This window comes from Myxocyprinus asiaticus, chromosome 3 (assembly GCF_019703515.2).
Source record: "Myxocyprinus asiaticus isolate MX2 ecotype Aquarium Trade chromosome 3, UBuf_Myxa_2, whole genome shotgun sequence".
Lineage (NCBI taxonomy): Eukaryota > Metazoa > Chordata > Actinopteri > Cypriniformes > Catostomidae > Myxocyprinus > Myxocyprinus asiaticus.
Window position 1 is genome coordinate 27,302,802 of NC_059346.1, and position 72,089 is coordinate 27,374,890.

Genomic DNA, 72,089 nt, shown 5'->3' on the forward strand with positions numbered 1-72,089 from the left:
CCCATAAGAAATAATTATAAGCTAGTAACCTTTGCCACCCAATGAGATGGACCCAATGAGTTCTCATGCAGTTACACTTATCCCCCACACGAGGGAGCAGGGTAAGCTTTCAATACACACACACACACACACACACACACACACACACACACACACACAATAATAATAATAATTATAATAATAATAATAATGCTTATTTGAATTTACTATTGGCCTGTATAAGGTACCAGTTAAAAGTTTGTACACACCTGAATGCAAGAGTCTTGTGATCTTCAAGAACTTTTCATCTAAAGGCAATGAACCCATTCTGATAGAATAACTTATCATGCAGTTACATAAATCGACCGCACGAGGGAGCAGGTTTAGCTGTTTGACCAAACAGTACATGCATGCATACAAATACTAAGAAATAAAAAATAATATGGCTTATTTTAATTTACTATTGGACTATATGCTGTACAGTACCAGTAAAAATGTGTACACCTGATTTCACGTGATCTTTAAGATTTTTAATCTGAAGACTTCTGCTTAAATTCCTGAGTTTGCTTAAAAAAAAACAAAAACTATTATTTTAAGTTTTTAAATAATATTTTAATTAATTAAAAATAATACAAATAAAAAGCTTCATCATGAAGTTGGTTGATAGAATGCAAAGAGTGTTATTAAGGCAAAGGGGTGCTACTTTGAAGAACAAATTCAGAAAATTAAGAATGAAAACTCAAATGTAATCTTTTTTATGAATAGGTAGTGTTGGTAAAGTTATTTAATAGCATTCTCCATTTTGTGGACAGTGTCTCCCTATTGTGGGCCTGAGCTTTTAAAAGTTACTGTATGCTGATCTTTGCATTTTCAAGCAGCGATACATGAGAGACACACTCTTTAGGCCCCTATCATGCACAAATTACTGAATATGTTGGTACACTGCATGTGTAATTGTGTTATCACATGCATGGTTTAAAAAATTAATGCCAGAAGTTCTTAACTCGTTTCATTTCTGCACTTTATAGAAACTGTGATCAAATTGAATACATACGTCTTGGCTATCATATTATCATACTTTTTTTAAGTCAATGATCAAGGTGACGATTCTTGTTTTAGAAAATATATTTGATGGATATGTGAACCATCAAAATGTAATCTCATTTGCATTGCAGCAGTCCACTTGGTACCTCTAAAAAGTATTGAAGTTATAGTATTTGAAATCTAGAAGTTTGCACTTGAGCATTTGCAAAGGGCATCAGACAAGTAAACATGTCATAACATGTGCAGCTATTAATAATTTATATTAAAGTTTAGCTAAATTTACACCGTTCAGTACTGCAGTTAACTAAGTTAGTCATACATGCACATGCATGGCAATCAGTTGGTGCTGAACTAAGCTTGCAGCTGTTTGTTCGGTCTCCTTATGGTTGTTTTGGATGTTAGCAGTTGACATGGTCGGAAATAAATGTAGTTTTGACAGCGAAAACATGATAGGCAAAGGTGGGTGTCAGGTTCACAGGCTTTTTGATTTTATGGGTCACTGGGTGCAGTGCTAATTCAATACCTTGTATGGAAAATGACCAATAAATACAAGCCCTGGACATCTTAAGGACTGTGTTGAATAAAAACATATACAACCTTTCCCTTCAAACATGCAACAGAATAAGATAAACAAAAAGTACATCTAAAACTTGTAGAACATTTTTAAAGTTTACATAACATTAACATGGTAATGTTCATGTATATACAGTATATATCAACTCTAAATGAGGGCAGTTTCTTAATTTAACTTCTTGGTTTAAACATTTCAGTGAAAATGGTTCATTAAAACTCTATAGAAGTTATAATTTGAATAAGCTGTTCATGTTGAAGGACTGTCTGAGCTAAGGACAAAATGCCCCTGACAGTATTTAGTACAGTGAGTGATGAGTAGCTTGATAGCTGCTGGCTAGTTTGTGGCTATTAATTATTTTTGTGAGGAAGCCCTGAAGAGCTGCTGATCTCTAATTATTTTCAGAATCATAGCTATTCCAAATGAGAGATAAACATAGTAGGTGGGAATTTGTCAAATGTGTTTATTAAACTTTAAGAGTCCATGAAGCTAAGTTGACAGACTGGACACTTCTCCAATGATTTTTGGCATGTTAGGCTACAGATGTACAGCCTGAGATTTAAGCTGGAGAATCACTGAGAGTGCTTTCATGGTTCATTACAGTAGATTCTGTATACACACACGAGGGAATTTAAACGTTAGGACTTTTTTTCCAAGTGCATTTTAATCAAGCCTCAGTGTACTAGTACAAAAATCTGGTTACTGGGTACAATTGCTTTTAGACCTCTTTACTCACTTTATAGCCTCAATCAAAACAAATGCAAAGATTTTCTTTAGTTTCAGATAGGGCTGCAATCACCATAGACCTTTGGCAATATTCAAAATAGTGGTCATCTTGTTAACAAGGTCTCTACCTTCACAAATAAACATATGCAGTTCTTCAGTGCACACATCTGTGCAAAATTTGTCCTATCTATTGGTCAGAACTATTTTATGGTTGTAGTTCTATTGATAATAAATCAACAAGTATTCACCCCACCCTCTCATCCTTTTGGGACACTTGCATCACATGTATTTTACATGGAGATCCTGTAAGAGATACTGGCCAGAGAGCTAGTATATAAATAGTGCATGTTTCTGTAGACTGTTTGGCTCAGACAAGACTAAGGTTAGCAACATTTGCAGGAAGGTGCAAATAGGATGCCAAGCAAGTTTTGTGCATGTTAATAACTGTTCTGCCACAAGATTTAAGGAAATAGCTTTTAATGCGGTAAAGAGCTTAATGCTTTAATTTCTTCAAAAATGTTTTGTCAACTTTTGCATGTAATGAATGTGATGATTGTATTATAATTGTAAACCATTGCATTAGTATTGCATGTACGAGAAAAAATATTATTAAAAAATATTTTGCTGTAAATATTGAAAATTATTCTGTAACTGCACCTCATCAAAATATGGGGAGACAGGGGAAAGATATTACACTTTTTACTCCAGTAAATATTTTTCAGGGTAGTTAATTTCTGTTTAGACACATACCTAAGTCTGGGCAACAAAAAGGTTATTGAAAAATTTCCACTACACAGGAAAAAAGATACAGTTCATTTAGCAAATGGTGACCTTTTGCGACATCATGCCCCATATTAACTGTATGGGGTAAGGAACCTGCCCATCAAACTGCTGTTTATTGACACTGATTGAAGAAAAATATCTTCTTTTTTTTTTTTTTTAATGAAATATCTAAAGTAAAAAGTACAAAAAAAGTATTATAGTGGGTTTTGAAACATGAAACAATTTATGAAACAGCAAACATGGAAATAGTAACATACAACTAGATTGCACATTTTCCCTTTGCAACACAAGCCGCCGCCGCAATGCAAGGATGTTCTGGGCAGTTTTCATGGTGTTAAGCAGTTGCTCAGATGTTCTAAATGGTTGTTATCTGTTGCTATGCGGTTGCTAGGTTGTACTGGCGAAAGTCAAAAGAGCTCACAAATGGGGACTGAGTTAGAGACTCGGACTCGAGTCGCACTCAAGTCGCATTTTAATAGATTTCAGACTTGACCTAAAATGACTTAAGACAGTGGACTCGACACAAAGGACTCGTGAATGTTTCAAAAATGTCTCGAGTTGAGGGGACAGTGTGACCGATTGAGTCGCATATATGAGTGAAAATGACTGCATGGGACCATGGAAAATTATTTGGGCGCACTGGTGCAACTGACATTTGACACCTTAACTTATGAACTTGCATAGTACAACAGAATAAATACTCACGTATGCATATAACACTATATACAAAATACTTTTAAAAAGTGTTTTTATACTAGTTATTTTGCAACAAAAGTGCTCTTTTCTCACTCTAATTTAGCTGAGACAGATGAGGTTGAATCCAGCTGCTTATTCGCGAAAGCGCGTGCTGGCAATGTTTCTATTCCTCTCTCTCTCTCTCTCTCTCTCTCTCTCTCTCTCTCTCTCTCTCTCTCTCTCTCTCTCTCTCTCTCTCTCTTTCCTCACCACGCACAGATGGACTGAGAAAAAGGCACATAGGCAGAGATACCAGGTAAAGATGGTTTAAGTGGAGTTTCTTGCTTGTTTTATCTGTCAAAATGACAGACAGCCAGCGTATGAATTATCCGTCGATGTTTTTAAATTCGGTAAATGATGATGACTTAAAACGTGGCGCTTGTGCATGAGATTCGGAAAACATATCGATACTCTGTGCAATGATAAAACACTGCCGACAAGCGCATGTTTTACATAGAAAAATAATTACACAACAGCATTTAAGAACGCAAAAACAGGCATTTTGAAATAAGAGTGTGAGGTATTTTATGTGTGCGTCTAACATTAATCTCCGACTGTGCTCCTACATTTTTGACTGTGCTCCTAAATTTTTGACTGTGCTCCTAAAAAAAAATATTTTAAGAGCACGAGCGCGCCTACACACAAATTTTAGCGTCGAGCCCTGGAGTCTTTTAACCTTAACTATTAATATCTTAAAGGAAGAATTTGTGTTTTATTTGTATGGTTTTATTGCATTTGCTTCACATTTTCCAGTTTGTCATGCTCGATCGGACCCTTAACATTGAATTTGATGATGTTTTACCGCGTAAACCCCGAAATGTTATGAGTCCCATTAAACATGACGGCATCAGCCATGCCATTTGTGCTCACATTTGGTTGTGCCCTCAGAAGCAGAAACTTCTGGAAGAACACATTCCCAAAGGTTATTTACATTCAGGGGCGCACTGGCCATGGGGAGAACCGGGACGTTTCCCGGTGGGCGGCGTTCTGACAATCTGTGCTACCTGCTCAGGATGTGATTCCAGCAGTAAAAACAGCGATATCTAAAATTAAAACATGGGTAACACATGTCGGGAGGCACGGGAGAACCTGTCGGTATGTATTACAACAGCATGAAATGTGTTAAAAACCTAGGTAGCACATCTTGTCAGGCAGATAATACCTATCAGGATGTGCTACTAGTGGTGTGAGGCTGCACTAAGCCCTAACCCTACCCCAGACCCTAACCCCAACCCTAAAACTTTGCAAATATAGTGTTGGTAGCACATCCTGATAGGTAGCATACATTTTCAGGACACCAGCCGCGAAACGGTGCCAAAAGGGGCTGACCAACCCGCCTCAGTGGAGTCAAACGTCAGCTGAAGATAATGACATTGGCTAAATTTAATCAAAAAGAGGTCACACACCTTATGCAGGATTAAATCCTAAACTTAGTGTACTTTAAAGATAGCTTACCCTATGGAATTTACTTGTAAACAAACAAGTTATGTTTAATTCATTCTTGAGGTCTAACAAACATGGGGAATGCAGTTCTGCCTCCATTAATGATATGAACTGTACAGTATATATCGTGATAAATATTGATATCGAACGATATGAAAAAAATATAATGATGTTGCATTACATTGCATATGTCATATTGCAGGGTTTTTCAAAGTCTTTGACAGTAAGCCCCCACTCTGAGAAATTTACAAGATCAGGACCCCCTTGACCCCCCTCCCCCCAATTTTTGGTGATTTTCTTTTTCAGATTTACAAACATACAATAATGTTGTATAGGCCTTTAAAATAGCAAAGTAAATAATAAATAAGATGTAAAAAATAAATAAATAAAATTAAATATAAGACAGCAAGTATTCTGGCCACTTATTTTAAGTTTTATCAGGTATTTTCCTAGTGTAATATTATCAAAATGCATCATATTTCAGGTGTTGGAGCATTTCACCAATGATGATCAATAACCTTTAATTCAGTCTGACAGACCAATGTGTTAAACACTGATGCTTGATTAACAGCTATAAATGTTTCTATTAATAATATGAAACCGTATTCTGCATTATGTTTTATTAAAAATACCTGTTTGTCCTCATGACAGTGGGATTACTTAGCCTAACTGTTTTTAGTCTATATCTGTGATAAACTCGCAGCACGAGCCAATCTCAGTCTCTATGTGAAACAGCACTTGTCACAAACACATGAAGACACATCATCCCGATCATGTTGAACTCGTAATGGACACGTGTGATTTTGTTCCGCTTATTTTCAGATTTTCTGAGCCCTAGATTAACTTGTGCAGCTGTTTTCCACTGAGGTGACAGAAGATGTCAGTTGCAACAGATGTTTAATTGACGGTTTTATTTGCTCACATCACTTACATCATCAACGAGAATCAGAATATCATTCTTACAATATGAATTTAACCAGTGCTTTAAGTCCTGCACACATGAATTTGCACAGAGGAGCCATATACTTGTGCAGATAATAAATAATCATAAGAAACGATGAACAAACTGATTTGATGATGTTCAGGATTGTGAACGCTGACACACATCTGTATACAACTAAACGCTGTCAGGATTTATGCATAGGAAGGTTCCGTGACACTTCACAACCTTTTTACGAGCACTACAGGAAAGAATTGAGAATAAAATGCTAATTGTCCTGTGTATTTTCTTTGTAGTTTCAGTTTTCATCATCGATTTATCTTTTGTGAAAAAAGATTGTGCATATGAGCTGATATCAGCTCTGTAACAGCTTTGACAGTTTTTTAAGTATGTAGTTTTGACTGCACCCAGCTGCTAAACAATGTGCATAAATCCATTTGATTGAATAAGACGTGATAAAATGCGCTCACCTAAAAGTTGCTGGTTCATGTTTTGGAAAAGTGTAAGTGATGGCCAGACAAGCTTAAACACACACGCTCCTTCGGAACTGGACCATGGATAGCTTGATGGCCACTGATGCTGTTGCACGTGTCGAGTGTTGTTAAACTCACCGCTGAGTTTTGCCCAGAGAGGGCTCGGATGTTTACCACCGCAATTTTATTAAAATAATTTGGAAGGTCAGATAAAACTGATTGGCTGGCCTTGTTGAATAACTGACTTACATTAAATAAAGATATTACATTGTACCGGGAGTGCATATACAGCCCCACTTCAAGCACTGAATTGAACCATATTATGCTGCATTTTCTAAAAAACAAAAAATGTTATCAGCCAACTGATGAGTTGATTACTCAAACTCCGGTATCATTTCTCCCTTGATATAACACATCTATAGAAGCAGAATATGAATGAATAAGGCGGGAAGTTTTAGCGTGATATGAGCTGAAGAAGAACAATTTATAATACCATTCTTGTCAGATTTCACTTGTGAATTCTACCCTCAACAGTAAATCTTTCCCCATCATCATATTTTTGTTATGGCTTTCGGATAAACAAGCAAACATAATCAAAACTCACTGCCATACATTTCAGGTATAGGTCAACTTTGTGATGAAGACAGGTTTTTAGAGAGAGGTTTATGTGTAGGAATTTGTGGCATAATGTTGATTACCACAATAATTAATTTTGACTTGCCCCTCCTTTTCTTTAAAAAAAGCAAAAATCTGTGTTCCAGTGAGGCACTTACAATGGAAGTGAATGGGGCCAATCTGTAAACTTTAAAATACTCACTATTTCAAAAGTATGGCCACAAAACATACACAATATGTGTGTTAACATGATTAAGTGTGTTAAAAAAGTTTTTCTAATTTTTACATTTTCGTTGCCATGATGATTTAATGTCAACAAACGACTGTAAAAATTATGATTTAAACAACTTTACAGCTCAAATAATACATGAGTTTTAGCAGATGAAATAATATAAGTGCTTTTATAAAATTATAAGCTTCACATTTCTGCTTTTAAACTCTCCAAAACTGGCCCAATTTACTTCCATTGTAAGTGCCTCACTGTAACCTCGATTTTTGCACCTTCTTCTTTTTTTTTTTTTTTTTTTTAAGAAAAGGTTGGACGAGTCAAAATTATTTTTTGTTGTAATCAACATTATTCCACAAATGCTGTCAACTGAGCTTAACTTGTATTGAACCTGAAATATTCCTTTAACCTACTCTTACACTTCCAAACTATATTTGATGAGTGCTTTAAACTTTGATCATTATTTTCAACTTTACAGTTATTAACAGATGTAAATATATTTAAGCACTATTTATATCTGACAGAGAGTTTACTGAGTACAGAAGAATCATATGTGATCTGTCACTGCCACTGTAGCAGACAGAGTGAGAATCAGTAATAGAGGATGTGATTTCAGTCTGCAGTACCCAGTCAAATCAGAAGGGGGCTATAAAAAACTGTATCTTTGCCAAGTGTGTGTGTGCTCTTTTAGGTGTTGTTCTTCTGGTTTCTCTGTTTTAAATGTTCATTAAATTAATGATAAATATTTTAAGTAGGCAGGCCATCCATCATTTATTTGATCAGTGACTTACAACATACTGTAATTAGACTGATTACAAATCATCATTGTGTCATTTCATGCAAATTAAACCAAATTTTTTGCTGATTCCCCCCTCCAGACTATGTTCACAGTGTGTCTACATATATGATAAGATTCTAGAATTTACAGAAATACAAGTATTTTTTCCATCTTACAAATCCACAGGTAATACAAGGTATCAGGAATAGGAAATACAAATGTAGTGGTGAAGTGACAGATATTCAACCACAATTTACACAACATAGAATGTACAATATTGTACACAATATACAACTTCACAAGTACCTATCGTTACGTCCAGTGACGTATTTATTTTTATTGTTGTTATTGTGTATAGTTGTCACTGTCACTAGTTGTGGATATTGTCTAAGAATTGTGATTTGAGTTACTATGGTGTGTATTTTCCCTGTTTTCTCCCCCTTTTTCCTCTTTTGCTCCTCCCACACTCTCTCCAGCAGGTAGATGCTCAATAATCAAGAGGGAGGCAGCTTAAAAACAGAGGGGAAACTCATGGAGAGTGAGAACCTTTCCTTCATGGAGTTCTCCAGAGCAGTGTTCTTTGTCCTGTCCCAGCTCAGGGTGCTGTACCTCATTGCTTAGTACTCTGTTGATTGAATAGCTGGAAAGCTTAGTTGTAGCTTTCACAGTTATTATTACTTTAATTACTGTTGATGGTGACTCCAACGTCTAAGCTTGTTGTAGCCTATACGTGGCTTATTTCCTTTATTTACTATTGTTAGTGATTTTTCCAACATTTAAACCTGTCGCACAGCTTAAAACACTGTTCAGTTGTTCATGTTTAACATTTCTATGGAAGCTGTAGGGAGGTGGGAGCCATTTCTGTTTGTATTACACTGTTTTCTCCTGTTTTTGGCCAGTCAGGGAGTTAGTGTACATTTCTGTTAAGTTGTTTTTCTTTGAACAGTTTAGTTATGGTTTTACTCCTGCTAGGCAGATCTCTCTTATGTTTGTTGTTTTAGCCTTTCCCCCTCCTGAAGTTGATGCTTCCTATTCAAGTTGTAATTTAATACTTCTGTTTTCTGAGCCAACTAAATGTTTATAAATAACTCTGTTGTCTGTGGTGCAGGGGCAGGATACAGATCATTGCTGTTAAAACCACAATCCTGTTACTCTAAAACCACTAGATATAGTGCGCTGAGGAAATAACACTAGTGAAAAATAGTGTCAGTCAGTTTTTTTTAATTTTTTTATACACTTTGAGTTGTTTCAGAAAGCAGTAAGTTAAAATCAGAACACGAAAGCAGATTAAAGAAATTGAGTGGAAACAAAACAAAACCAATATGAGGCAACCAAGTTGTTTTTACATTTTTTATTCCATACTTTGTCACACTATTGGGATAAATACATAATTGGCTACTGTAGATAGTAAAGTCTCAAAGTTTACACTTAGTAATTTGTATGTTTCGGTTGCAAGAGTTTGTCCATTTTAGTTTCAACCAAAGGTTGAATACATCATAAGCAATATTTTCAATCATTATCAGTATTGCATTCTGCTTTGCTTGAAGTTCTTTTTCACATGAGCTTAAAGCTACTTGAATATTTTCACTTTCAAGGCAGGAAAGCTTCAGCGGAGACGAACAATGATGAAGCTACAGTAGTTTTACAAAGCCAGCAAGATGTAACTGTACTTTGGATCTCAGTGGTATTCCTTTGAAACTTTGAGCCTCTGATTTTTAAAGACACTTTGTGGTTTTCCTGCTTAGCACATTGTTTTTCCATCATGTCAATGCACATTTCTTTTCCCCATTCAAAATAATTTCCATTTTAATTCTAATTCCATTGCTAACCATATGCACCATTGGGTAGAATATTTTTAGTAAAGTCAAAGTTGCTAGTAATCATGCATGGTACCTAATAATTGTGATGGAGGCAATAAACAAAATACTAACCAATAAAGATGCTCCGACACCTTCATTGATCTCAATACATTTCTATTTGTATTATTAACTGTTGAATGAGACCAAGCATGACAGAACGATCTAAAGTGATATCCTTTCACAACAATGACTGGTATTTACTTTCTGCAGTCATTCATCAGAAGCTCCAAACAACAGCAAACCCTCAGTCTGCATGAAAGACATATGTCCTACCAACTACCAAAAAGAGAAAAGACCAACAACTCCTTGTTTTGTATGACACTTAGGTAAGTTTAAACGAATATTCCATGTTCAATACAAGTTCAATACATTACAAGCTCAATCAACAGCATTTGTGGCATAATATTTATTACCACAAAAACTAATTTTGACATGCGCCTCCTTTCCTTTAAAAAAATAACAAATCTGGGTGTGGAGGGGACGTGGTCTGTCAGTGGGGAGAGAGGAAGCGGTAAGAGCCGTCACCTGGTGATTACTTACTCTAAACACCTGTGTCTCATTTCAGTGATGGCAGAGACAAGCTTTAAAAGGCCGGCGGAAAGCCAGACCGGGAGAGAGAGACACGCTCGGTTGCGAGTGGGTGGCGAACACTGGTTTGTGACTGGAGCATTGATGATGGGAAGTGATGCAGAATCGGGAAGTGAGCAGGAAATGGAGGATGAACGTTGTGGCGGGGGAAAAAGAGGGAATAGTGGTAATAATAAATGGACCGTAGTAGAAAGCCGAAAAAGACGGAAGTCTTAAGGATCGATAGTGAAAAGGAAAAGGAGGAATTCAAGGTAGGCCTAATGATAAAATACATGGAAGAGATTACAAATGTATTGAAACCATTGAAAGTGACCAAAGCGTTGAAGGATGCTATAGGGAAAAATTGAAAGCGCAAACGTTTTAAGAATTAGAAATCTGTTGTTCTATTTGTAAGGACTGCAGACAACAAAAAGCGGCGTTAGGTTTAAAGTCAGTACACACGATCTTCTGTCCTAGTAATATGTTGGATGAAAAGAAATGGGTGAAAGGAGTTATTACAGGGGTTTCAACTGATGTGACAGAAGAAATAATCAAGAGAAATTTAACTGGGGCAAAAGTGGAAGATGTAAAGCGATTAAAGTATGTAAGAAATGGAGAAAGAATGGACAGTCTTTCTATAATGGTGCACTTTGATGAAGGAAAAAAGGCTTGAAAGAGTGTTTCTAGGCTTTGTTAGTTATGCAGTTCGACCATATGTTCCACTTCCGCTTAGGTGCTTTAAATGCCAAAAGTGTGGACATGTGGTGGCTGTATGTAAGGGGAAGAATCGATGTGCAAGGTGTGGTGGAGATCATGAGTATGGGAAATGTGGACATGATGTGAAACCCAAGTGTTGTAACTGCGGAGAGGAGCATAGTGCAGGTTATGGAGGATGTCAAGTGAGGAAAGCAGTGTAAATCCAGAATACCAAGGTATTGGAGGGTTTGACGTATGCCGAAGCAATAAAGGGGGTTAAGAATACAGATCAACAAGAAAGTGAGCAATCAGAAATAAAAGTAACAATCTCAGAAAAATGAAAACAATGCTAGTTGATAAAGTATCATTTGTTGCTTTTATGGCTGAGGTAATGAATTATTCTACTCAAACGGAAAGTAGAATGGAAAGAATCAAGATCATAGTAAGGGCAGTTGAAAGACAATTGGAAGTAGAAGGTTTAACGGTGGAAATAATAAATGAGAAAATCAAGATGCAGAACTCCCAGGCAGTATGTGGTGGAGTATAATGGTTTTAATAATCATACAATGGAATGCAAGAAGCTTCATTTCAAATGGACAAGAGTTTAAGAAATATGTAGATAATTTTAATAAACCACATATTTTGTGTATACAGGAAACTTTGCTCAAACCACATTTTAATTGTGTAATACAGGGATATACTACAATACGAAGGGATAGGTGCACTGGTAATAGTGATGGGGTCGCCACTTTTTTAAACCAAAGAGTTATAGAATAGTAGATGTAAATGAGTAATATGAATCACTGGTGGTAGAAGTATGGGAAGGGACACAAAGTATCAGAATAGTTAATTTTTATAATCCACGTGAAAGGTTAAACAGTGAAATGTTAGAAAAAGTAGGAGGAATGGGAAATCAAAGTGGTGTGGTAAATTTAATGCTCACAGTACATTATGGGGTTGTAAATACACTGATCAAATTGGAAATGTTGGAATGGAAGGAATTAATATGCTTAAATGATGGTAGAAACACAAGAGTGGATGTAGCTCAAAGACACAAGTCAGCAATTGATCTGACAATTACATCCCAGAGTTTGGCTAGGAAATGTGTATGGAATGTGATGGAGGAGAGTACAGTAGGTAGTGACTATTTCCCTATAAGTTGTACAATTGGGGTAGAATTAACTCAAGTTGAAATAGGATACCCCAAGATGGAAACTTAAAATGACAGGCTGGAAGAAATTTCAAGAAATAAGTGAGGTGAGAATAGTACATATAAATTACTCCACAGATGATGTGGAGGAGTTAAATAGTAAGATAAGTGGAGCTATTCATGATACAGCGAGTAATGTAATTGGAAAGAGTAAGGGAATTAGCAGTAGTCCGGAAAATAATCCAGATAGCAAAAAGGAAGCATTGGAGGGAATTCTGTGACAATATTGGAAAGGAAGTAAACATTAATGAAATGTGGGGAATAAGGAAAACGGGAGGGATACAGACTTACAGAAGTATACCTGTTTTAATTAGTGGAGAAAGACAAATCATTACAAATTCAGAAAAAGCAGAATTCTTGGCAGAAACTTTTGTAAAGGTACATAGTAATCAAAATATATCAGAAGAAATGAGGTTAAGAAGAGAAAAGAATCCTAATATTAATAAAGAGAAGCTCCTGATTCTTAATCAAAGAAGTCCATCTGGAAACACATTGGATGTAGTTTTTTCACTATATGAATTGAAGCAGGCCATTGCAGGGGTGAGGAATACGTCTCCAGGAAAAGATGAAGTATGCTATGAAATAAAACATCTTTTGAATTTGATACTTCAACTTTTTAATAAAATGTGGGAACTAAGAAAGCTCCCTTCTACATTGAAGCACGGAATAATTGTTCCAGTTGCAAAGCCAGGAAAAGATAATTCACAACCAACAAGTTACAGAACAATTGTATTAACATCAAACCTTTGTAAATTAATGGAGCGACCGGTTATGTCAAGACTGACGTTTTAGAATTAAGGGGTTTAAGTCAACATCAGAGTGGATTTGGAAGAGGAAGAAACACAATGGATGCAGTATTAAGTTTAGAAGCAGATATTAGAAAAGCTCAGACTAATAAAGAAGTACTGGTGGGAGTGTTTTTAGATGTAGAGAAGGCATATGACATGATGTGGAAGGATGGACTTTTAATTAAACTAGATCGAATGGGTATTAATGGGAAAATGAACAATTGGATAATGGATAGCTAATCGAACTATTCAAGTTAGAGTGGGGTCCTCCTTTTCTAAGCTATACAATATTGGCAATGGAACTTCTCAAGGTAGTGTTTGCAGTCCTATTTTTTTTTTTTTTCCAATAATGATAAATGAGATATTTGCCAAAGTTGTCCTAGGAATAGGAAAATCATTATATGCTGATGATAGTGCCTTATGGAAAAGAGGACGAAATATCACATGTGGTGAAAAGGATGCAGACAGCAATTAAAGAAGTAGAGGACTGGGCAAATAATTGGAGTTTTAAGCTGTCAGTGCAAAAGACCAAAGTGATGTGTTTCTCAAAAAAGAAGAAATCTCCCTTGGTTAAATTGAAGCAGTATGATCAAGAGTTAGAGCAAACATCAGTTATCAGATTTCTAGGGATTTGGATGGTTTCTAAATGAACATTTGCCACACACATCCAAAGAATAATAGAAAAAAAGCAAGAAAGGTATAAATGTGTTAAGATGTTTGGCAGGGATAGACTGGGGTGCAGATTGGCAGTCTCCAAAAGAGTATATTGCGCAATAATAAGGTCTGCAATAGATTACGGAAGTATGGTGTATGGCTCAGCATGCAAATAATTGATTAATAAGGTAAATGTTATACAATCCTAAGCACTGAGAATTTGCTGTTATGCATTTTAAAACATCCCCAATATCAGCAATACAAGTGGAAATGGGTGAGATGCCATTGGAAAACTGTAAAACACGGCTTCCCGGGGCTTATTGCTTTTATAAAATGGTTACTCCATAAAAATATTTCTTTTATTCATAAAATAAATACCAGCAACAAAAAATATAATGATATAACACATTTATTGCTCCACCAAGCAATGTAGTGAAGAACACGGTTCAACCAATCAGAATCAAGGACCGGAACTATCCGTTTTAAAATTAACATTTATCTGGATATCTCCAGTACTTGTGCAATTGCTGAAGCATTGATAAGTTAGCACTCCACTTTGCTGGATGAGTTTTTAAAGCGGTACAGGTGCGCTTTAATTGTGCAGTGCCAGAGGCAAGGATATTGCTCTATCATCATCTCTCCTCGTAGTTTGGGCGCCAGTAAGATTGCAGGCCAGGGACGATTCGCATTTATGCCCCGTCAGTGACATGATTTGTCTCGCCTGTAAGCCAGCATCAGAAAGTTTTTGTACAGTCGTGCTTCGCAAGTAGTGGTTGGTGTAGATTGTCTCAGTGCCAGCTGCTTAACAAATCTGTGGCAACATAGAACCAAGGAAGTTCACCCCCATAGGCTCTCTAGTGTGCCTAACGTTAGGAGAAAGAAAAAATGTTGCCTTGTAACCTGTTGCATTGTAGCTGTTGTCACTTGCCAGCAAATGTTTTTTTTTTTTTTTTTTTTTATTTTTCCCAGTGTGGAGTAACCAAGCTAACACTGTAACAAAAAATATATTGCTGGCAAATGACAGCATGACTACAGAAAGGTGTGCACAATATGCTACAAATAAAAAAGTAAACTAAAGTTTAACTTGCCATACATCTTTGGTGTAGTTTGTCTGCTCTGGATGGAGATAAAAAGCCGGTGGTTTGACCGGCAGCAACGAGAGGTATTTCTCCAATGAGATGACAGGACACCCTGACTGCTCAAACATAAATCCCCATAGGCTTTCTTTGTTTCTTTCACCGGCATCTTTGGTTTTTATGTGCATTCATTGAATGACAGTGTTACATACTTCTGACCGTTCTCGTCCTGGCGGATGATAAATGATTCGGGCTTCAGTTGACGGTTGCTCTCTTTAGCTCTGCGTCCCATATGCAGCTGTACATCAAACCAGGCTTTGTTGACAAGACCTTCAGGTGTATTTGGATTCAGTGCTGCAGACTGCTTGATTTTCTGAAAGTCTGCCTTCGTTAACGCAGGATGGTGGGATGTTTTGTCACGTCCTTCTCAGCGAAGATTTTTCACTACTCCAACGAAGACGTTGTTGCTAGTGATAAACTCGGGATCTTTCAACAGACACCAGGATCAGCTGATCGGATCTTATGTACTGGTTAAGCCCCGCATGTAGGCCGACATAACTGCTGAAACCGTTGGGTTCACCTTTCCCGTTTTTCACGGTGGCATAAAACTGACGGAGAGCCTGGTTTAGGTCAGTTTTGGTTATTGTTTTAAAATCAATAGCCAGATCTTTCTCGGCACACCAATTCTGAAAACAGTGAACAGACCACAGTCTGTTTAAAGGTCCCAGCTTCATTTCTTGACTTTTCCAGTCAGCTTCAATTTCTCTCTCATTAATTTCAGTGTCTTTTTTTTTTTTTTTTTTTTTTTTTTAAATCACTCTGTCCTGTTCATCTCTTTCCACCACCCATTAAGTCAAAATTTACAACAAAATATGTCATTTTTGAAAATTTCTTTTGGCACAGTAATGCTGGATAGTTTTACAGAATCCCAAACGGCAGTTGCACAGCATTACTGATGTAATGCGGTCACAGGTGTATGTTTGAGTAATTTACAATGGCTTCGAATGTGGTTCAACCAATCAGAATCAAGGACTGGAACTATCCATTTTATAAAGGCAATTTTACAACTTCATTGCAATGAGGATGTAATGTCAACAAACCCTAAAACGACTGCAAAAATGAAGATTTAAACATCTTTACAGCTCAAATAATACATGAGTTTTAACAAAAGAATTAATGTAAGAGCTTTTATAAAATTATAAGCTTCACATTTTTTCCTTAAACCCTCCAAAAAAAATTGGCCCCATTTACTTCCATTTTAATTTTTGCTTTTTATATATAAAGAAAAGGGCAGATGAGTCTAAACTTTGTGGTAATCGACATTGACACAAATGCTGTACATTGAGCCAAAGTCCAACAAGTCAGTCCACTGTCAGCCATCTTTGGAACGCTCTCAGGAGGCTATTTCCAGTCATGCCAGTGCTGCTCCTGTCTGCTTGAATGGGGAAAGACCAAAATCTCTTAAACGGTCGATCAAGATTACGATCCAAGAACATATTTACAAATCATCAGTAAAATCTGACAACACTGGAATCATAAATTGTGCTTCTTTACCTCAGATTCTGCTAAAAGAAAAATGCAATTTTCCCATCTTGTATAGCTAATATGCATGTGCGTTGTTGATTTGATTGACAGGCGATTGGCTCTTTTACCTGTAAGGTGGGACTTCCTTTCTACAGACGTTGGCTGCCGTTGGGCTTTCCAATTTCTCCCATTCATTTTAATATAAGTGGCCCATCTCTGCTAAATAACCTCTGAGCTTAACTTGTATTGAACCTGGAATATTTAATTATCACTCTCTCGCTCATTAATCCTTCTAATAAAACTCATTACACAATTCCTCCCTAAACAGTTATGAGAAACTGACATTCAACTTGATCATTCAAATAAAAACTCAGGTGTAAAAAAATAAATAAATAACATGTTGTATATTTAACTTGCATATGACAGGGGCAAACGCAGATAGCAAGGCCGAGAATCTCTCTCTCTCTCTCTCTCTCTCTCTTGAGATCAGATGGCACTGGATGGCTTAAAACAGCCTGACAGGACCATTTGTGTCTCACTGTACTGGAATGCGATTGGAACATTCAGCATTCAAGAGTGTGCTAATAGATAAGTGAGATATACTCGGTGGATTTAAATCTTAAAAAGGAAAAGCATATTTAAGAGGATATGGCAAGCTTGCCAAAAGGATCATGTAAAAGAGGGCTGATCCCAATCCTTAGTTTCCTGTCATGAATCGGTATATCACGAGCGTGAATTCGGGCACTAGCAAGGACAGTGATGCACTAAATATAGGGCACTGAAGACTCAGTTGCCTGCAACACGAATACGAGATCACACATTAAAATGTAGCTGGTATTTATAAACATCACTGTATAACATGCCATAGTGCATATCTGTTGTAGATGTTAAAAAGTACAGTGAAGAGAACATTCATAAATGAATAAAAACAAAAGGGTCTTTTTAATCTTCTAACAAATCTAACACTTAAAAGTTTTCAGGATTGTTTCCATTTCATGCACATAAGGGATGAAAAATAATTACAAAGGCATCTTGCAGTCCTTTTAAAGACTGTGTTCAGTTCATGTATCTCACTCTTGATTGTTCTCAGGTTTGTTTCTAGTCCCCTTATTTGCCATGTTGTTAGTCTGTGCTGGTAAGCTTTGTTCTTTGGGTTCTTGTCAATATTTCGGATGTAGAATAATAAATGTAATACATATTAGGATAATAATAATAATAATAATAATAATGGTAAAAGATGAGATGTACACAAGGGAATGGTGTTCATGCAGTCAAGAAATCAAGTCCATGATAAAGATGGACTTGAATGGATGCAATATAAGACCATGTATGACCATTCAGGTATGTGAACTGGGGGTTTAGGAAGGACTTGATGAGCAAGATAGAGAGATGCTTATACTTATCTCTGTGTCATTAAGACATTAAATCACCAAGGAAGATGAGAACTGTTGCCAATAAGAACAGGGATGTTTTCATCCTCTGACCCTTGGTAGTTTTGAATGGTATAGAATGGACAGTATCTTTCAGATGCCTCAGTAATCAATGCCTCTGACATGGAGTATACTTGGGCCCAGTTGCAATAAACCCCTTAAATAAGCAAACCCTTAGTTATAATTGCAAGCAAATTCAGAGTTTTCTTAAGGGATTTGGTGTAACTGGCACCCAAGTATTTGCTGTTTGTTACGTTTTTGGATAAGGGAAAGCTAAGGTTTTTTACTTGCCTGCCATAGTTGACTGGTGAGTTCTGCGATGCCTTTTAGTTTCAGTTTCTCTCACATTGCAGGCTTATGCTTACTCTTTGAAGCGCTGTTTTTAGTAGAACAATAGTGCTGAGATGAATGTAGCCTACAGGCAAAATATGGCCTATTTTTGCTGTGGGGGAAAAAGAAATGTCCATTAAGCTTGATATGAGGGTCATTCATTTGTCATTGCAAATGGTAATTGGCTTTCATTTAACCCAGGAGCCTAAAGTTCTAATTTTATGTCTCAGTCCTGCACTTACTCTTATAATTCTGAAAATGTTTGTCACTGCATGAGGACCACTATCGGTAATAAATCGGATACTGGCATTCAAAATGTTTCCTGTGTTTTATGTAGTATGGCTAGCACCCAAGAGTGAACATATGGCTCTGAATCTCAAGACTCTAACAGGGTTGGGGAATAACGAAATACATGTAACGGGATTACGTATTTAAAATACAAAATATAAGTAACTGTATTCCATTACAGTTACAATTTAAATTATTGGTATTTAGTTACATTCAAAGTATTTTGATTACTGAAGAGATTACTTTGCATTTTATTGTCATTTGTTTCATTTTAGTATTTAGTCCATTCAGATGGAAAAATTTATACATATAAATTATGTGATCCAAATTGCATTTGAACAGCAGTGAAACACTTTGTGTTAGATTCATACAAACAGACAGAAGTTTGAAGTAAGTTTGTAGCACAAGAAACAGAACTAAGCTAAAATGCTATTTCTAGCCATTTTACATGCACGTTACCAGGCACGATCATTGTTTATCAAGAAAATTCACGTTGGATCATTTCTTGTTTTTCTAGTAAGACCATTTGATATTAGGGCAAAAATCTTATTCTTGATGATATTTTCCTGAAACAATATCTAAAAATCCTTAATCATATTGATCTTGTTTTTCTGTTTTAGAATCAACACTGCATAAGATATTTTAGGTTTTTCAGAGAATGTATTTTTAACATGTATTTTGTCTGTACTGGTGTTTTTATAGTCAAAACAAGTGAAAAAATCTACCAGTGCTGAAGAAGTAATCCAAAGTATTAAGAACATGTTACTGACCTTGAGTAATCTAAAGGAATATGTTACAAATTACATTTTACAGCATGCATTCTGTAATCTGTAGTGGAATACATTTCAAAAGTAACCCTCCCAACCCTGGACTCTAACAAACCCCAACCCCATAAAACTCATTAGTTTTCCTGTGACTGAGACTTTGATTGTGGTTGTTAATTACCATGTGAAATGTGTACAGTTTCAACTATGTGCAATTTAAATGTGTTGAAATGATGGTAAATGCATTCTGAGGTGAATACATTCAGCTGCTCTCTTAACAGTTTAGACAGGTGTTGCAACCACTTGCAAAAATAGTAACAAAAGCATTTTGGCCAGATGGAGAATGTGCTATTGATAGACTAAAAAAAAAAAGTGTTTACACATTCTGACTTTTTTTTTTTTTTTCAACCAACTTTGCAAGCTTGTAATCTCCCAATTAATATTTAATCTTTTCAACAGCAACAAGGAATAATACTGTAATTTTTTATCATTATCACAATCTCCTTTCCGCTATATTCCTTCCACTTTTTTATATATATACACACGGATCAGCCACAACATTAAAACCACCTGCCTAATATTGTGTAGGTCCCCCTTGTGCTGCCAAAACAGCACCAACCCACATCTCAGAATAGCATCCTGAGACTCTATTCTTCTCACTACAATTGTATAGAGCGGTTATCCGAGTTACCATAGACTGTCAGTTCGAACCAGTCTGGCCATTCTCTGACCTCTCTCATCAAGGCATTTCCATCCACAGACCTGCCCCTCACTGAATGGAAATTTTTTTTTTTTTTTTTTTTCTTGCACCATTCACAGCCAATTCTAGAGCCTGTTGTGCATGAAAATCCCAGGAGATCAGCAGTTACAGAAATACTCAAATCAGCTCGTCTGGCACCAACAGTCATCCATGCGATTTATCTAATCAGCCAATCATGTGGCAGCAGTGCAATGCATAAAATCATGCAGATATGGGTCAGGAGCTTCAGTTAATATTCACATCAATCATCAGAATGGGGAAAAATGTGATCTCAGTGATTTGGACCGTGGCATGATTGTTGGTGCCAGATGAGCTGGTTTGAGTATTTCTGGAACTTTTATTTTCAGCAAACTTAACATGTGTAAATATTTGTATGAACAAAGAGATTCAACAACTAAGACATAAACTGAACAAGTTTCACAGACTTGTGACTAACAGAAATGGAATAATGTGTCCCTGAACAAAGGAGTTGCAAGTTCCCAGACATTTCTGGGGGGAATAGCCCTAGCCCTAGCCCTCACCATCTGATCCAACAGGTCCCGGACGTGCTCCATGGGATTGAGATCTGGGCTCTTCGCTGGCCATGGCAGAACACCGACATTCCTGTCTTGCAGGAAATCACGCACAGAATGAGCAGTATGGCTGGTGGCGTTGTCATGCTGGAGGGTCATGTCAGGATGAGCCTGCAGGAAGGGTAGCACATGAGGGAGGAGGATGTCTTCCCTGTAACGCACACCATTTAGATTGCCTGCAATGACGACAAGCTCAGTCCGATGATGCTGTGACACACCGCCCCAGACCATGATAGACACTCCACCTTCAAATCGATCCCACTCCAGAGTACAGGCCTCGGTGTAATGCTCATTCTTTTGACGATAGACACAAGTCCGACCATCACCCCTGGTGAGACAAATCCGCGACTCTTCAGTGAAGAGCACATCCATCCTGTCCATCCATCCATTGCCATCCTGTCTGGTCCAGCGAAGGTGGGTTTGTGCCCATAGGCGACATTGTTGCCGGTGATGTTTAGTAAGGACCTGCCTTACAACAGGCCTACAAGCCCTCAGTCCAGCCTATTGTGGACAGTCTGAGCACTGATGGAGAGATTGTGCATTCCTGGTGTAACTCATGCAGTTGTTGCCATCCTGTACCTGTCCCGCAGGTGTGATATTCAGATGTACCAATCCTGTGCAGGTGTTGTTACATGTGGTCTGCCACTGCGAGGACGATTAGCTGTCCTTCCTGTCTCCCTTTAGCGCTGTCTTAAGCGTCTCTCAATACAGACATTGCAATTTATTGCCCTGGCCACATCTGCAGTCCTCATGCCTGCATGCAGCATGCCTAAAGCACGTTCACACAGATGAGCAGGGACCCTGGGCATCTTTCTTTTGGTGTTTTTCAGAGTCTGTAGAAAGGTCTCTTTAGTGTCCTAAGTTTTTATAACTGATCTTAATTGTTACCATCTGTAAGCTGTTAGTGTCTTAACCACCGTTCCACAGGTGCATGCTCATTAATTGTTTATGGTTCATTGAACAAGCATGGAAAACATTGTTTAAACACTTTACAATAAAGATCTGTAAAAAAAATTTTTTACAAATCCAAATAACATCTTTAAAATACAGTGTCCTGAGAAAGGGATGTTTCTTCTATTTTGCTGAGAGAGAGATATATTCAACAGATCTATCTGGGATGTTGCTTTCTTGTCAAATTTGTTATCATATCAATGATATAAAAATGCAGATTAGTCATATTGTTGTTACACTAGGCTGCTAGGAGTTCCTATGGAGAAAAAAAATGTTAAATGTGTTCAGATTAAAATGAAATAAAACGGATGATTTTCCAGAATAACTTTCAGCTAATAAATTTGCAGCTGACAGAGATGGCCGTTTATGGCAAAGCTGCCATTTACCTCCGTAAACCTGAGAAGAAGAGAACTGCGGCTCAGAGCAAGCCCTTTGCTAAGACTGCCTGCTATGTGATTTTGTTTTTTTTCAATGAATTGTATGTCAAAGGAACGATCAAGAGCAAAGATGGTGGCAAAGTCACCATTATTGTGCTTGACACTAAGGAGGTGGATTTACACATTTCATGAAAAGTGAATGCTCATCCCATTAAAATCAATTACATAGTCTTGATAAATCAAATATTTGCTGGATGACATGTATAGGAGAAGACCATTGAGGAGGATTATGTCCACCCAATGATTCCTCCCAAGTTTGACAACATTGAGGACATGGCCATGATAACCCATCTCATAGAACCCTGTGCTGTATAACCTCAGAGTGTTATGCAGCATGGATGATCTATGAGTTAAGAAGCTACGTAAAACAGCATTCAAGTTCATTTTGACTGATGCTGTAATCTGACAACTTTTGTGCTTATTTCAGACATACTCTGGACTTATGTGAACCCCTACAAGTGGATCCCAGTGTATGATGCAGTAGTGGATGGACTCAAGATGGCGCCGAGTATGGCTGCTGCGTTGCGAGCTCCGACACAACATTGTAGTGTCTTGTTTACAATTATGTTTTTTGTCTTGGATGTTGTCTGCCTTATTGTCTATGACAGACACACTTTTGGATTGTAAACTGGTATATGTCTCACTGTCACGACTATGTTGCTCAGAACTGCACCCAAGAATTTCACACACTATTGCACTTGTGTATATGGTTGTGTGACAATAAGTGATTTGATTTGATTTAGTGGGGTCTGCCTACAGAAGCAAAAAGCATATGGAGGCCCCACCCCTTCACTGTCTCTGACAATGCCTCCATCTCTGAAATCAGTTCATGCTTAATGGTAAAATCTAGATTTAAACAAGCTGATTCTGATTTTGTGAAATTCTGGATTTTAGTTTTCATAAAACAATTATTAAAAGTTATTGCCTTTTGAATTTACAGTCTTGATTATGTATGTATCTACTGTATAGAGATGTTGAGACCGGTTTTATTTTCTTCTCATGGAACTTGTACATGTCCAATCGTCTTCTCTCATAAACCAGTGGAGAATATGGTGCTGGAAAGACCATGAACACCAAATGTGTCATCCAGTACTTTGCCGCAGTTGCAGTGGGTGGTGACAAGAAGAAAGAGCAAATTCCTGGCAAAATGCAGGTATGAGATATAAAACCATATTTATGTTAAAAATTACAAATACTTTGCAAATGATGTTTAGATATGAGACATGAAATAAGTTAAACCCTTCACACAACACTTGGATCTCTTGAGGACCAGATCATTGCCGCCAACCCTCTGCATGAGGCTTATGGTAATGCCAAGACTGGGAGAAATGACAACTCATTTCATTTTTGAAAGTTCACCAGTTTTATTTATACAGAGCACTTGGTCAGTTGTGCTGGATTACTGTGTTGCACAGTAACAACTATGTTATTTTGTTTTAAACAGGGTAAATTCATCAGAATTCACTTTGGCACAACTGGAAATCTGGCTAGTGCTGATATTGAGACATGTAGATGGACATGATTTTATTTATCAATCTGTATGTTTTTCTTTGTCAATCACTCTTCAGAACATGACATCCTTACATTCTCTCAACAGATCTGCTGGAGAAGTCTAGAGTGACATTCCAGCTTCCAGATGAGAGGCTACCACATCTTCTACTAGTTGATGACCAACCATAAGCCAGAGCTGATTGGTAGGTGCACAAATGTTTTTCAATTTCATCTTGAAATGTCAGTGTATATTGTAAAAGGCTTTGTGATAAGTACTCATATTTTACAGATATGACACTCACCACCACCAACCCCTATGACTTCCCCATGTGCAGTCAGGGTCCGATCACAGTCTCAAGCATTGATGATAAAGAGGAGCTGGTTGCCGAAACTGAAGTATCTGACGCGCTTCCTGACTTCTCCTCCACGTGACGCGTAACCTTACCAACGAGCTTATGTCATCCCTCTCATGAGCGCACATCACAGAGATGTACAGAAGCAAACATTTGTAGTTAAAAAGTATATAAGTATTGTTTTGTTTCTAAAAATAATCAATCGTTTGCGTTTAGAAGACCTTTTATTTGTCAACTGGAGTCATGTGGATTATTTTGATGCACCCTAAATATGCATTTTGGACTGTCAAAAGATGGATTACATTCACTTGCATTGTTTAAAGGAGGAGGCCTGAAATGAAATCCTAAAAGTCTTAAATTCTGTTTTAATGAAGAAAGAAACTCTGATATATCTTGGATGGCCTGAGGGTGAGTAAATTATCAGCTTATTTTCATTTTTGGGTGAACTATTCCTTTAAGGCTAACAGATATTCTGACATCAGCACAATATATAATAATGGCCATGTGAAATTTTCATGTATTTAGCTCAATGTGTAAATTGTTCCTTAAAGGTCTCATGGAGAACCACATGGTTATCCACCAGCTGAGGTGTAACGGTGTACTGGAGGGTATCAGAATTTTCAGAAAAGGCTTCCCCAGCAGAATCCTCTATGGTGACTTCAAACAGAGGTAAACAGGACTGCATGAAAATACTACTTCTTGTTGGAGGGTTATCTCAATGTAAAAATATGAAGCCTTTTGATCAATCTTCCACAGATATAAGGTGCTGAATGCCAGTGTTATCCCTGAGGGATAGTTTATGGAGAACAAGAAGGCCTCTGAGAAACTCCTGGGATTCATCGATGTTAATCATGACGAGTATAGATTTGGGCACACAAAGGTTCATATTCTGCATTAAAACAATTCATAGCCATGCTGTATGTTTTCAGCTATGATTTAAACTCTGCATTATTGTGCTGAATTCAGGTGTTCTTCAAAGCTGGTCTTCTAGGTACTCGAAGAGATGCGTGATGAGAAACTGGCTGCTCTGGTCACAATGACTCAGGCTCTCTGCCATGGTTACCTGATGAGGAGGGAGTTTGTGAAGATGATGGAGAGGAGGTTAGTTATATCATTAATATAACTAATTTTACAATTATAACTGACAAGAGTAATTAATGACAAATAATTAACAGGAAGTCCATTTACACCATCCAATTCAACATCCGCTCATTCATGAACATCAAACACTGGCCATGGATGAAGGTTTACTACAAGATTAAGTCTCAACTGATAAGTTCTGAGACTGAGAAGGAGCTGTCAAACATGAAAGAGGACTATGCAAAGAAAATCTTGCCAAGGCTGAAGACAAAAAGAGCTTGAGGAGATGGTAGCACTGCTGCAAGAGAAGAATGATCTGCAGCTTCAAGTAGCCTCTGTGAGTATGAATTCACTAAAATATTAACTATGTTCTCCAATTATAAAGCAATATTTTTTTTTACCTGTCAGGAATCTGAGAATCTCTCAGATGCTGAGGAGAGGTGTGTGGGTCTGATCAAGAGCAAAATTCAGCTTGATGCTAAACTTGGAGACAACTGAGAGACTGGAGGATGAGGAAGAAATCAATGCTGAACTCACAGTCAAGAAGAGGAAACTGGAGGATGAGTGTTCTGAGCTGAATAAATACACTGACCTGGAGCTCACCTTGGCTAAAGTGGAAAAGGAGAAACATTTGTGACAGAGTTAATTTAATGTTTTATTTCAATGCTATTATGCACCTAACGTTTTGTTAAAGAATTTAGTTCTGTGAATTAGAACAAAAGGAAGTAATTTAGTTTCCAACATTGCACAGGTCAAGAACCTGACTGAGGAAATGGCAGCACAGGATGAGAGCATTGCCAAGCTTACAAAGGAGAAGAAAGCCCTCCAAGAGGCACATCAGCAGACTCTGGTTGATCTCCAGGCAGAGGAGGACAAAGTCAACACCCTGACCAAAGCCAAGACAAAGCTTGAGCAGCAAGTTGATGATGTGAGTTGTGGTACAGAGATATGATTTGGTTATTGAATATTTCAGTTTGAATATTTTACAAACCACCACTAGAAGAGGAGAGTAAACATTAAAGATAAAAATGAAGAAAAGCATATTTCTAGTAAAACCATTATATAATAATGATAATAATAATAATAATAATAATAATAATAATAATAATAATTAACATGTTTTTCAAATCAATAAAAAAAAACTAATTTGCACAGCTTGAGGGTTCCCTTGAACAAAAGAAGCTACGCATGGACCTTGAGAGAGCCAAGAGAAAGCTTGAAGGAGAGCTGAAACTGGCTCAAGAATCCATCATGGAGCTGGAGAATGACAAGCAGCAATCAGATGATAAACTGAAGGAGTGAGAATTCTTTCTAACTTATCACAATAATATTAAAGTTTTGGTTTTATTTCAAATGATTCATTACATTTTTCCCTTTTACACACAGGAAAGACTTTGAAACAAGCCAGCTGCTCTGCAAGACTGAAGATGAACAATCTCTGGGAGCTCAACTCCAGAAGAAGATCAAGGAGCTTCAGTTATTTACATTATAGATCTTGATTATAAAATTTTTTTTTTTACAAAGTTTCACTAACTGCCCCTGTAGGCACACATTGAGGAACTGGAGGAAGAGAATGAGGCTGAGCATGCTGCTCGTGCAAAGGTGGAGAAGCAGAGAGCTGATCTCTCCAGGGAAATTGAGGAGATCAGTGGGAGGTTGGAGGTTTGAGATGAATAAGCGTAAGGCTGAATTCCAGAAGCTGTGTCATGATCTAGAAGAGGCTACCCTCCAGTATGAAGCTATTCATCAATGGAGATTGATCTCTCCAGCAACATGAAGGCTGTTGCCAAAGCAAAGGTGTTCAACAAAGAAATGCAAGATAATTAAATTAAAAAGTTCACACCCAGAAAGCAATCAACACTATTTTGACATCATTCTGAAAATGTTTAAATTTACATGCAAATCTTGAGAAGATGTGTCGTACTGTTGAGGATCAACTCAGTGAACTCAAAGCCAAGAATGATGAGAATATTCGTCAGTTAAATGATCTCAGTGCTCAAAGAGCAAGACTTCAAACTGAGAATGGTAATTATTATTATTTTTGACTTATCTTCTGTTATCCAGGGCTTTCTTGTAAATGAAAACCAAGTGTCTCTTAGTTGTGGATATTATTATTTTTTTGAATGTCATATATTCATGCAGGTAAGTTTGTCCGTCAGCTGGAGGAGAAAGAGGCTCTGGTTTCCCAGCTGACAAGAGGCAAACAAGCTTTCACTCAGCAAATTGAGGAGTTAAAGATACATGTAGAGGAGCTGATAAACATGTTAATATTTGAAAATGTTTGTATCATAAGATTAATGTTGACAAATTCATAACAGGAAGAAGCTGGCTCAGCATCTGCAAGAGGCAGAGGAACAAATTGAGGCAGTGAACTCCAAATGTGCCTCTCTGGGGAAGACCAAACAGAGACTCCAGGTTGAAGTGGAGGACCTCATGATTGATGTGGAGAGAGCCAATGCTTTGGCTGCCAACCTTGACAAGGTAAATTAAGTCTTTCTGTGATATGACTTTGATATGAGTCTCTTTAAAAAAAATAGTTTAACCTGACCCTGAAATGTCTCTACCCAAGGTCCTGGCAGAATGGAAGCAGAAGTATGAGGAAGGTCAGGCAGAGCTGTAAGGTGCCCAGAAAGAGGCTCGCTCACTCAGCACTGAGCTGTTCAAGATGAAGAACTCCTATGAGGAGAGTCTGGATCAACTGGAGACACTTAAGAGAGAAAATAAGAATCTGCAGCGTAAGACCACAACTGTTGAATTAATTATTAACTTTAACACTCTTACAGTGTTAAATCAATATTGGGAATTCAATGTGTGTACTGTTTATAATATGCTGATACTATTTTCTTTTTCTTCTGTAGAGGAGATATCGGATCTGACAGAGCAGTTAGGTGAGACTGGTAAAAGCATTCATGAGCTGGAAAAGGCCAAGAAGGCAGTGGAGACTGAGAAGTCTGAGATTCAGACTGCCCTGGAGGAGGCTGAAGTGAGTTTCTGGAGAGAATTGTATTGTAGATGAATATGTATTATTTTGTTGTAATTCTTGCTAAAAAAAAAAAACTGTAGCACTATCCTGCCATGTTAATGAATGTTTCAATTTTGAAATTCAAAAATTATTTTTTGACATTTCATAGGGCATCCTGGAGCATGAGGAGTCCAAGATCCTTCGTGTCCAGCTTGAGCTAAACCAAGAGTGAGATCGACAGGAAGCTTGCAGAGAAGGATGAGGAGATGGAACAGATCAAGCAGAACAGCCAGATAGTCATTGAGTCCATGCAGAGCACTCTGAGGTCAGGAGCAGGAATATGCCCTGAGAATCAAGAAGATGGAGGGAGATCATAATGAGATGGAGATTCAGCTGAGCCATGTCAATCGCCAGGCTGCTGAATCCCAGAAACTGCTAAGAAATGTTCAGGGACAACTCAATGTATGTGACCTCTCTCTGGTTTTCAGTTGTAAAAATAAATGAGTATTCTGAATACAATTGAAAGCAAAAAAAACTATTCAGGGAGCCATCAAAAAAAAATTGTGTACAGGATGCCCAACTTCACCTTGATGATGCCCTGAGAGGACAGGAGGACATGAAGCCATGGTGGAGCACAAAAACGCTCTGATGCAGGCTGAAATTGAGGAGCTGAGAGCTGCTCTGGAGCAGACAGAGAGAGGCCACAAAGTGGCTGAACAAGAGCTGGTGGACGCCAGTGAGTGTGTTGGACTCCTGCACTCTCAGGTAATCATTACACAAAATTTCTCTTAAAACACAATAGCAATCAAATACAGATGTACTATTTTCAATTTATGTACTATTTCCTCTGTTTCAGAACACAAGCCTTCTGAACACCAAGAAGAAGCTTGAGGCTGACCTTGTCCAAGTTCAGGGTGAAGTTGATGATATCGTCCAGGAAGCAAGAAATGCTGAGGAGAAGGCTAAGAAGGCCATCACTGATGTTAGTTTTTAAGTTATAAAAATTACAACCATTTAAACTAAAATCGTTTTGGAGTGCAACAAAGAATCTCACTGATATTTTTTTTAATTTATGTTAATTAGGCTGCAAAGATGGCAGAAGAGCTTAAAAAGGAGCAGGACACCAGTTCTCACCTGGAGAGGATGAAGAAGAACCTGAAGGTCACAGTAAAGGACCTGCAGCACCGTCTGGATGAGGCTGAGAATCTGGTTATGAAGGGAGGAAAGAAACAACTCCAGAAACTGGAGTCCAGGGTGGGATTTTATTTATTTCCAAGTCTATAGTCTTGATGTGGGTAATGTGAAATGTTATGTTATGAAATATTGTATTTTGTTTGGATAAAATTAGTTTAACAATGTATCGTGTAGGTCCGTGAGCTTGAGAACGATGTTGAGGCAGAACAGAGACGAGGAGCTGATGCTGTTAAAGGTGTCCGCAAATATGAGAGGAGAGTTAAAGAACTCTCATATCAGGTATGACCATACCTGACCATATCAATATATTAATTCTCACTAAATTATTTCCACAAAAGTGTATAAGCTGTAGTTATAGTAAAACCTTTAAAATAAAGCCATAAAATATTTGTATTATTTGTAGACTGAGGAGGACAAGAAGAACTTACCAAACTCCAGGATCTGGTTGATAAGCTGCATCAGAGTCTCTAGTTTGTGAAATGGATGCCTCACATGTCCTCGCTCAACGCCAGTTTCATGTACAACAGTAAAGAGACGACTCGGGTGCAGGCCTTAAGGGAAGAATTGCAAAGATAAAGCCACTTTTGAAACAGAAAAACAAAAAGAAAAGGTTAGAGTGGGCAAAGAAACACAGATAATTGGAAAAGTGTTATGGATCTGAACCTCATTGAGCTTTTGTGGGATCAGCTAGACTGTAAGGTACGTGAGAAGTGCCCGACAAGACAATCAATGGGAAGTGCTACAGGAAGCGTGGGGTGAAATGTAGATGATCTGCAAGTCTGTCATTGCTGAACGTGGAGGATTTTTTTGATGAGAACTCTTTGAAGTAGTTTAAGAAGTTCTGAATTTTTTTAAAATTGTAATAGTCATTTTTCACGTTTTTAATGTCCTGACTATACATTGTAATCAGTTGAATGCCACTTTGGTGAATAAAAGTACCAATTTCTTTCCATAAGAGCAAAATCTGTACATTATTCCAAACTTTTGGCCACCAGTGTGAATCTTGTTTCGCTTCCTTGTATCCCATTGTTCTCAGTATATTAAATGACTCTTTGTGTGATGTGACGCCATGCAAGGAGCGGATGTGTGAGCGAGCTCTGCGCACTTTGCTGAATTTTCGATTATTCTCATGTTATAATCTGGTGAAATATGATACACCCAGTTACACATTTGCCCTTTTGTTGCAAAACATGGCAAAGAAGTCAAAATCCTCAGGCTCTGGAGACATTAAAAGACACTTGCGTGTTCAGAATGAAAGCCCCTACAGACCGAGGACTCGATTTGGATGGCGCGGTGGGAGAAGGAATCCAGCATCAGTTGTCCATGTCGGTGATGTTGACGAAGATTCTTGCTGACTTGGAGGATCTCGCTGTAATACGTCGATCGATTACGGCGATGGAAACAAAATTCTCTGAGTTAGCTACAAGAGTGACTGATGTTGAAAAACGAATCGATTTTCTGGAACTTCGGAGAGGGAATTAACCGCTAATCCACCCGCGACCAAAGTTGATTTGGAACATCTCCTTGACAAGATTGAAGATCTTGAGAATAGAAACCGCAGGAATAACGTTAGAATTGTTGGAATTCCTGAGCATGAGGCGGGCAGAGATATGGTGAAATTCCTAGATAAGTTTTTCCCGAGTCTGCTCGACATAACAGGCCACAAGCTGGAAATCGAGCGAGCTCACAGAGTGCCGGCTCGGTGATCTGCTGAGAGAGATAGGCCCAGATCAATTCTGGCCAGATTTCTGAGATCATCTGATAAAGATCTTGTATTGCGCCAGGCGAGGAGCAAAGGGAAGCTTTCTTGGAAGAACCATAATATTTTCTTGTCCCTGGACTTTGCGAGTTCGACGAGAGGAACGCGATCGGTTCAAGGAGTGCAAGAAACTCTTACATCAGAAAAAGATCTCGTTTGCTCTGTTTCCTGCCAAACTGAGAATAGAAACGAAGGTCGGTCGCAAAGTATTCACATGTCCAAATCTGGCAATGTCTTTTATAGAATCAATGTCTGAGTAAACCATTGGATGTTTCTCATGTGAGTGGGCCTGACTCGCTGTACTTACTCTTGAGGAAGCTGGGCGACATTTTTAGGTTTTTTGCGTTGGCTCCGCTGTGCGGCTGGAGCTTGTTTTGTGAATAACACTTTCCTTAAAGAAACTTTTTTGCATTGAAGTTCCCGGACAGATTGTGAGTGGACACTATGGATGACCGCAAAATATCTACATGCTCACACAAAGGATGTCTTTTATAAAGCTGACGGATTGTGTAAGTCATGGTATATACTTTTATGCAGCCTCTGAGTGAATTGTCTCGATCATCCGGGAGAACCGGGATGCTGGTTTTGTTTTCTTTTTGTATTGGTTCTGCCTAGTGGCTGGAACTTGTTCTGTTGAATAACATTTCCTTTTGGAACAGCTGTTGATTCATCTGTTCGTTCTTCGTGCTTATTCCTCCTGTTGGCTGTGGTTTGTTTTGTTGAGGTGTGTGTGGGTTATTTTTGAGACACTGGAATGATTACGTCATCTGTTGAACTCATAACAGTCGGCTCACTGAACATTCGTTTGTCTGTCTGAGGATTCTGAATGGTTTTATATCAGCTGAAATTTGTTTTCTGGAAGATCACACCTTTTTGAGACAGTTCTGTGAATGAATCTACATGTTCTTTGTGTTCATTCTTCCTATTGACTGGGTTTATTTCACAAAGTATTTTCTGTTATGTAATTAAATTGAGCAATCCAATGGCAAAGTTGTCGTGGGGACTCGAGGGCGTTCATGGACCTTTTGAGTTTAAAGGGATTGTCGCCAGTTTGCACTGTCGTGCGCGGGGTTAATGCGCATGTTTATCTTTTTTCTGTTTGTTTTGTTTGGGGGGATGGTCGGGGGTTGATTTGTTTCACTAATGGGGAATGTGGTCTTCATAATTTTGTTTTTGGCACACAATTTATTTTTTCTATTATATCAATATGTCAGTTGTTAATATAAGTGTACTATCTCTCCACATGGAATGTGAATGGGTTGGGGCACCCCATAAAAAGAAGGAAGGTTATTTATTTTCTTAAATGTAAGAAATATGATTTAGTGTTTCTTCAAGAAACACATCTCTCCCCGCAGGAAGCTGAAAAATTGGGGAAGATATGGGGTGGACATGCTTTCTTTAGTGCTGGCACAAGTAAGAGCAAGGGAGTCATTATATTGATTAATAAACATTTACAATTCAAATGTCTGAAACAGATTAAAGAAATTATGAAGAGTAATTGTTTTAGCTGAAATTCAAGGGCAAAGGTTGATTCTGGCTAATATTTACACATCTAACGCTGATGATCAGGGCTTTTTTATAGATCTTGAAGGGATGTTGCCAACCGCTGACACCCCTCATGATATAATATTGGGAGGAGACTTCAATCTTTTGATGATCAAGGACTGAATCCATAGTGAAGCAAAAGTGTGTAAGCCCCCTAGAGCAACACTGACGCTTCACAGGATGTGTAAAAATCTTGGTCTTTTGGATATTTGGAGACTTTTGAACCCATCTGGTAGGGACTATAAAAATTTTTTTTTTTTTTTTTTTATATATCTAAATCCCTAATTTAATTTGTTGTTGATTGCTCAATTGGAAACATTTTAGTCTCAGATCATGCCCTGGTGAGTTTAGAGGTGATGCCACATATAGAGAAAAAAGAAATCATATATTTGGCGCCTCAGTGTATCCCTTCTGCAAAATCCTGATTTCCAACAAATGTTAAAGACTGAAATCCATGTTTATATGGAGACCAACTGGTCCTCAGTATCCTCTGTGGGTGTGGCTTGGGAGGCACTTAAAGCAGTTCTTAGGGGCCGGTTCATACAGTATGCCTCATTCATCAAAAAATCCAAAGCACGAGATCTCATGGAGTTGGAAGGAAATATTAAAAGTGCAGAGGCAGAGCTGAAGTGCCGTATGTCAGCTGATGGCCTCAGAGAATTGACCCGATTGAAATATAGATATAATACTATTTTGTTGCGGAAAGTGGAGTTTTGGTTATTCAGGGCAAGACAGTCATACTTTGAGTCAGGTGACAAAGCAGGGAAGCTTTTGGCTAGATATATAAAGCAGAGAGAGTCTTTTTCTATCATTCCCTCAGTGAAATCTGTTGGTGGTGAAATATTTACCTCAGCCATTGATATTAATAATGCTTTTAAAGTGTTCTATATTGAAATTTATAGTTCTACGTCTTCGTCTACTGATGAAGATATTAGAAACTTTGTGGAACCATTAGATCTTCCTAAACTGACGATTGAGCAAAAAAACTCTTGATTCTGAGATAACCTTGGAGGAGCTTGATGAGGTAATTAAGTCCCTACCTACTAGCAAGGCTCCGGGGCCAGATGGTTTTGCCACAGAATTTTTTAGATCCTATGCTACAGAACTGACTCCACGTTTGTTATAAGTTTATACTGAATCATTAAAGAAGGGAAAGCTTCCTCCAACCATGACACAAGCCCGGATCAGTCTGATTCTTAAAAAGGACAAAGATCCAAGCGAGTGTAAAAGTTACCGTCCAATTTCCCCGATTCAACTAGATGTAAAAATATTGTCAAAAATGTTGGCTAATCGATTAAGTAAAGTTATGACATCTCATATACATATAGATCAGGTGGGGTTTATTCGGGGCCGCAGCTCTTCTGATAACATCAGGCGTCTCATCAATATCATGTGGTCAGTAGCGAATGATCAATCCCCAATCGCTGCCATATCACTTGATGCCGAAAAGGCGTTTTATATGGTAGAATGGGATTATCTTTTTAAGATTTTGGAAATGTACAGGTTCGGGAGTACATTTATTGGTTGGATTAATTTACTTTTTATAGACACCCTGTAGCAGCAGTACAAACAAATGGATTAATCTCAGATTATTTTACTTTGAATAGGGGCATTTGGCAGGGTTGCCCTCTTTCCCCATTATTGTTCTGTCTTGCCCTGGAACCATTAGCAGCTGCGATAAGAAAGGAGGATGATTTTCCAGGGGTGGTGGCAGGAGGTGTGCCGCATAAGCTTCTGTTTTACGCAGATTATATTTTATTATTTGTCTCTGAACCTACTAGATCTTTGCCTTGCCTCCACAGAATTAATTCCTTTTCCAAGTTCTCAGGATACAAAGTCAATTGGGCTAAATCTGAAGCTTTGGCTTTGACAGCGTACTGGCCAGTAAAGGCTTTTCAGCCGGGCACCTTCCAGTGGCCCAAACAGGGCATTAAGTATTTGGGGATTTTATTCCCAGCAAATTTGTCTGATTTAGTTAAGTGTTAATTTTGACTCTTTTAATAAAAAGGTTTTCGAGCGATGTCAGCAGGTGGGCTTCATTACATTTATCGATGATTGGGAAGGTTAATGTTATTAAAATGAATTGTATTCCAAAATGTAACTACCTGCTACAATCTCTCCTTGTAGATGTCCCTCTCTTATTTCAAGGAATTTGACAGCATAGCGAAGTCCTTCATTTGGAATGGTAAACATCCCAGATTGCATTTTAATAAGTTACATAGGCCGATAGACAAAGGAGGGCTAGGCCTACCCAAGATTTTATTTTACTATGCGTTCAGTCTCAGACATTTGGCTCATTGGTCACTTCCACCTGAGAGAGCCCCTCCATGGTTTGTTATTGAACAGGCAGTTCTTGCCCCTATTTCGCCATTACAAAGCATCTCTATCAAACTAATCGTTAAAGTTAAGTTACACCCCGTTATTTCGCATTTACACTCAGTATGGACTAAAGTGTCCAGATTGTTTAAATTGGACACTTGTTTAAATGCTGCCTCGAGCATATGGCAGAACCCAAGACTATGTATTGGCAAGTCTCCTTTCTGCTGGCCGGAGTGGATTGTGGGGTTGCTACACTCGGTGACCTACATGAAGGTGGTGTGTTGAGATCATTTGAAAACTTGGTCCAACATTTTGGGATCCCCAGACCTCAGTTTTATAGGTATTTACAACTGCGCCACCTGCTTTGCACTATTTTTGGGAGTAGCACACATACCCCTAAGGAGGCAGATGCTTTGGGAGAGGTGATTGCGGCTTTTGGAAAAGGTCATGAGGCATCAGTGTACTACTCCCTGTTAATTCAGAGTATGGGGGACAGAGCCTTAACTTCTCTCGAGAGTATGGGAGAAAGATTTCAACTTGGCATTGGAGGAAGGAGTGTGGGCTAAGATTCTTAAAAACGTTAAGTCTGCATCTAGTGATGCAAGGGTGCGTCTTATACAATTCAAAATTTTGCATAGATTTTATTGGACCCCCTCTAGACTGTATAGGCTTGGTCTTAAAAACACACCCACCTGCTGGAGATGCCAATCAGAGGATGGAGACATGGCCCATGTTTTTTGGTGGTGTGTCGAGATCTAAAAATTCTGGTCGAAGGTTCAGAATTTTGTGCGCGACGTGGTGGGCACTCAGGTTTCATTTTGCCCCAGACTTTGTGTTCTGGGCGATGGGGCGGTCATCGATGTGGGGATGGCCATATAGGGAACTGGGTTCTGACATGTGTGATGATCGCCAGGCAGGTTATTTTGAGGGGTTGGAGGTCAGCTGGTGCGCCCCCATATCCGGAGTGGTGCACGGAGGTGGGGAGGGTGGCAGCTTATGAGGAGGTGTCATCTGGAAGACTGGGTGGCTTGGATAAGTTTGTTCGGAAATGGGGCAGGTATCTGGAGTTTTTGGAGGGCTCTCGGGTGGGGTGTGGAGAGAGTAGTGTATTATAGTTTATGATTTGTGTGTGTGTGTGTGTGTGTGTGTGTGTGTGTGTGTGTGTATGTGTGTATATATATATATATATATATATATATATATATATATATATATATATATTGACCACAGGGTTGTTTTTTTGGGGGGGTCGGGGAGGGGGGTTGTGGGGTTTAAATGTTTTTTTTTTTATTATTTTTTATATATATATATATATATATATATAATATTGTGTGTGTTTTTACAATTCATTGTAAAAAAAATTTAAATATTAAAAAAAAAAATGACTCTTTGTGCACTGGAAACTGCTGCTGTAACTCCAGTACCAAAAAAATCCCAAAACAAAACATGAATTTGGACAACTTAAACCATTTTCAACCAATCTCAAATCTCCCCTTTCTTGCAAAAATCTTAGAATGTGTTGCTGACTCAATTAAATAATCACCTCACTGTTAATAATTTCTCTGAGCCCCTTCAATATTCCTTCTGATATATTCACAGTACAGAAACTGCTTTTGTTAAAGTCACTAATGATTTTGATAATATCTTCAGACTCTGGCTCTCTGTCCTTCTCGATCTGAGTGCCGCTTTCATCAGTGTCAATCATTATATTTTACTCACCCATCTTGAAGTATGCAAACTATTCACCTTTTCTGAAGCTAGTTTGCCCAAATTGTTTGGTAAATTTTTCTACATTTTTCCTTATTAAAAGGACTTAAGTTTTACAATAAGCTTAAGCACTTAAAAAAAACTTAATACAAGAAAAAGCTTTAAATACAACAAATGAATCAACTGAAAACATACATTAGGAAACCCTGCTAGGACTTTCTCACCTTTTTTCAACTTATGAGTTTACATCCCTGCCCTTACTCTTTAGCATTTATATTTTTTCCTCTTGGTCAGCTCCGAAGATCACTCTGTCTTAATTTATACGCAGACGACACCCAGATCTACAGCGATTCTAAACTGCTTTTTTCGCATTGTATATCTGAGATAATATGTATGACTTAGTTTCTTTGTCGGAACAGTAATAAGACTTTTATACTTACTGGCAACTTCGTAAAGCTGGCTCTTTAACTATCTGTGGATGGCTCTGCTTTGGAGTTTCAAACAAACTCCAAAATATTTTGGTTTATATTTAATGCAAGTTTGACATTTGATCCACACATGGAGAATTCTTTTAAAACATCCTTTTTTTTTTTTCATCTCAGAAATACTGCAAGATTATGCCCTATGTTATTCTCTGTGGTTGAAAAGCTGATCATCACTTTTGTCTTTTTACGCATTGACTATTGAAATGCATTCCTTGCTGGGGTCTCTAAATCCACACTAAATAAATTGCAATACGTGCAAAAATTGGCAGTCAGAATCCTGACTAGGTCCAGGACAAGTGATCACATTACTCCTATCTTGGAATCCTTGTACTGGCTTCCTGTCAATTTTCGTGTTGATTTTAAAATGATTATGCTTACCTACAAGACTTTGCATGGTTTGGCTCCTCAGTATTTGTCTGAGCTCTTAACTCTTTACACCCAAAAATGTGATCTCCGTTCCTCCAAATCTGGTCCCTTAGCTGTCCCTCAGACTCATGCATTATGGGGGACAGGACTTTTCTTATGCTCAAATTGTGGAACTCACTACCAGCTGATATTAGAGAAGCTCTGACTTTGTATATTTAAATCTTGTCTTAAAACATGATTTCAGGACAGCTTTTGCGTGACTATTTTATTTATTTGTATACTGTTTTTATTAACTCTTGATATGCTTGTTTTATATGCTTTTTATTCTTATATTCTTGTTCTTTTCCTATGTAAAGTGCCTTAAGGAGCTACTGCACCTTTAAAGCACTATATAGAAATAAAGTTTATTATTACCTTTTTGTTTTACTCAGCAACTGACAAATAGCAAGTTGCTGTTTGATTTTAAGTTTACAATGTTTAAATGAAGTGTTAATTGGTACTTAATACATTTAAAATGAATTAAAAGATTTATCAAAATATGCAATAATCAGATTAGATATGACCTACATCTGACGTAAAAAATGTAATCTAAAAGATTGTTACTGATTACAGGTTGTGTAATTTGTAACTGGTACCCGATTACATTTCAGAAGTAATCTACCCAGCACTCTCTGTGGAAATATCTTTATTTGCAGTCCTTCACAATCAGCACAGACTTGTACTTAATGAAGACCTTCTTCATCGCTGGCAAACATGGGATGCATTGTGTGGGGCAGGAAACAATACCAAAATCACTATAACCTCTCATATTATGCACTCTCTCTACCGTCTTTGAGTATGACTGGAAATTTGATTCCTTGATCAAGTTGCAACCACTTTTTAAAGTGAAAAATATAAACATGCAATAATAATGTTTAGTGACCTATTGAGATCTTTGTTCATGTCATATAATAGTTCATATTGTGTGTACTAGAAAATACTGCATTAGGTATTCATCTACAAATCAATCAAGAGAAATGGAGGTCCAAATAAGTTGTTAAATAATAGTTTTATTTAGTATTCATTTGACATTTTTAAATACTTTGAAAGGTTTTCACTCAGCTACCTCTTTAACCTGGAAAAATAAGAAATGTTTATTTACAAATATATAATTTAGCACAAGTTTAAAGTTAAATTGAGGGATTAAACTAAAGCTTTAAAGCTGTGGCAAGTATGTTTTAAAATACCTCAGAAAGCAAATCTTAAAGTAAGAATTAGAATTGTTTTCATATAAATTACCTTTCCAGCATCACGGCTCTTGGCTCTGAGTTTGTTGACCTGAGATTCAGCAATGTCAGCGCGCTCCTCAGCCTCCTCCAGCTCATGTTGTGCCTTCCTCAACTTGGACAGGTGAGAATTGGCTTGTTCCTCCTGCAATGTCAAATATATATATATATACACAAGGCACATACTAGCTAAAATGAAGCATTTAAAGTTCTCAAATGAGGTACTCACAGCTTCTTCAGCCTGCCTCTTGTAAGCCTTGACCTTCAGCTGAAGCTTGTCAACCAGATCCTGCAGTCTGTTTATGTTCTTTTTATCCTCCTCAGTCTGCAGGTAATAAAAATACATTAGAATAGAATATGATCAGAGAATTTTTATCTGAAATTATCAATTTTCTTTACCTGGTAGCTGAGTTCTTTCACTCTCCTCTCATATTTGCGAACACCTTTAACAGCATCAGCTCCACGTCTCTGTTCTGCCTCAACATCAGTCTCAAGCTCACGGACCTTAATTATAGATATTATTAAACTCATTTCACTCAAAGAAATTAGGTTTGCACTATCAAACACAAAATAGTCAGTATTATAGTATGACATACACTTCAAAGCACCCAAATCAAGATTATGAACACTGAAAGGCAAAGCTTACCCTGGACTCCAGTTTCTGGAGTTGTTTCTTTCCTCCCTTCATGGCCAGATTCTCAGCCTCATCCAGACGGTGCTGCAGGTCCTTCACTGTGACCTCCAGGTTCTTCTTCATCCTCTCAAGGTGAGCACTTGTGTCCTGCTCCTTTTTGAGCTCTTCTGCCATCATTGCAGCCTTTTGGAATTCACAAATTCCACAAATTTGCATTAGGTCTAAATATTTACATGTGCAGATTCTTGTGAGGCTTCTTGAGTTGTCAATTACTCACATCAGTGATGGCCTTCTTGGCCTTATCCTCTGCGTTCCTTGCTTCCTGTACAGTGTCATCAACTTCACTCTGGATCTGAACAAGGTCAGCTTCAAGCTTCTTCTTGGTGTTCAGAAGACTTGTGTTCTACAAAATGGATAAGAATTTTTTTTTTTTTTTTTTTTTTTTTAAATATATAAACAATGCTCTCAGTGACCTTAACTTCAGTGTACAAAAAAACCCAAACAAAAAACCCCAATATGCTCTCACCTGAGAGTGCAGCAGTCCAACACGCTCACTGGCGTCCACCAGCTCTTGTTCAGCCACTTTGCGGCCTCTCTCTGTCTGCTCCAGAGCAGCTCTCAGCTCCTCAATCTCAGCCTGCATCAGAGTGTTTCTGCGCTCCACCATGGCCACCTGCTCCTTCATGTCTTCCTGTCCTCTCAGGGCATCATCAAGGTGCAGTTGGGCGTCCTGTAAACAACATTTTTATTTTTTTATTTATTTATTTTTTTTTAAAGGGCTCCCTGATTAGTTTTTGCTTTTAAATTTGCTCAACATTCTCATTTACATACTTATACAACTGAAAGCCAGAGAGCAGTCACATACCTTGAGTTGTCCCTGAACATTCCTCAGCTGTTTCTGGGATTCAGCAGCCTGGCGATTAGCATGGCTCAGCTGAATCTCCATCTCATTAAGATCTCCCTCCATCTTCTTCTTGATTCTCAGGGCATCATTTCTGCTTCTGACCTCTGAGTCCAGAGTGCTCTGCATGGACTCAATGACTCTCTGGCTGTTCCTCTTGATCTGCTCCATCTCCTCATCCTTCTCTGCAAGCTTCCTGTCAATCTCACTCTTGACCTGGTTTAGCTCAAGCTGGACACGAAGAATCTTGGACTCCTCATGCTCCAGGGTGCCCTATGAAAGATGATATAAAAAAATATTTAGAAGAAAAACCTATAATTGACACTGTAGTAGGGCTGCACAACATGGAGAAAAAATGTGGTATGTGATATGCAATGCTATAATCCTATAATGACATCATCAAAATGCCCAAGTAAGATTAAGTTCATTGGGGGGAAAAAAAATGACCGTCTATTCCAGAGATCACAAACATAGTTTTCTTTTGTTCCAAATTGCACACCGATTACGTACAACATAAACCGTTTTACCATCATTAGCAAAATATCAACAAATGTTACGATTTTAGTCTCAGCTTTCAATATGTAAATGTTTTCACGAAATTCGAACAATAAATGTTGTTTTGATGCTCTCTAATGCTTTGTGTGACAGATCGCAGTTACTGCTCATTCAAACGGAGCAGGACACAATTCTCTCTCTAATGAAGAAAACATAAATTAACATCAGATGTAATGTTGAAAGATACAACTTACTGAAATGTGTCATCTCTCATGTAATCGCCAAATCTGTTAATGTTGAAATAAAAAGAAAATGAATGGGGAATATCTTGTACTTTGCCATAAGTGCTCGAGCACTGGAGTGCTTATAGGACCGGCATCTACACTGCACGTGCACACACACCAAGTGACAACTGCACACCCAGTCTATTCTCTGTTCTCTACAACGACATTAACGTTATTTTTTTTAAAGTATTAATATCATTCCGTTATCTCAAGCCATGATATGCATATCGTGACGTCAATTGTTTTAAAATATTTTGATAAATGCAATATATTGTGCAGCCCTACACTGCAGTAAAGTGATTTTATTGAGAATAACCGCCAATAATACTGATCTCAAAAATTTACCTCAGCCTCCTCCAGGGCGGTCTGAATCTCAGCCTTCTCTGTTTCCACTGTTTTCTTAGCCTTTTCAAGCTCATGAATGCTCTTACCAGTCTCACCTAACTGCTCTGTCAGATCTGAAATCTCCTCTATAGAAGAAAAAATGCCATCTGTATCATTATGAACATCCAATAAACCATCAATAATGTGTGTTTAATTAATCAATATGTTTAATGGAAAGTTGCTAAATGTTTACTACTAGAATGCCTAAATTAGAATTAGAAAATGCTAATTAGCAATTAAACACACTGAAGTTTTTCTAATTCAACAATTGTTGTTTTACGCTGCAGGTTCTTGTTTTCTCTCTTGAGTGTCTCCAGCTGATCCAGACTCTCCTCATAGGAGTTTTTCATCTTGAACAGCTCAGTGCTGAGTGAGCGAGCCTCTTTCTGGGCACCTTCCAGCTCTGCCTGACCTTCCTCATACTTCTGCTTCCATTCTGCCACGACCTTGGGTAGAGACATTTCAGGGTCAGCTTAAAATATTATTATTTAATTTAGCGTGTGAGAGGAATTGTCACAGAATTAGTCAAATTCTTTACCTTGTCAAAGTTCCTCTGCTTCTTGTCAAGGTTGGCAGCCAAAGCATTGGCTCTCTCCACATCAATCATGAGGTCCTCCACTTCACCCTGGAGTCTCTGTTTGGTCTTCTCCAGAGAAGCACATTTGGAGTTCACTGCCTCAATTTGTTCCTCTGCCTCTTGCAGACGCTGAGCTAGCTTCTTCCTGTTATGCATTTTGTAAACTTCGGTCAGAAAATGCATTCATTTTCACATATAACTAACACGTGTTTATCAGCTCTTTTGATATTCATACTTGGCCTCTTCAAGCTCCTCTGTGCGCTGGATGGCATCAGTTTCATATTTGGTCCTCCACTGAGCAACCTCACTGTTGGCTTTAGACATTCCCCGCTGCAGCTCAGCCTTTGCCTCCTGCTCTTCCTCAAACTGCTCACGGAGCAGGTCACAGTCATGACGGGCTGACTGCACAGCATGGGCCAGAGCGTTCTTGGCCTAGGAGACAAAGTCATGCCATTAGCTGTACTCTACAGTGGCAAATATGTGGTTGCCAGATTCGTTTGACATTTTCCAGCCCAATGATTGCTCAAAACCTGCTCCAATCCATAAAAAGTCACCCAAATAGTGTGTATGAAAATGAAATGCACATTAACCATAATACTACAGCATTGCCTTTACAACCTTGACAACACAATTAAGTGATGCAAAGATAAAGTTTCCAAAAACCTTTCCATTTACCCATTTTTCTTTTATTCACACATATAAACACACACACATGCACAGAAAAGGAACAAATATGCTGCCCTGGGATTTCAAGAAGCCAAATAATGAAAGTATGCCATTGTGCTATGATTGCAGTTATGTGTGTGCCATTCAATAGGCCTATTCTTTTATTAATATGTCATATAAGGGTTATATATAATCTGTCCTACCTTTTCACGCTGTTATGGCTCATTCCAAGAAGACTGTAAATCTTAGTATTAATTTAAGCAAGGTGAATTCGCTAATACAAAGAACAGTCTAAGTTCCTAGACAGCTGTCATCGTGGATGTAACGCAGCTGATTTTCAATCATTCCGTGTTCCTGTGTGCACATCCATAAATCCAGAAAGAGCAGCAAATTCAAAAGTCACTTAAGTCGTGTTACTTTATGATACTACAGTCTATGATCACCATGAGTGCCAACTTCATGAAATATCCTGCAGTGTTCTCAACAGCATTAAACTTCTAGCCAAAAGGCATCAGTGGCCTGGTCATGGGAGAAACTCAAAGGTGCAATTTCTCCAAGAAAAACTCCACAGGTAAGTCCTGGCATTAACCACCACTTGATATCTGGGTAATTTCCCCACTTTCAATCTGTTCTCTTACATTTTTACAGCTTTGTCATTGTTAAGATTGTCTCATTTCTATCACAAAAATTAACGAGCAACACTTGCAGATCGTGCACTTTCAGAACTCGCTGGCGAGTGTGGCAACTCGTAGCTCCTCTGAACAGGATTAAACATTTTCTGTCAATCAGTGTTCTGGCTATTTGACTAAATGATTGTGTGTGGAGATGTTTTCTTTATTTTAGCTGCATGGGCAATGAAAATTCTTAATTTTATAATTTTTTAAAAACCCACCAAAATCATTCCAAAGCAGTCCAAATTTTGACCACCTGCCCAAGCACATTTTCTCCCGCACAAATCTATTGAAAGTAGTGAGCGGGAACCCTCCCAATCTGGCTACAATGGTTACAATGATTATGCTGTATTACCTTAACTTCCTCTTCAATATGTCTCTTAAGCTCCTCTATTTGTTGAGTGAAAGCTTGTTTGCCTCTGGTGAGCTGAGAAACTAGAGCCTCCTTCTCCTCCAGTTGACGGCCAAACTCGCCTGTTGAGATTTAGATTCACTGTGTCAGATCTATATCAGTTAATTTTAAACAGTCTATGGAGGCAAGTTTTTAGTAATCAGTATGTTTATTTCTTCTAATAAGCCTTTGTTAGAGTCAGATCTGTAAATGATTGTAGTACACTTTTCTCAATAATTCTTAAACTTTTCATTTGTTCATAATTGTCATGTTACCATTTTCAGTTTGAAGTCTTGCTCTTTGAGCACTGATGTCATTTATCTGACGAACATTCTCATCATTCTTGGCCTTTATTTCACTAAGTTGGTCCTCAAGTGTGCGGCACATCTTTTCTAGATTGGACTGCAAATACAAAGTCGTTAGATATTTATAAGATTTTTGGAATTTTATATTTGTTTTAGAAATACAGTTCTCAACCTTTGCTTTGGCAACAGCCTCCATGTTGCTGGAGAGATCATCAATCTCCATTTTGTATTCGCTCTTCTCCTTCTCAAGCTTTTGCTTGACACGCTGGAGGTTGTCGATTTGCTCTCCCAGCTCAGCCACACTGTCGGCCTGCTTCTTGCGGAGGGCAGCAGCAGTGGCTTCATGCTGGAGGGTGGCCTCTTCAAGATCTCGGCGCAGCTTCTGGAATTCAGCCTCACGCTTCTTATTCATCTCAATCTGAGCAGCAGTTGCTCCTCCAGCCTCCTCAAGCCTCTCACTGATCTCCTCAAGTTCCCTGGAGAGATCAGCTCTCTGCTTCTCCACCTTTGCACGAGCAGCACGTTCAGCCTCGATCTCTTCCTCCAGTTCCTCAATACGAGCCTACAGGGGCAAGTTATTAATCAATTTCTGATCTTGATTTTTAAATAAAATTTACAATGTAAAATAAGAGTCCAAAAAATACCTGAAGCTCCTTGATCTTCTTCTGGAGTTGAGCTCCAAGAGATTGTTCATCCTCAATCTTGCTGAGAAGCTGGCTTGTTTCAAAGTCTTTCCTGTATGATTTCAACAATAATTGTTCATAAAACAATAACATGCATAAAAAATAACATGCATAACACAAACATAACAATATAAGTTATAATGATTTGTTTTTAATTACTTCTTCAGTTTTTCCTCAGATTGCTGCTTGTCATTCTCCAGGTCCATAATGGACTCCTGGGCCAGTTTGAGGTCTCCTTCGAGCTTTCTCTTGGCTCTCTCAAGGTCCATGCGGAGCTTCTTCTCTTGTTCAAGGGAACCCTCAAGCTATGGGAAAACAATATATAAATGTTTAAAGCTAAATTCTGAATTTCATCTACAAGGACATGTTGAAATGGTAACTCACATCATCAACTTGTTGCTCAAGCTTTGTCTTGGCTTTGGTCAGGGTGTTGACTTTGTCCTCCTCTGCCTGGAGATCATCCAGAGTCTGCTGATGTGCCTCTTGGAGGGCTTTCTTCTCCTTTGTAAGCTTGGCAATGCTCTCATCCTGTGCTGCCATTTCCTCAGTCAGGTTCTTGACCTGTGCAATGTTGGATACTAAATTAATTCCTTTTGTCCTAATAATAATAATAATAATTATTATTATTAATTAACAAAAATATAAGTGCATAAAATAACTTTTTTAATTAAGTATTAAATCAACTCTGTCACAAACCTTATTTTCAGTGGCATGTTTCTCCTTTTCCACTTTAGCTAAGGTGAGCTCCAGGTCATCAATATCTTTCTTCAGCTCAGAGCACTCATCCTCCAGTTTCCTCTTCTTGGCTGTGAGTTCAGCATTGATTTCTTCCTCATCCTCCAGTCTCTCAGTTGTCTCTTTGAGTTTAGCTTCAAGCTGGATTTTGCTCTTGATCAGACCCTCACACCTCTCCTCAGCATCTGAGAGATTCTCAGCTTCCTGACAGGAACAATATATATATATATATATATATATATATATAATATATATTTTACGTACTATTGTACTAAAATATCTATCAAAATTTAAAGTTTCAGTGAGTTAAAGCATACTCACAGAGGCTACTTGAAGCTGCAGATCATTCTTCTCTTGCAACAGTGCTACCATCTTCTCCTCAAGCTCTTTCTTTTTGGCTTCAGCCTTGGCAAGATCTTCTTTGCATTTTGCATAGTCCTCTTTCATGTTTGACAGCTCCTTCTCAGTCTCAGCACTCTTCAGCAGAGGCTTAATCTTGTAGTAAACCTTCATCCATGGCCAGTGTTTGACGTTCATGAATGAGCGGATGTTGTATTGAATGGTGTAAATGGACTCCCTGTAAATAATTGGTCATTAAATGTAATGAATATCAAATATGTTTTACACTGCTTTCTGGAATACTCGATTCTGATTGGTCAATGGTGCCATCTAGTGGTCTGATATTTCACAATATCAACCGCTCAGCTGGGGATTAAGTTATCAGACCAGTCATCCAGGTATTGCCAGTCATCTTTGCTACTTCTTGTATCACAAGTAAGCTAATAAAATAATTTAAACTTAAATCAACTTTTCAAAGTCTGCTTTTATTTATTTATTTGGCAAGTCTTTTTGTACATAGTGGGTGAAATTGAGCTATTTCTAGAGACTCTGCAACTTTTTTTTTTCTTACTTTAAAAGATTTTCAACGCAAATTAATATTTCATACCCATTTATTTATTTACTTGGTAGGTAGCTGTGTAATAAGTGGGATAATGAACACTTTGCATCAAGGTCCTGATCACCCTGTCTGTTTATTTTGTGATAACGACTGGCTGACTGTACGTTATACCTTACATAACTCACCTCCTCTCCATCATCTTCACAAACTCCCTTCTCATCAGGTAACCACGGCAGAGAGCCTGAGTCATTGTGACCAGAGCAGCCAGTTTCTCATCACGCATCTCCTCAAGAGTACCCAGAAGACCAGCTTTGAAGAACACCTGAATATGTGTATAATAAAGACGTTTGATTCCAGTGTTATGCCTTATGATTTTGAGTATGGAGTCTTTGAAATGTAATGCAGAATATGAACCTTTGTGTGCCCAAATCTATACTGGTCATGATCAACATCGATGGATCCCAGGAGTTTCTCAGAGGCCTTTTTGTTGTCCATAAACTGTCCCTCAGGAATAACACTGGCATTCAGCACCTTGTATCTAGGGAAGATTTATCAAAATGCTTCATATCTTTATATTAAGATAAGCCTTAGTGGAAATTATATTTTAGTCATAATTACCTCTGTTTAAAGTCACCATAAAGGATTCTGCTGGGGAAGCCCTTTCTGCAAATTCTGATACCCTCCAGTACACCGTTACACCTCAGCTGGTGGATAACCAGGAAGTTCTCCATGAGACCTATAAAACAGTTTATATGAAGAGCTTTGTATATAAACAATTCAAATGAAAACATCTTAAAGTCCTTCATTACTTTACCTGGAGTCTTGGACTCATTGGGGATTAGACAACGCACAAAGTGAGGATGAGTGCTCCTCAAGTTTGTCATAAGTTTGCCCAAGTTCTCCTATAGAGAATAAAAAATGGTTCTCACTTCTTTCAAATACAGCAATGATGTTGTTATATCAGCTTCAACATCCTCTGTACATACCCTGAACTGAGAGGACACAGTCTGCATGGAGCCACCCTTCTTCTTGCCTCCCTTCTTGCCAGTTTCTTTTCAAACATTGAAATGATTAGCTCAAATTAGCTAATTCAATCATTCTCTATTTAAAATATTTTTTATTTATAATTACCCTCAACAACAGGTGGGTAGAGAGTAGCCAGAAGTTTGACAGAAGACTTCTGGTACAGCTGCACAACAGACTCATTCAGTGGATCCTTGTTCTTGTCCAACCAGCCAACAATGTTGTAATCCACAGTTCCAGCGTAGTGAACCAGAGAGAAGTGGGCCTCAGCCTTGCCTTTGGCAGGCTTTGGTTTCTGGAAGGCTTGGTTTTTGCCAAGGTGCTGATCATATAGTTTGTTCTTAAAGGAAATGTCTGTAGCCTTGGGGAACATGCACTCCTCTTCAAGGATGGAGAAGATACCCATGGGCTGTTAGTAAATGAATGAGGAGTATTACAAAAAAATCACAGATTTTGTGAATGGAAAATGGTGGAAATTAAGAAGTTTATAAACTAGTAAAAACCTTCTCAATGAGCTCAATGCAAGCAGCCAAGTCCATGCCGAAGTCAATAAACTCCCAAACGATGCCCTCCTTCTTGTACTCCTCTTGTTCCAGCACAAACATGTGGTGGTTGAAGAACTGTTGCAGTTTCTCATTGGTAAAGTTGATGCACAGTTGCTCCATGCTGTTGAACTGGAGAGAGAAAATTTTACTGAACACTGAACTTAAGTCAACTTGCTTTCAAATTAGATAAAATAATTCTTACATCGAAGATCTCAAAGCCAGCAATATCCAGCACACCAATGAAGAACTGTCTGGCCTGCTTTGTGTCCAACATCTGGTTGATACGAATGACCATCCACAAGAACATCCTCTCATAGATAGATTTGGCCAAAGCGCTCACAGAGTTGTACACCTGTGGATAGAATACATTGTAATTTTTATTCTAACGTCCTTCTGCTTTCAGATTCACTCCTAATTCTTAGGACTAACACATCTGCAGGGTTAGGAGGGTTACTTTTTACATATAATCTGTTACAAATACTGATCAGGTGAGTCCACTATCTGTTACAGAAAATAGTTTATTTTCTCATCAAGCAAAAACAGTTAGAACAGATGCACTGAATTTTGTCTTGGTTAATATAAAAAAATCTGACAGGATATACCTCAGATTCAAAAACACTACAAAGTTGAATTCTGCCATGTACTGCAGATAGCATGTATACTAATGGGCAGTGACCATTCATTAACTTCCGACTGCAATAGGTAGATCACATGCTATCTTAATGATCATCATCATCATCATCATTATTAATGTCTCCAGTGCCTATCATCTTGTTTTAAAGAATAGATCAAAATAGATTGAAACATTTTTACTGTGTCTTGATTTACTTATTCCAACTTTCTATGAGTTTTAAAATGTTACATTTGCCAGTATTTCTCCCTCACCCATACTTTTGAGCTGTTCTTAACAATACATTTGTAATATGTATCAAAATCAGATAAATTAAATCCATTGAAATTTATCCCTAAGAACTTAATATTTTCAATTCATTTGGTATTCATGTGTACAATCTGGATTTTTTTTTAACAAAGAAAAAAAGAAATGCTGTCCCAATTACTGTTGTCATTACAACATGAAAGCATTTCAGAGAACAGTTTTAGAGTTTCAACTGAAGTTAAGATGGAAATGAGAATTCACACTAAAATTTCGACAGTAGGCGTCCCGTGTACCAGAATACTGGCTGTTCACCAGAGGGAGTGGTAGTTTCTCCGCTTCTATTCCTGCTCTTGCATAAACAATTGACAGATGGTCGGATGGCGAAATTAGGGAACACTTATGATTAATTTTAGCTATCACTGCTAATGTGATTTTTGTGTGGGTCTTACCTTTAAATGCTTCTTTAAATTATATGTTGGGTCCTTGTAAAATCACTGCATCTTCACAGCAGGAAGGTAAATTGCACTGAACTGTAATGTTGTTTTCCTTTTATCCATTGAAGAGGCAAGAATATCAGAATTTTGACAAAAAGTATAATAGTTCTCCAGTGACCATTGCAATAAAACAGCACTTCTTGTATCCATGGATGAATTGTGTGTTCAAATAAACAGGACAAATCAAAACCCATGTGTAGTGACATGGGCATGGCATTTGAATTGAGGCAACTTTCCTCTTGACAAGCTTAAAGGCATAAAAACAAACTTGAACCTCCGACAAATAGGTTTGTTTTCTGTTGAAATGACGGAGAAGAGAACTAGCTTTTGTGCAACAGTTAACAAGAAGAGGTTTCTGCAGCTTAATGCTGAGTCATTTTAGATAGAAAGCCTGAAAGACACATCACACTGATGCCAAACCTGTTTGTATCAGAAATAGGAAGTGGCAACTGATGCCAATTATCTCCTTATTAACATTACTTTCCAGCAAGGCACTCTGATCAATCAGTCATAATTTCCCACATGGGATTAAAGTCGGCATGAAATGGAAGTTGCGACTGATTTCCGTATTGTGACGTATTTCCAAGTGAAACAGCTTATCGACCAAGAAAAAAATATAGGGCAGGGATTTGAGTTTATCCATTGGGTGTTGATTGGATTGTGAGTATATGGCCATTGCATAGCAGAACGGAGGCAGATCTGAATGCAAGTTTGCAGCGGGGACACACACCCCTACCACCGTGCTGCTCGAGTCACAGCTAGTTATCAGTGAAATTGAGCAGCGATCTCAACACATTTATGATCAAACTGACAACATAAACACACGAGTACATCGTGGCCTTTGCTTATGAAGAGGCTGAGTGAGTAACAGATAACCATATTTTAACGTTTGGAATCACAATACACTAAATATAAGGGGGAAAAAACACTTACTCGTGCTGTGCATCCCCATATAACTGCATTCAAAAATATAAATAAGCTCCAGAGTCATCCAAAGCATTGTATTCATTAGTGATCACCTCAGCAATTCAGGCGTGAAATGTCTCGAACACAACCGCGAATTTGCTGTTATTTCTTCTCATTCGAAATGTAAATTCAAGCCAGCTGACCCGTAACCAAGGAATTTTGGGTTAAGGAATGATAGTTTTGAAGGAAAACAGACAAAAATACACCTTGCCATCTTCACCAACATGCGATTTATGCTTCGTTCAACTCTACGCAAGGCTGTGGCATGTATAAGAAAGGGGCACGGTTTAAGCAGACTAAGTAATTGGAGAAGTCCTGCGTATGCCACCAGAGAGAAGTCTGTTGTTTCACCGGAATATCAAGTTTTGACCAAACGAGGTCAAAAAAATAAATAAAACATATGAATGGATGGATCGTTCACAATAAGATCAATAACATGCATTTTGAAAATAGATAGGGTGAATTTTCATTTCATGCTGACTTTAATGGTTTGACCATGTTTGCCTCGAGAGTGCAGTGTTGATGTGAAACAGGTGTTATTTACACATGCGACAGTAAGTGGCGCCAGATTCACGTGAGACACGAGAGAGAACCAGAAGAGATCTCCAGCGCACATCTGATCATATCTGTACCACTATAAAGCAAGCAGCGGTCTTTATCATTTTATGTCAGGAGAATCTTTTGTGTATTTTTTTATATACTGAAAACTGTAATCCTGCTAGTAATCCCAATTTTTACCAAATGTAACTGTAATCTGAATACGTTGAGTTTTTATGTGACTGTATATCTGAATACGTTGAGTTTTTATGTGACTGTATAACGGATTACAATTAAAAAAATTTTGTATCATGATTACGTAACGCCGTTACAAGTATTCTGTTACTCCCCAAGCCTGCACATACATAGCAGGACATACTGTATGTTACTACATACCTGTGGCACAGTTTGACCTTTGGTCACAAACTCATTTCCAACCTTCACTCTGGGGTAACACAAAGCCTTCAGCATATCAGCAGAGTTCAAGCCCAGAAGGTAGGCTACTTTGTCAGCCTCTGCAATTTTTTAGTTCAAAATTTAAAAAATCATCCCATATCTTTCACTGAAAACTATAGGAAAAATTATTTATTTTAAGCAAATAGAAAGGGATCTCTCAATCTAAGCATTTTTAAATGAGATTACACATGAAAACTATTTAATCTCACCCTCTGTGCCATCAGGCTCAGCCTGCTCCTCACGCTGCTTCTGCTTGAACTTCATGTTACCATGATGCAGCACAGCTCCAGTGAACTTGTAGATGCCATTCTTCTCCTCAGCACTGAAGCCCAGAATGTCAATAGCAGTCTGGATATTACACACAAAGAAAAAAAGGACTAAGATCTGCCATATTTACATGGAATAAATCATTTATCAAATAACAATAACTCACATCAGTTGCAACCAACTCCTCTTTATCATCAATGCTTGCCACTGTGATCTGACCCATACTGCACATGGGGAAGTCATAAGGGTTGGTGGTTATGAGCGTCATTTCTGTAAAATACACAGAGCATTTTTGACAGAATATTTTACAATACTATTTTGAATTTAAAAAAGAGCTTTGATTGAAATGTGTCCACCTACCAATCAGTTCTGGCTTATGGTTGGTCATCATCTGGTAGAAAATGTGGTAGCCTCTCTCATCTGGAAGCTGGAATGTCACCCTAGACTTCTCCAGCAGATCTGTAGAGAAAATAATGAAGTTATGATCTGAAGATTGATAGACAAAGAAAAATATACAGATTGATCAATTAAAAGCTTGTCCACCTACATGTCTCAATATCAGCACTAGCCAGTTTTCCAGTTGTGCCAAAGTGAATTCTGATGAATTTACCCTGTTTACAACAAAATAACATTATTGCTACTGTGCGATAGAAAAAAGTTAAGCATTACTGCATTCAAAAATATAAATAAGCTCCAGAGGCATCCAAAGCATTGTATTCATTAGTGATCACCTCAGCAATTCAGGCGTAAAATGTCTCGAACACAACCACCGGAAGATCAAGTTATGAAATTTTGATTAATGATTACGAGGTCAAAAAAATAAATAAAACATATGCATGGATGAATCGTTCACAATAAGATCAATAACATGCATTTAGAAAATACATAGACATAGCATAACAAATGCTCCCTATAAATAAAAACTGGTAAACTTACAAAACGAGATGAGTTGTCATTTCTCACAGTCTTGGCATTACCATAAGCCTCAAGCAGAGGGTTGGCAGCAATGATCTGGTCTTCAAGAGATCCCTGTAGTGTAAGGGGTTAAATTTTAAATGTCTCTTGTAAAGATAATTTGCAAAAACTTTTTAAACACTGATATAAATATATTTGTATATCTCATTTCAAACCTGCATTTTTCCAGGAGCTTGATCTTTCTTCTTGTCACCCACCACTGCAACTGTGGCAAAGTACTGGATGACACGTTTGGTGTTCACAGTCTTTCCAGCACCAGATTCTCCACTGGTTTATGAGAGATGATAAGACAGAAGATGATCAGACGTGCAATTTCCATGAGGATAAAATAAAACCATTCTCAACATCTCTATACAGTAGATACATACGTAATCAGGACAGACTGGTTCTCTCTGTCTGTAAATTGAAAGGTAATAATTTTTAATAGTTGTTTTATAAAAACTAAAATCTAGAATTCCACAAATCAAAATTATTTAAAAATTAAGATCTTACCAGTAAGCATGAACTGATAGGCATTGTCAGAGACAGAGAAGATGTGGGGTGGGGCCTCCATACGTTTTTTGCCTCTGTAAGCAGACACCACTTCTGCATCATACACTGGGAGCCACTTGTAGGGGTTCACAGTAGCACAGAACAGTCCAGAGTAGGTCTGAAACGAGCAGATAAGTTGTCCGATTAAAGCATAATAGTCAAAATGAACATTAATGCTGTATGTAGCTTCTTAACTCACATAGATCATCCATGCTGCATAACGCTCTTTGAGGTTATACAACACAGAGGGTTCATTGAGATGGGTCATCATGGCCATGTCCTCAATCTTGTCAAACTTGGGAGGATTCATCGGGTGGACATCATCCTCCTTAGCAACTCTCTCCTATAATGGTCATTTATTAGATTTACCAGAGAAAATTTGCAATGATTAATGTATTGAGCATCTAGTTTACATGGAATAAGGAAAATTCACCTCCTTGGTGTCAAGCACAATAACGGTGACTTTGCCACCATCTCTGCTCTTGATTGTTCCTTTGACATACAACTCTTTGGGATCAACCACATAGCAGGCAGTCTTGGCATCAAAGGGCTTGCTCTGAGCCTCAATTCTCTCCTTCTCAGGCTTACGTAGATATACGGCAGCCTTGCCATAAATGGCCATCTCTGCATCTGTACTCATGGTTGCGGCTTACTGGAAATCATGAAGGGAAATTGTATTGTATTGAAATAATAACCTAATGGTTCAAGCACAACATTAACAAAGTGATTTGCAATGTAGTACCTACATTTTAATTTCAGCTCAAAATCTGCTTCAACTATGTCAAATAACAACAATACATAATGCTAAAATAACAATAACAAAAATTCAATTTTGTTTCAAAACAAGTCTGATTAACTCTGATATCAAGATTTTCCATCTCTGTCCTGTATCTAATGCCCCCACAACAGTATGAAATTATCTACCCAGCACAAATTATATTTTCCTCTGTGTGACAAAATGTCCTGAGCAAACAACACAAAATCTTAACCAAGGTATCAAAAACAAACTCTGGCTTGACATAGAATAAGCTACATAAAAATAATTGCAGGAGTCAATACACCAACTAATTCAACACACTGATTACATTAATGTAGGGTCATTCGCCTACCTTCCCTCTTTTTTGAGACCAGATGAAATGTCCTGCAAAATAAGTCAGTTACAGTTAAACATCCATGATTACACAAATGATGATTTTATTAAACAGAGCATTTTTTTATTGATACTGCTTCATTACAAACTAAACAGGATCCTAGATGTATTATCAGTTTATCCTGTTTTGCTTCCCCTGCAGGTTTGAAGTGGTTAACATAAATCTAAGTGTATGCCAACATCCATGCAAATGAACTTACCACCAGCTGGAGCTCCTCCAGTCTTCTATTCGGCTGATCATGTCCTCCTCCACTCTTATATTAAGATTAACTTGCACACTAAGCAGATACTAAATATGGAGAGCCATTAGAGTTTAAATTACTGTATATAGAAGCTGTCCATTCACAGAATGTCCATCCCAAGAATGGATGTAACAGCCATATTAGAAACCTGTTCCAGAAAAAGAAATAAAGCAGTTGTTTTAAATAGAGATATCAGGTAGAATCCTAATCAGTGGATCGTTTCTATTTATATTGTTCTTATAACTTATCTTGATAAGGGCATATAATGGATTGTATGTTTCAGGAATACGTTTTTATTTTCATATGGAACTTGAATACGATTACAATACAATACGATTACAATACGATTTTAAAGAGACACGTATTGCTACTTGTAATGATTATCCTATTGTTCATAATAAACATAACATACATCAAAACAGATACTATACAATGTACATATTGAGTTAAATAAATTAATGACAAGGTGACCACTGTATACTTGTTTCACAGAATTTCTATTTACGCCACGCGCAAGTTGATGTGAGGGCATATTGCCAGATGGGGTGGTAATTGACTCTATCATGATCACTCATGCTGACTATCACGTTCCTCTGTGAGTTCATGGAGAAATTATCCGTATGGCTTGTTAACACAGTCGTTTCTACATAATTATAGATTAAACTGTCCATTTGATAACATATGCGGATGTTTTCAGTAGCGTATTTTTTTCTTTCCATTAATCGTCTTTGTTAACAAAAGCAGTAGGCTAAATGACAGAGCAAACTTACCTCAATTATTATAATTGTTAAGGTATTCGAGAAATATGTACAGTAAGGTTAGGGTCAGCGATATAGTTATAGATCTGTGTTACCCTTCTTTTCTTTTTTGCTTTCCCCTCTTTCTTTTCCTCTCTCCCTCCCTCCACATACTAGAGCAGAATTAATAGTTGGTCCTGCCATAGGTGGCGCCAAACAGAAGCTGCGGAAGCACATTCGTTCATAGCATAGCAATGCAATTCCGACTAAAATGTCATTGTTGTACACATTTACTGACATGACAGGATACTTAATCTCTAGTTCCGATAATGAAGCCAGTCTATTGTTTTTCATGTTGCACTTATTTTCCCCCTACATTTACAAAATGGGCAAGATCCGTGTGGTGCAACAATCAGTAAGCCCAGTGAGCCACCCAAAATGTATACATTACAAATTAAGACGTTTATGGTTAAATTCCGCGATTAGCAATCACACCATGAATATGCATAAAATATTTCATTCTAAGTTAATCATTCATTGCAATTACGATGCAATTATATTGCAATATCATTTCAATTAAATTGTTTCTCGTTACAGTGGGAATGTTGTTGGAATTTGGCAAACATTTCCCTGTTGAAAAAACAAACAAACAATAGAAACCCTCACAGAAATTATAATGCCGTTAATGGTTATAATGCTAATTATATTGGTTTTAATGGAAACTATAATGGCCTGGGTGGGTCTGTACTGGTAATGTGTTGGCTTCTATTGGTGGCATGTTATGTCTAGTGGATAGCGTTAGAGACCAATACATTTATAATGGAAACCAATGCATACCATTAAATCTTAATGGAATATGACCCCAAAACACACTAGACTCCTAATGGTATTGGAAACCATTAGAATTTCTATTGTTTTTTCAGCACGGTTGGATTTCTTATGTTTGACTGCAACGACTAATCACTAAAATCGATAATGAAATTATTCATTTTCATATTCGATTTCATTTTATATTAGTCGGGTCTGTTCTGTGCATGGAGAACCTCCGCCAATCACGACAATTTACAGTCGTGAAAGACGCATTTGCATGATAAACCTTTTTATTTTTTTTATTTTTTTTAAGAATAGCGGAGGACAAACACATGGAACTGCAGTGGAAAAGTGTATGACCCAAGAAGATGTCAAAGCATGGGAGGATTTTATATTAAACACTTTAAAGAAGTGAAAAGGTTGTCGTAACAGGTGTTTTTCTGAGCGAGCGCACACGAATCAATCAAAAGGCGCCCAATCCACAATATTCCCGAGTCTCATGACGCTTTGCGGGCAATGTGGGTGGAACTTCCGGTTAAGCGTAAACAATCGTTATGTTATGTACTTAAGCAGCATTAAAAATGACAGAAACTTGAGAACAAATGATCACAGAATTATAGCGAGGCGATATTGTTCTTCCTCACTTATCTGTCAGTGATTATGGGTTTCAGGATGATGGCCAAATATCGCAAATAGAAGCAGTTCAGTTATTTTGTTGAGTCTTTATCCACCGATGGAAGAACCTGAGCAGACTAACCTGAAAAGCTATGTAGCCTATTAGCGCCTTCACAGCTGTAAAATTGGACATGTTTTGAGAACTGTAGATTATTATGGTTGTTTTAAATCATATATTGAGTCTAGTCTGAACCTGAAGATTATGTTGTACCAAGATTATGTACTTACTGCAGATACAGGTGAGGTCCAGACAGCAGGATGCTCATGTATTACAGGACGATTTTTCGGATCAAATACAATTATTTTGTGGGAGATGAATTTGTAGTAAGCTCAAACTAGCTTTATAATTGTTAGTTTACATATATAACCTCCGTATCTAAATGCTATAACCAACATTAAATGTTTTAGTGTTGATTGAACAACTGATCCTGTTGGTAGTTTGAATTTATTGTTCTTGTCTAAGGAAATAACGATGTATTAGCAGTCACACAATAAACTGCACTGTACAAAAAAACAACATGCAATATAAATAAACATATTTATTTGGACATACACTACCGGTCAAAAGTTTTGAAACACTTGACTGAAATGTTTCTCATGATTTTAAAAATCTTTTGATCTGAAGGCATATGCTTAAATGTTTGAAATTAGTTTTGTAGACAAAAATATAATTGTGCCACCATATTAATCTATTTCATTATAAAACTAAAATGTAATGAAAAAAAAAAAAAAACGTTTTTGAAATTGATGACTTGGACCAAATAATAAAGAAAAGCAGCCAATAAGTGCCCAACATACATGGGAACTCCTTCAATACTGTTTAAAAAGCATCCCAGGGTGATACCTCAAGAAGCTGGTTGAGAAAATGTCAAGAGTACATGTCTGTAAATTCTAGGCAAAGGGTGACTACTTTGAAGATGCTAAAATTTAACACAGTTTTGATTTATTTTGGATTTTGTTTAGTCACAACATAATTCCCATAGTTCCATTTATGTTATTCCATAGTTTTGATGACTTTACTATTATTCTAAATGTGAAATAATAATAATAATAATAATAATAATAATAATAATTATAATAAAGAATAAGTGTTTCAAAACTTTTGACCAGTAGTGTACATTATAAACATTGTACACAAAAGTTCAAAGTTCTCAGTAAAAGAACTATAAAACAGTATGTATTATTAAAAGCACTTAACAAATACATTTAACTGATACTGAATAAATGTCCACACTGTTTTCTAAATCACCTTTTCCCCTTAAGGGAAGACAAGCACATTCTGCACAGACACTCAAAAGAAAGTGAATTGCAGGCAGCAAAAATGGAGGAAAATCAGAATCCAGTTAATTTCAAATGTGATAAAACATCTCACTACTGTGTCTCATCTAATAATTATGGTATTTCACTGTAGAATTGATCAATTTAGCATCACAGCATGAAAACATTGTCACTACTCACAGACAGTTTAGGTAAAACACGGTTCCTTTTATATGCCATTTCAAAACACGTGAAGCATTCACAAAGGCCAAGGCTGAATAGACATGAACAAACTCTCAAAATTTCTAATGAACTTTCAGCACATGTACACAAAGCTGTAAGCACAATAATGCTACAGTTTATATGTAATTCATTGCACTCTGCTTCTGGACATCTACTGTAGCCGGCCTGTAACGGTGGATAATATAAGTAATCCCTGCTGTCGACTTTTTGCCAATAAAGTGAAAAGAGCACACAAACAAATTATTATAAGCTTTTTCAAACAGATGTTTCTAAGTCAATCAGTCTGTAGGCAGCCGATGGAAGCAGCAGCATCTGGGACTGGAGGGCTTTGCTTTGCAAGTGGTTTCTGATCATAACATTGCTGTTTTAGATAAAACTTTAGTTTCACTTGATTATGAGGATAACCATTAACTGCACACATTGTCCGGGGAATTTTAAAGACATCTTACAACATTTTAAAAGCAAGAATCTAACCGCATGACACGCAAGCAAGTAGAGACCGGCTACACACAAAACGGCAACCAATCGCACTTCTGCTAGCCAACCAGAAATTCCGTCCACCTTGCAAAATACAGTGGACTTGCTGAGAATATTGTGCATAGAGAAAGGGATCGCAGTAATTTTGAGTAAAATATTCATTTTAATTATATATTTGATGCTGGGCGCAAAATTTAGATTTAACCTTACTGAATGTTAATCCTACATGTTATTCAAATAATAATATTTTTATGAGAACAGTAACTTAATGGGATTATGACATTCATAATTTATATTTAAATCCCTACAGGAAAATGTCCGCCAGAACACCTCACACCAGGGGTGTCGCTAGACTTCAGTGTCATATGGGGCTTAGCTCACAGGCGATATTATAATATCCTTCCATGACTTAAAAAATGACCACTGTACCTGTCAAATAATAATTATATTATGCGCAACACTGACAGTTCAGAACTTTATATGAATAAACGTAAGGCGCACAATAAACGGATCAAACACGTTTTCATTTGAAAAAGTGAGAATTACAACTTGTCGGCTTATTGTTCAATGTGCAGAAATTAACGCTAACAATAAAATCAAAGCAATTTAACAATATAAATTTGCAATTGTCATTTATCATAGTATTTTGATAATAAAGAAAAAATAACGAGAAGAAAGTCGAAGCATTATGAGATTAAAGTCATAATATTTTGAGAATAAATCGAAAGGAAAGTAACATCAAAGTGATGTTGTGGACAACAGCAAAGTGGAGCGTCTGGGTCTTTACCTACAACTCCACTAACCAGTGAGATAACTTGGCTATGCAACCGAGCTGAATTTGTGGGACATTCAAGTCAAGTCAAGTCAAGTGAGCTTTATTGTCATTCCACTATATGTAGAGACATACAAGGGAACTTAATGTCGTGGCTCACAGGACCACGGTGCTACATATATAAACATATTACACATAGACCTATCTAAATTATATACTTTTCATATACTATCAACATATACTTTACAGACAATTAACAGACAATTAACACACGTAGTGCAACAGTACAGAAAACAGTGCAAAGAAAACATTCAGGGCAAACAGTACAGGACATTAAGGGCACGAGGACGTTAATATTTAATATACACAGGAAATGTATATAGATGCAAACATATGTGTTTCCCTGGTGAGCCTGGGTGGCAGCAAAGATGTTAAAGTGTTCAGTGTGTATAAACTGAGAGAGACTTTGACTTTAAAACACATTTAATCATGCACAATTCAACAGTCACTTAAAAACTATACATTTTCCAAATAAATAAATAAATAAAAAGTAATAAAAAAAATTACACATATCATCACCAGTTGAATGAAATGGTTCCATCTGCATAAAGAGAAAATAAAGCACCATTCACACACCACTTATTCTTGAATTCATACATATTTCCTGTATCTTGATAAAAAGCGTATTCAACTCTGATTCTAGACTCTGTCAGTGCAGTGAAAAGATGTAAAACATTTACATTTCGCCCTTCATTTGATAATCGACAAGTCTTACAAATAGCAAGTTTAGCCTGCCCAATTATGAAGTTTGCAATAGTACATTTTTCTCTGTGTTTTCAAATACCTACAACCAAAAATACAAATTACTTTGTTAAGGTAAACCCTAACCTTAACAAGATTCCCTCCAATAGCGTGAACAAAGGTAACAGTCTGTGACATTCACAAAAAACATGAAAAACTGTCTCAGTTACATTACAAAAATTGCAAGGCGATCTAACATTTGCATTGAACTTAGACACAAAAGCATTAGTTGCCAACACATAGTGCAAAATCCTCCACTGAAGATCTCTTGATCGTTTTGGAAGAGGGCCTTTATATAAAAGCCTCCAAGAAGGAGACACATTTTCAGTAACATTAAGGAAATCTCTCCACTTAGTATCACATCTATCATTAATTCCATAAGAATCATCAGTTTTAACACAAACATGATATAACTCTTTCTTTCCAGCTTCCTGAAAATTTAACCCTTGCAGTCCCTTAAAGGTCAGAAGCTTGCCTACTGGAGCATCATCTGGACAAATAGAAGGAGATACCTGAAGCCATGGAAAAAACACTGAGTGGGACCACCCAATAATACACAGTTCACAAACTGGAATAGAGGAGGAGGAAAGGCAGCTTTCAGATTACCTATCAATTGCTCTACTGCCCTCATGGATCTAAACCCCACCTGAATAGAAATATCTTGGGCTGACCTCCATTTCCTTGAAATTACATCAACCAAGTCACACATTTTAGTAATTCCTTTGTTCATAAAATGTTCAACAACTGTGTTAGTCAATTGATCATTACCTAAAAAGGAACTAAAAAAGAGAGGTTCACTCAAGCCAAAATGCTCATTTTCTGACCTAAAACACTTGAATACATTCCAAGAATTTAAAACTGAGACATAAAATTTGACATTAGAAACTGCCGAAAATTCGGAGCAAAGCCAGACCAACTGATATCCATGGCTTATATTCAGTGGTGAACAGCAGTCTCTGAACAGCCTTTAATCTCATAGCTTTAACTTTTGCTGCCAGATTGATCAGTCCTTGTCCTTCTTCATTCAATGGCAAAAATAGAATACTGGGTGGGAGCCAATGATAACCATCCCAGAAAAAGTCCACAAAAACTTTCTGCAAACTTTTCATCAGATTATTAGTCAGATCAATCACAGTCAACCTGTTGCACAGCATAGAGGCTGCCAAATTGTTTATAACAAGCACCCTTCCTCTGTATGAGAGTTGAGGGAGTATACATCTCCATCTCTGTAAGCGCCCAGACATTTTATCATACAGACCTTCCCAGATTTTCTGCATATAATGATCAGTTCCAAGAAAAACAGCACTTTAAACCCTTCTGAATTCAGGAGCAGTGCAGGGGAAGTTTTGGAGGGTCGCCATCTTCCCATTGACCCAGTAAGAAGGAAGTACTATTCTGCCAATTTATTTTTGCAGAGGAAGACTTCTGATAGACTTCAAGACATGTTGTTAAATTCTTCACATCCTCATGTGTACTTATGACAGCAGTTACATCATCTGCATGTGCGCTAAGTTTAAATGTTACTGGGTTTTTGTTAGATGATCTGACTACTGAGATTCCACAAAGCTGTCTTCTCAGAGCTATCAGCAATGGTTCAATAGCAATAGCATACAGGAGTCCTGATAGACCACATTCTTGCCGTATAGCACGGCCAACAGTAAATAGTCTTGTAAGGCAGCCATTTATTTTAAAATACTACAAATGTCTGTATAGAGAAGTTTTACATAAGAAGTAAATACAGGACCAAAACCAAAAGCATCTAAAAAGAAAAGAGTGATCGACTCTGTCAAAGGCTTTTTCCTGGTCCAAAGAAACAAACCCTACATCAAGCTTATGCACTCTAGCAAAAGATGTATGATCATGGATAAGAAAGAGATTGTCAGAGATTCTGTGATTAGGAATGCAAAATGACTGATCTTCATGAATAACTGTAGATATACATCGTTTAAGTCTATTGGTTAAACATTTGGAAAATATTTTATAATCCACCCCAAGCAAAGATACCGGCCTCCAGTTCCTAATGTCTTCAAGGTCACACTTTTTGGGCAGCAGTGTAACAACAGCTTTTCGTTGACTCACTGGTAGCGTGCCCCTATCTAAGCACTCAATCACAGGCCAAAACTGCTTATAAAATTCTGCAGTTAGCCCATCCAATCCTGGAGCTTTACCAAGAGATAGTTCTTGAAGAGCCACTGTCAGCTCACCAAGATTGAGTGGTCTTTCAAGCCTGTATTTTTCTGCCTCAGTGAGACTGGGTACATCCTTAAGAAGAGTATCAGCCATGTCAGAATCACATTGTTCAGCTCTGTAAAGTTCTTCATAAAAGGACAGTGCATAGGAAATCATTTCATGTTCATCCTTTATTTCTCCACCTTCAGGACGCTTTAGATGACTTAAAACCTTTTTGCTGAAAATGTTCTTTTCCAAGTTAAAAAAGTACACTGTGGGAACATCCATACTATTAAAAGATGTAAATCTTGCGTGAATAAGTGTCTCCTGGTCCCTTTCTTCTAAGAGATTTCATAGAAGTAGCTTTTTCCCCACTAGGGCTTCAGGAGTATCCACATCGTCCCCTTCAAAGCTCAGATGAAGAATGTCTTGCACCAGTTGCTTCATTTTATCTTTTAAAACCGTATAATTATAATCTGTGTACTTCTGGCAAAGCAATTTAATTTGCACTTTGCCAATGTCCCATCATTGACTTAAGGATTTATACTCTATTTTTCTCTCCAGGTCTCCTAGAAAAAGGTGAAAGAGTGTACAAAGTTTTTATCCCGCAAAAGTCTGCTATTAAAATGCCAGTGAGAATTTTTAAAAGTGCTCTGTGCAACAGAAACATTTACAGAAATAAAATGATGGTCTGACAATGCAGTAGGAATTGTGCAACTGTTGAAAATGTTTTGTCTGGCACCTCTCTGTACATAAAACCTATCAAGTCTTGCTCCAGATACCATGTTGGAATTAACCTTGAGCCATGTATACTGTTTTGTGCTAGGAAACATTTCCCTCCAGACATCGTCCATGTCATGATATGTTAACAAATTTCTAAGTGCATCAGCAGAATTGCTATGGGGTTCTTCATGGTTCCTATCTATTGCATTATCTAATGTACAGTTGAAGTCCCCTGCCAAAACAATTATTCTATCACAAAGACAATTTTTAATAGCTATATGAAGTTTTTCAAAAAAGGAAATCCGCTCTAACCCATTATTGGGGGCATACACATTAAAAAGAGAGAAGTTAAGACCATGAAGTGTCACATCAACTCTTTGCATTCTACCAGATATTACATTTATAACATTCACTGGTTGTTCTCTATATTCTTGTCCAATAAGTATAGCATCTCCTGCACTATTATTAGAAAAATGACTCAGAATGACCTGTCCCTCCCATCCACTTCACCACTGTAGCTCATTGCTAAGGTCTGTGTGAGTTTCTTGTAGAAAAACTACACTGGTTCTTTTTACAGAAATGAAATCAAAAAGAGCAGACCTTTTAACAGCCTCACGACACCCATTTATATTTAAAGAGCCAAAAGTCAAGGGTCCCATGGCATAGACAAGAAAAAAAATACTCAGTAATAATATGCGGAAATTGCTCAGAGTCAACCAATCCATACTTAACTTATACCACGTACATTCAAAGAACTTCTCACATTGGACAGAATTTCCTTAAGACATTATCTTTTGGGTTTATCAAGCTCATCAAAAGAGGACTTTCTCATCGCAACAGATTACATTAAATACATGTAATGGGATTACGTATTTAAAATATAAAATATAAGTAAATGTATTCCACTACAGTTACAATTTGAATCATTGGTAATTAGAATACAGTTACACTGAAAAAGTATTTTGATTACTGAAGAGATTACTTTGCATTTTATTGTCATTTGTTTCATTTAATATTTAGTCCTTTCAGATGGAAAACATTTATACTTATAAATGATGCGATTCAAAGAGTGTTTGAGCAGTGGTGAAACACTTTCTTATGATGTGTTACATTCATACGAGCAGACAGAGAGGTAAGTTTGAAGTAAGTTTGGAGCAGAAGAAATAGAAATAAACCTTGTGTAAATTGTCAGCTTTACACTAAGCTAAAATGCTATTTCTAGCCATTTTACATGCATGTTACCAGGCACTATCATATTTTGTTATCAAGAAAATTCACGTTGGATCATAATTTCTTTTTTTCTAGTAAAACCTTTGATATTAGGACAAAAATCATATTCTTGATAATAATTTTTGCATTGTTTTCCTGTAAACATATCTAAAAATCCTTAAAACAAGATCAATTTGATTTATCTTGTTTTAGAAACAACACTGCATAAGATATTTAGGTTTTTCAGAGAATGTATTTTTAACATGAGTATTTTGTCTTACTGTACTGGCAGAGTTTTTATAGTCAAAACAAGTGAAACAAATCTACCAGTGCTGAAGAAGTAATCCAAATTGTTTAGAATACGTTACTGACCTTGAGTAATCTAACGGAATATGTTACAAATGACATTTTACAGCATGTATTCAGTAATCTGTAGTGGAATACATTTCATAAGTAACCCTCCCAACCCTGGTGGTAACATCCTCCAGTTACAGTATTGTTTTGCTGTCCTTATCTGCATATCGCTGCCCCTTCGGCATATCGCGGCGCTGTTTTGTGGCCCGTTCTGTATAAAGCGGCCCATTTCAGCTTATCGCAGCCCATTCGGCCCCATTTCGCGGCCAGCCCACCGGGAAAAGTCCTATTTCTCCCGATGGCCAGTCCGCCCCTGCCTCCACATCCATCTCTTGCATTTATGAAGCTGCTGGCTCGGCGTACGCTCTATCGTTGTGATAATGACACTCTGTTTAGCCTAATATTGAGATTTTTTTCTCTCTAATATTTCTACTTTATTCACACAATACACTACTTTATTCTCACAATGCTGAGACTTTATTCTAATAATTTTTACTTTGTCAAAATATTATGACTATAATCTCAAAATGTTACAACTTTATTCTAATAATTTTGACTTTATTCTCATACAAAATTTTATATCAGAATGCTACTTCGTTATTCTCAAACTATTACGACTTAAATCTCATAATGCTACAACATTATTCTCAATATATTTCAACTTAAATCTCATAATGTCATGATCACACCAGGCTCTCCCTCACTCACTCAACCTTCACACTCACTGGAGTACTAATCAGGCACACCTGACACTCATCAACCCTCATCACCAGCACTATAAGAAGAGCACACACACCCTTAGTCATTTTCTGGCCTTGTCAGAAGCTACAAGGCTACCTACCTCGAAACCTACCTTCTACGAACTTCTATGATCTCCAACCAGTGTTGTTACCTCGTTCTAGTCATCCCAAGTCAACATCCAGTCATCCAGTCTTCCCAGTCATCATCCAGTCATCCAGTCACCTATGTCGACATCCAGTCTTCCTTTGTCCCCTCGTTTCCTTCCAAGTGTGTGTGTGTGCTCCGGAAATCTGTAAGGCAAACCCTCAATCACTATTATACCATCCTGCATTCCAAGAACCCTGCTACTGATCATCTTACCTGTTTGAACACTGTGTTCCAGCTGATTCACCAATAAACTAATCTGTGTTACTTGACCCATCTCCCATTTGTCATTGTGTCTATGCCAGTCTGTGACAGAAGGCCAGACCATGACGATGAATCCGGCAGGAACTAATCCTAATGATCCATTGCAAGAACTTGTTGATGTTTTAGCAACACACCATGGAGGAGTACATGACTGAGGCTCTTAAACAGGGCTACATCCAACATTCTACATCCCCTGCTGCTTCCAGCATCTTCTTTGTGGCCAAGAAGGGTGGAGGTTTGTAGCCCTGTATTGACTACAGAGGTCTAAACAAAATCACTGTCAAGTTCCGATACCCATTCATCCCTGCTGCACTGGAACAGTTGCGTGGAGCTACACCCTTCAGCAAGCTTGACCTGTGCAGCGCCTACAATCTAATCTGCATCCGGAGTGGGGATGAATGGAAAACTGCCTTTGTGACCCCTACTGGCCACTATGAATACCGTGTCATTCCGTATGGCCTGGTCAATGCCCCTCCGTGTTCCAGGGATTCATGAACGAGGTATTCCGGGAGTATCTCCACCACTTCGTCCTAGTCCACATTGATGACATCCTGGTATACTCCCTGAACGAGGCAGAACATCGCCACCACGTTCAATTAGTGCTTGCCAAGCTGAGGGAATACCATCTCTACCTCAAGGCTGAGAAATGTTCCTTCCACAAGAGTTCCACCTAGTTCCTTAGTTACATCATCTGTGCAGAGGGTATCAAGATGGATGAGGGGAAATTGGGAGCCATCCAAACCTGTCCAGAACCCACCACCATCAAAGAACTTCAATGTTTCCTAGGGTTTCTCATTTCTATCATCGATTCATACAAAAATACAGCCTATTCACAGCTCCTTTGACCTCCCTCCACAAGAACAAGCTCAAAACTCTATCCTGGTCACCTGAAGCCACCCACACCTTCAACCAGTTAAAGATAGCCTTAACATCTGCTCCACTGCTCCACCATCCCGACCCGGAAAACTTTTTATTGTTGAAGTAGATGCCATCCTCTCACAGCAGCAGGAGAATACAGCCCGTCTCCATCCTAGCACATACTACTCCATAAAACTCAACCTGGCGGAGGGAAATTATGACATCGGCAACAGAGAACTCCTAGCCATCAAACTAGCTCTGGAAGTGTGGCGGCACTGGTTGGAGGGGGCCTGTCATCCCTTCCTGGTCCTAACCAACCATCGGAATCTGGAATATCTGAGAGACGCCAAGAGACTAAATCCCCGGCAAGCTCGATGGGCCCTCTTCTTCACTCGGTTTAACTTCACAATCACCTATTGCCCAGGGTCCAAGAACTGCAAAGTAGACACCTTCTCTAGACTCTATGCTCCTGAGGAAGGTTCTGACCAACCTGAATCCATTCTGCCACCCAGTCTGGTGATCAGCCCCATCCAGTGGACCCTGGACAATAGGATCGCCGAGGCTGCCGCCACTGAGCCAGCTCCGCCGGGCTACCCACCTAACAAAACCTTTATTCCATCTTCTCAATGTATTCCCCACATTGAATCCATCCATTCATCCCTCTCGCTCATCTAGGAACGGTTCTGGTGGCCCAGAATGGCCATAGACATCAGAAGGTTCATCCATGGTTGTGGAGAATGCGCCATGGCTAGAACACCCCATCACCTTCTGGTTGGAAAACTCCTCCCATTGCCTGTTCCAAGAAGACCGTGGTCAAACCTGGGGGTGGATTTCATGACAGACTTACCTGCATCTAACCAATTTACCTGTATTCTTGTCATTGTGGATAGGTTTTCCAAATCCTGCTGCCTGATCCCTTTGAAAGGCCTGCCCACAGCCATAGAAACTGCAGAATTTCTCTTCAACCATGTATTCAGGTACTTCATTCTTCCTGGGGATATTGTTTCTGAGAGGACCGCAATTCGTCTCCAGAGTATGGAAAGCCTTCTTGCTCTTGGGTGTGACCATCAGCCTCTCGTCAGGATTTCACCCCCAGACTAACGGGCAAATGGAGAGGAAAATCCAGGAAGTAGGATGCTTCCTCCGAACCTTCTGCCACAGCCATCAGAACTCCTGGTACCAGTTCCTGGTATGGGCCGAGTATGCCCAGAACTCACTCTGCCAACCTGAGACTGTGTTAACACCATTCCAATGCGTACTCGGTTACCAGCCACCATTGTTTCCCTGGGATGGAAAACCCTCTGAAGTTCCATCAGTCAACCATTGGTTCCGTGAGAGCGAGAGGGTCTGGGATGCTGCCCATCACCATCTGCAGTGAGCAGTGCGCCATCATAAAGGACACACAGATGCCCAGAGATCCTCAACCCCCACCTTTCAGCCTGGACAGAAGGTGTGGCTCTCCACCAAGGACATCAGATTACATCTGCCCTGCAAGAAACTGAGTCCCAGATATGTTGGTCCCTTCACCATCCTGGAACAAGTCAACCCGGTGACGTATAAACTGCAATTACCCTCCCACTGCAGAATTCACCCAACATTTCATGTATCACTCCTCAAAGCCTTCCACCCACCTTTGTCTGCCTCCTCCACAGAGCCTGGCCCAGCAGAAGAACCCCCCACCCCCCGCTACTTCTGGAGGATGGACCCATCTATGCCGTCAAGCAAATCCTGGACTCCCGGTGCTGTAGGGGTCCTCTCAAGTAAGTGGTCGACTGGGAGGGATACAGACCAAAGGAACGCTCCTGGGTACCTCGAGACAAGATCCTAGATCCGGCCCTCACTCAAACCTTCCACCTGAACCATCCTGATCATCCTGCTCCACGCGGATGGGGCCGGCCATGGCACCGGGAGGTATGGCCCTCTGGAGTGGCCCCTCGAGGGGGGGTAATGTCACGATCTCCCTTTCGTCATTGTGTCTATGCTAGTCTGTGACACATAATGCTACAACTTAACAAGATATTTGCCCCATTTCTCCACAAACAGGTCTAGACTCCCCAGTCTTCTGGATACCCCCTTCTCAAAAGCTGCCACTCTGGCCATCTCTGAACACCACTCCTGAAATGGGGGCGCTCCAACCGACTTCCAACTCCTTAAAATAATCTATCTGGCAATCATAATACTAGTTAGGACCCAGTTTTTCACGTGCTTATTCTCCAAATTAATGACTGCCCCATCTCCTAAAATATAGAGTCTGGGGCAAAATACAATTCGAGATGCCAAAACCTCGCACATAAAACTCTGAATCCTCAACCAAAATTCTTGAATCTTAACACATCCCCAAATGACATGGGTTGTGTCTCCATCTTCTGATTGACATAACCAGCAGGTGGGTTTGTCTTTAAGACCAAGCCTATGCAATCTAGTGGGGGTCCAGTAGACTCTATGTAAAATCTTAAATTGCATAAGGTGAACCCTTGCATCTTTAGATGCAGACTTGATGTTTTTTTAGAATCCTAGCCCACAGTCCCCTCCTCCAACACCAAGTCTAGATCTCTCTCCCACAATCTCTTAAGAGAAGTTGAAATTCCGTCCCCCAGACTCTGAATTAGCAGGGAGTAATATACTGATTCCTCATGACCTTTTCCAAAAGCAGTAATCACCACTCCCAGAGTATCTGCTGCTTTAGGGGGTGTAAACTACTCCCAAAAACTGTACAGAGCAGGTGGTGCAGCTCTAAATACTTATAGAACTGAGATCTGGGAATCCCAAAAGTTGAACCAAACTTTGAAAGGATCTCAACACTCCACACTCATATAGGTCACTGAGTGTAGTAACCCCCCTCCCAATCCACTCTGACCAGCAAAAAGGGGACTTGTTGATATATAATTTGGGGTTCAGCCATATGCTCGAGGCAACATTTAAAAAAATGTCAGAATTAAATACTCTGGCCACTCTTGTCCAAATCATGTGCAAATGTGAAATAATGGGGTGTGACTTAACTTCTCTGGTTAGTTTGATAGAAAGGCTTTGCAATGGCGAAATAGGGGCAAGGACTTCCTGTTCAATAGAAAACCAGGGAGGGGCTCTTTCAGGTGGAAGTGACCAATGAGTCAAATGCCTGAGACCGAACGCATAATAATAAAACAAAATCTTGGGTAGGCCTAGCCCACCTTTGTCAATAGGCCTATGTAATTTGTTGAAATGTAACCTGGGACGTTTATCATTCTAAATGAAGGACTTCGCTATGCTATCAAATTGCTTGAAATAAGAGAGGGGGACATCTATAGGGAGTGACTGTAGCAGGGAGTTTTGAAATACAGTTCATTTTAATAACATTAACCTTCCCAATCATCGATAAATGTAATGAAGCCCACCTGTCCACATCGCTCGAAAACCTTTTTATTAAAGGGTCAAAATTAACTCTAACTAAATCAGACAAATTTGCTGGGAATAAAATACCCAAATACATAATGCACTGTTTGGGCCACTGGAAGGGGCCCGGTTGGAAGGCCGTTACTGGACAGTACGCTGTCAGCGCCAAAACTTCAGATTTAGGCCAATAGACTTTGTATCCTGAAAACTTGGAAAAGGAATGACTAATTCTATGGAGGTAAGGCATAGATCTAGTGGGGTCAGAGACAAATAATAAAATATCATCTGCGTAAAGTAGAAGTTTATGCGCCACACCTCCCGCCATCACCCCTGGAAAATCATCCTCCTTTCTTATCGCGGCTGCTAATGGTTCCAGGGCAAGACAGAACAATAATGGGGAAAGTGGGCAACCCTGTCGAGTGCCCCTATTCAGAGTAAAATAATCTGAATTAATCCATTGTAACGAGTGGCTGCTGGCAATAACGAAGATGATGACATGAAGAACCCAAGTGCAATTTATCTCCAAACGTGATAACCAGAAACCCTAACTATAAATGTGAACAAAACAAAACATAAACATGAACGACTTAACTAAGCTTAATTTGACATGACATAAATATAGACTTGACATAAACATAACATGACTTGACATGGCATGAACTATCCAACAATGTTACAATCACAGTACCTGACAAACAACAATGGAAAACATGAGGGCTTAAATACATGGACATGGGAGAACATAAACCACTGAACAAACAGAACTCTAAACAAGATAATCAAACAATGAACCAATGAAAACAAGACACATGAACATGGAGGGAAAACAGGACATCACATGACTAGGGAACACATGACATGAAACAAGAACTAGAATACAAAACAAAAGACATGATATACATGAACACACACATTAAACATTACATCCATTTGCTTGTACTGCTGCTACAGGGTGTCTATAAAATAACTTAATCCAACCAATAAATGTACTCCCGAACCCATACATTTCCAAAATCTTCAAAAGATAATCCCATTCTACCATATCAAACGCCTTTTCAGCGTCAAGTAAAACGGCAGCGACCAGAGATTGATCATTTGCTACTGACCACATGATATTGATGAAACGCCTAATGTTATCAAAAGAGCTATGGCCCCGAATAAACCCCATCTGATCTATATGTATAAGAGATGTCATAACTTTACTTAACCGGTTAGCCAAAATTTTTGCCAAAATGTTTACATCTAGCTGGATCAGGGAAATTGGATGGGAACTTTTACACTTGCTTGGATCTTTGTCCTTTTTAAGAATCAGACTGATCCGGGCTTGTGTCATGGTTGAGGGAAGCTTTCCATTCTTTAATGATTCCGTATAAACTTCTAACAAAAGTGGATCCAATTCTGTAGCATAAGATCTAAAAAAGTCAGCGGCAAAGCCATCTGGTCCCGGAGCCTTGCCGGGAGTTAAGGCTTTAATTACATCATCAAGCTCCTCCAATGTTATCTCAGAATCAAGATTTTTTTTTTTGCTCAGTCGTCAATTTAGGGAGTTCTAATGGTTCCACAAGTTTTCTAATATCTTCACCAGTAGACGAAGACGTGGATCTATAAAGATCAAGATAGAACACTTTAAAGGTATTATAAATATCAATGGCCGAGGTAAAATTTTCACCACCAGCAGATTTCACTGAGAGAATGGTAGAAAAAGACTCTCTCTGCTTTATATATCTAGCCAAAAGCTTACCTGCTTTGTCCCCCAACTCAAAGTATGTCTGTCTTGCCCTAAATAACCAAAAGTCCACTTCCCGCGACAAAATAGTATTATATTTGTATTTCAATCGGGTCAATTCTCTGAGGCCATTAGACGACATTCGGTGCTTCAGCTCTGCCTCAGCACTTTTAATATTCCCTTCCAACTCCACAAGTTCTCATGCTTTCGATTTTTTGGTAAATGAGGCATACTGTATGATCCGACCCCTAAGAACCGCCTCAAGTGCCTCCCAAGTCACATCCACAGAAGATACTGAGGCCCAGTGGGTCTCCATATAAACATT

General features: G+C 38.2%; 1 protein-coding gene and 1 pseudogene across 1 annotated transcript; one reads left to right on the plus strand and one right to left on the minus strand.

Moving 5' to 3' along the window:
* The first annotated feature begins 10,429 nt into the window (after nucleotides 1-10,429).
* On the plus strand, nucleotides 10,430-29,770 carry LOC127420548 (myosin heavy chain, fast skeletal muscle-like; annotated as a pseudogene).
* An 8,739-nt stretch (nucleotides 29,771-38,509) lies between these two features.
* LOC127428883 (myosin heavy chain, fast skeletal muscle-like) lies at nucleotides 38,510-54,485 on the minus strand. Its single transcript, XM_051677547.1, has 41 exons — nucleotides 54,391-54,485; nucleotides 54,150-54,181; nucleotides 53,474-53,692; nucleotides 53,240-53,383; nucleotides 53,002-53,158; nucleotides 52,878-52,905; nucleotides 52,665-52,776; nucleotides 52,471-52,563; nucleotides 52,082-52,145; nucleotides 51,895-51,993; nucleotides 51,701-51,804; nucleotides 51,477-51,615; nucleotides 51,208-51,326; nucleotides 48,140-48,289; nucleotides 47,896-48,066; nucleotides 47,501-47,801; nucleotides 47,356-47,420; nucleotides 47,184-47,271; nucleotides 46,988-47,105; nucleotides 46,784-46,907; nucleotides 46,555-46,691; nucleotides 45,793-46,048; nucleotides 45,433-45,675; nucleotides 45,121-45,297; nucleotides 44,896-45,041; nucleotides 44,698-44,788; nucleotides 44,226-44,615; nucleotides 44,024-44,150; nucleotides 43,713-43,831; nucleotides 42,256-42,452; nucleotides 41,982-42,165; nucleotides 41,724-41,889; nucleotides 41,405-41,529; nucleotides 40,245-40,553; nucleotides 39,906-40,109; nucleotides 39,657-39,782; nucleotides 39,392-39,562; nucleotides 39,145-39,249; nucleotides 38,975-39,070; nucleotides 38,759-38,890; nucleotides 38,510-38,594 (listed from the first exon to the last, which is right to left on the minus strand). The coding sequence occupies exons 3-41, from the start codon at nucleotides 53,678-53,680 to the stop codon at nucleotides 38,574-38,576; spliced, it is 5,805 nt and encodes a 1,934-aa protein (XP_051533507.1). The 5' UTR covers nucleotides 53,681-53,692; nucleotides 54,150-54,181; nucleotides 54,391-54,485; the 3' UTR covers nucleotides 38,510-38,573.
* Nucleotides 54,486-72,089: the final 17,604 nt, after the last annotated feature.

What these genes read in the sequence shown, in the direction of transcription:
- LOC127428883 (XM_051677547.1), bottom strand. Translation starts at nt 53,680, where the DNA reads ATGAGTACAGATGCAGAGATGGCCATTTATGGCAAGGCTGCCGTATAT. An exon ending in TCTGAGGAAAAACTGAAGAA is followed by an intron (nt 44,789 to 44,895) that starts GTAATTAAAAAC and finishes GAAATCATACAG; the next exon opens with GAAAGACTTTGAAACAAGCC. An exon ending in AGGCTGTTGCCAAAGCAAAG is followed by an intron (nt 44,151 to 44,225) that starts GTTGAGAACTGT and finishes TTGTATTTGCAG; the next exon opens with TCCAATCTAGAAAAGATGTG.